Source organism: Leuciscus leuciscus (genome assembly GCF_965113295.1).
Source record: "Leuciscus leuciscus genome assembly, chromosome: 14".
In the NCBI taxonomy this organism is placed as follows: Eukaryota; Metazoa; Chordata; class Actinopteri; order Cypriniformes; family Leuciscidae; genus Leuciscus; species Leuciscus leuciscus.
This window is the reverse complement of record NC_138738.1, coordinates 38608010-38680098: the sequence shown is the minus strand read 5'-3', so window position 1 is coordinate 38680098 and position 72089 is coordinate 38608010. Positions and strand designations below refer to the sequence as shown.

Below are 72089 nucleotides of genomic sequence, written 5' to 3'. Positions count from 1 at the left end.
TTCAGTAAAGTGTCCCGTAGGCTGAGATGATGCCTGTCTCATTATTTTGCTCCAACCTATTTCACTACGTTTGCACATGCTCAAAAACATTCATATTGTATGCAATTTGAAAGAACAACTGAGCGTACAAGAAACGTAAGTCAATCTGCATTTTTATAATATAACAACAAATTAGAACTAAATGTTGTTGCAACCATGTATACATAAAAATGCATATTTGTCTGCTTCAGATATTACTGGTCATTTGGTGTTTCTATGATAAAAACTAACGATAATGAGATCCGATTAAGAACACGCTAAAAAGTCTTATATGTAAACTGTTTCATCTATTTATCAATATTAACTTATTATAGTCAAAGACGACTTCTCTTTCTGCTCACGTCTCGACAGCAGCTCGGTGTCTAGCGATCAAAAATTTGCCTGGCAGTGCATGTGGCTCCTGATTATTAATAAAGTTGTTTTAGTTTGCAAAATGTGATTGCCTGTGTAAGGGTGGATTTCCTGCAGGGGTTCAGGCTGCAAGACTGCCGAATGACTAAAGAAATGTTGTCAGCAAGATGGTAGAAAACTGTACATTTCTTGTCTATTACCACCCACTGCTACTTATACCAACGACAGAAATAAGCGCAGTTACAATAGCTTAATATGTGGGAGAACGCTGCTATATAGAGTGACAATATAGTATTGCAATAGGTAGCACTTCAAAGTCAATACCAAATCAAAACTAGTTAGCACATCATTTGTAATTGGAAAGGTTTAATGACAATATGGTTATGGTTACACTTAAAATAGTTACAAAAGAGATGTATGAGATGATAAAAACTTGTACCATTAATTGTACCCAGCATATACAGTATGTAAAATGTTACCTGAGAGATAGAGTAGAGAGTAAGAGAGAAAGAAAAGAGGCAAAGAGAGAGAGCCCCCAACAAAGGGATGCCGTGAATCAGAAAGAGCAAGAGCATAAACGAGACAGAGCAACAGTTACAGTCTTCTTTCATCCTTTCCCTGACCATGTGACTAAAACCCAAATGTGAGACGTTCAAACTGACCAATCAGATAATTACAACTTCCCCCATCGTACTAAAGGTGTGACAATTCATAGACCCCCGATGTACACACATCTCGGCCTACAGGCCTTGAGCACAATCAGCAGCTCTGCCCTTCAGGAATTCCAAATGGTCCTTGGGATAAGAAAGAGGGGGGTTGAAATAGTAAAAGCAAATGTCTTTGTTCATTTCAGTAAAAGCAAATATCTTTGTTCATTTTCAAATATCTTGGATTATTTTCAATCCTAACAGAAATGTATAAAAAACGGATAGATCTGAAGTGCAAGCGCTTCAATCAATTACAAAAATTACAATTTAACCATGTCATCGACTGCAACTTAGCCAGTATAAGACTGGAAAAACTGGAAGAAAGGGAACTCTCTGAGAAAATAAAGGAAATTAACATTTCAACTCTCTCGTGAAATTAGCATCACCATTCGAGACACGAGTCTCACCTCAGAATCATCCTAATCTACATCTCTTTGCCTTGACCCCCCATTCCCCCGTTCCTTCTCTCTCTCATGCTGAGATCACCTGAAATTCACCCAGAAATCGATATGGTTAAATGTGAATAATTATCATACAGTATTATACATGTTTGATATCATTTGTAATGTCTCAGTGCGACTGGTACAAATGTCTCATTCCCAAAAAAGTAAACCAAAAGGTAAAACAGTTCTTAAGAGTTTAGAGTTAACTTGCACACAGGTGTGTCTTCCAGGCAAATGGCATCCTGCCCAAAAGGTGTAAACTCTAAATGCAAACTCCCATTGTTAGTAATTGTTTCCATGTGAAAGAAGTTCCAGGGCGATTTTTAGCTCAAATTAGCCTGTGATGCGGAGTGTGGGCAAGACACTCAGCTTCATGTATCTTCTAATGTCAGGTTTGCATCTTTTTTCTTTATTCCAGAGCATTTGATGTTTTGTATTTATTATCTTTGAACTGATTATGAAATTGGCATGATACATTTACCTGACATAATAAAGTTGTTACATTTGATTTTATTCTGACTGACTCTGAAATTGTTTTCCCAAGTAGATTAAACAGATTTGTATGTTATCGCAAGTCTGCGTCAGATTAGTGACGACTAATATTTGGCACTAATTCAAGTGTACTTGGTTCGCAAAGACAAGAAGTGAATTTCCGTTTAGGACAGTAAAAATGCTGCTTGACCAACCTAAATTTAATGTTACTTTAGATAAGTGTACGTGGGAAACCCCGGCATAGCCAATCCAAAGCTATTATAAGAGAAGTAATATTGGTCAACTTATATCTGTAGTAGTGGCCATACCTCTGCCTGAAGTAAACTTTACTTTAAATTCAAGTGTATGCAAAACCACGGGGGCAATATCAAAGTTTTTTTGATTGTGTAAGCGTGAATGCGACCATCTCAGGTATATAGCCAATTACCTGTTTAGTGACCAAAACTGACGTTAAACATTGTGAGACCTGTGTTAAACAGACGGTGTGAGGACCTCAAAGCGACATAGCTTCCTAATATGAATGTGTAAAATATAAGTAAAGAGTTGAAAAGAATAATCAAATGTGTTGCTAAACTATTATATAAATGACCATTAACCAATTGGCATTCTAACCTAAATTCGAGTCATGATAAAATGGAGTCATAAGTTTAATTGGAACTAAATTACTTTGCCACGCGGAAAAGACAGTAACGTGCAGAGACCTTCACCCGTTCTATCGGATACCGTCATTGGACCGATTTAGACGGGTTTACACCTGAAATCAAAACGTGGATGGTGAGTGCTAACGAAACAAGCCTAACGCGGAGGGTAAGCGCTAACGAAACAAGCCTAAATTAACATTAAAGTATAAATCAGGTTATACTTAATTATTTGCAGTCCATAAAGTCCATCTGTAATCGTTCAAACGCGGGCTTCTTCATCTTCTCGTGCAGAAAATGGTGGATGGTCTGGCTCAAATTCGTTAAAATAGTACGTCATCATGACATTGAGTTCTGGCACATGCGCATTGCACAGAAAATTGATAGAACCTATGTTTTGTTGCTATATGAACACGTTATTTAAAGTTTTCCATTTCCCTTCAAGTTTAGGATGTTTTAACTCACCCTATTGTGTAGTGAGACACTACAAGTTGACAGGACATGATTTTACTTGTCCACAGGGGTTAAAGCAAAAAACAACAACATTTTGACTGAAAAATTTTCTTTGGCCAAACCCCATTCCACAGCCCGTCACACACACAGTTTAAGATCAGTTTTTTCCTCTTCTTGTAATTAGGAGTATAGTGAGTACATGCTTTACCTTCACAAATGAAATACTCAAAGAACATTTGCATTTAAAGAAAGGCCGTTTTGAAATGCGTTTCTATTATTTACACATTTTATGAAATTTCAATGTTTTCAATCTAATGCTTTTACAAGACTTGACTCTTTGTGATGTTTCGTCATACAAATAATTAACCATTTGCATAACTTTAACACAAGTTAACAGAGCTTTTGCCGAAAAGTGAGCTAATATCACAAACTATGTTTTTAACCAAGCCATTATAAATAAATAATATAATGTTATTTTAAAATTTTATCTATGTTGATTTTATGAAAAGTGAACAGCATGATGAGTAAGATAGGATCATTAGATGCGCAATATATCTGGAGACATATGGAGTGGGTCAGACATGATTTTGACCACTTCATTAAGTTTTGTTTTGTATAAAACCTTTCTTTAAAGTTAATTTCGTTTTGTATAAATTGTATCTTAATTTTAATCGATGTTTCATCAACCAATTGCCTAGATTTAATAAATGAGAAGCAAATATAGCAGACAATATAATCAGGATATGGAGGCACCGGCACGATATTGCACTGCACGTGAACTGGAGCGCGTCTCATAAACGAACCGAAACTCAGCGTATAGGCTACTTCACAGGCATGATATATATATATATATATATGGAAAAATCGGAGTGGACTCGGAGCGGAGAGATTACAGAATGCTTAGAGTGCAGAGAGGAACGTGCTTTCGCTACACTCCAGGCTTTGATCACATCCCCCTCAGCAGGGTGAATACACCTCATCTTTCCTTAATTTAAGACCTATTCAAACTGAAATTAAGACATTTATTACACTATTTGAGAAATGTAAGCATATTTACGGCATATTTTATGAAAAGTGAATTTAAGACACAAGGACAGGCAGGAACCCTGCAATTGACGGAAATCCGTCGTAGACTCGCTGCATTTTTATGAGCACAAGATCTTGCAGGCATGTATCTGTGCAAAACACTACTGGGTGTTTCCCAATCAGTGGGGCATTTCAGTTCATGATGGTCACTTTCAATGGTGTTACCTCATTTGCTCTAATACACTGGGGGTTTGCTCTAATACACTGGGGGCAAAATTATGATTTTAGCAAGTCTTTTGAAAAATGGTTGAAAAACACCAATTGTAGTTTGAAAATTGGCACTAACTGGTATACGCCCATTTTGGTTTTGCATGTGGGCTTCTCAGTAGTTAATTGATGCTTCCTTATTAGAGAGAAAACACAAGGTGCATCCTATACCGAAGTCTTGTGTGTTTGACATGCATGAACTCTCTGAGTTTCAAACAATGGTACATATAATGTATTTCTGTTTTTAGCATGCTTTTTACTTGCATTGTATTTATTGTTACTAAATCTACTAACATACATTAATTTTCAAAGTAAGTAAAGTGTTGAAATAAATCGCACAGACAGCATGGGGACATTGATACAATGTTGAGTTTTGATCCAAACCATAATTAGGGGTTCAAGCATGAAATGCTGAAACCCTATTGTAATTGTAAGGATTTGTAAAACGCATCGTGCAGGACAAACCGTAAGGCCTAGAGACTTGAAACCTGGCCAGATGGTAGGCCTCAATTTGGGGACAACCTATCAGAGTATGACACCGATTGGCCCATAGGTGGCGCTACAGCAACCAAAAGTTCAAAATTGCTCAAAACTCTTAGACCGTTTGTCCCAGGATCAAGTGTCTTATATCGTTGGAATCCTTGGCTCAAGGCGGACAAAATGGCTATCTCCGATTTGGATGTAGGCAAGGAAAATGTTCTGCTATGTCGAATTTTGTCCAAAACCTACTTTTGCTAACTAGTCCCTGGTTTTTCGCCCGATCGGAACCAAACCAGTCTAGGACAATTCTCTGGACTCTCTAGATCAATAATTATCGAAAAAAAGTTGAACTTTGGCATTTGGGTGGCTGTAACAGGGTCATTTAGAAAAGGGGGCGTGGCAAAATACACTCAAAAGCCTATAAATCCCAAAGGAAAACTCAGAACTTCACAAAAATTGATGAGCATATGTGTCAGAACATGGTGAGGAAGCATGCAGAGTTTCATGGAGATCGGACCATAGGTGGCGCTATAACTGGCAAAAAGCCTTCATTCTTATTAGGGGTTCAAGCATGAAATGCTGAAACCCTATTGTAATTGTAAGGATTTGTAAAACGCATCGTGCAGGACAAACCGTAAGGCCTAGAGACTTGAAACCTGGCCAGATGGTAGGCCTCAATTTGGGGACAACCTATCAGAGTATGACACCGATTGGCCCATAGGTGGCGCTACAGCAACCAAAAGTTCAAAATTGCTCAAAACTCTTAGACCGTTTGTCCCAGGATCAAGTGTCTTATATCGTTGGAATCCTTGGCTCAAGGCGGACAAAATGGCTATCTCCGATTTGCTCGCCCTTCAGGCGGCAATTTTGAGTAAATTTCATTTTTTTGAAAAACCTATTTTTGCGAACTTCTCCTAGGTTTTTGGCCCGATCGGAACCAAACCACTGCAAGAATATTCTCTGGAGTCTGACAATCAATAATCATCCAAACAATTAAAAATTTCAATTAACGGTCGATAAGGGGAACCAAAATATTTGATGGCAGCAGGGCCACTTTTACTAAAACGGTTATAAATTGTGAACGGAAAGAGATTTTTTTGCTAAATTTGGGATACATCTTCCTGAGCTCAGTCTGAGATCACTTAAAAAAAAACTAAAAAAAAAAAAAAAAAAAAAAAAAAACGCAACAATTGGCCACTAGGTGGCACTATAAAACGGTTATAACTTATGAACGGAAAGAGATATTTTCGCAAAACTTGGGACACATGTTCATGAGCTCATTCCATGGCCACTCTCACACCACACCAAGTTCTCACGCAGTGAAAAATACATTGCGGATCAGAGAAAAGACTGCGCGCTGACAGACAAGTACTTTGATATGAAACAAAGTCTCACCTTTCAAATGTAGTCATTTTTTAGAGACATTTAAACAATAAATACCGTTTTGTGACTCTTTAATGTGTCTGACAGATCGCTGTAGACTCGAGGCTCAGTTAAAGCTGCTCGTGAACCGATCATCAATGGGCTTTATGCACAGCTACACTACTTCCTGAACTTCAGCCAGCTCTTTGTTTCCTGTCTGTCATTATTGGACAAACTGATTAATCCAGGTGTGCCTGACCTCAGTAACAATAATCAGACACACCTGGATTAATCAGTTTGTCCAATAATGACAGACAGGAAACAAAGAGCTGGCTGAAGTTCAGGAAGTAGTGTAGCTGTGCATAAAGCCCATTGGTGAGCATATGTGACATAACATCATTAACAAGCATGCCAAATTTTATGGAGATCGGACCAAAGGTGGCGTTATAACTGTTAAAAAACTTTAAAACCATACATTTCCTATGGTACATTGCCTGTATTGGCTCTAAATGGTGTTTTCCATCTATTATGTCAGTGGTTATATGCTTGCTAAATAAAACTTAATCACTTTTAATGCTTTTGTGCTTAAAGGCCTTAACTGCTTGAACCCCGATAAATGCTGCTTGCAGCTTTAATTTTGGTTGAGATTGACATTTCAGTGTTTAAAGTGTGTTGGATCAGCATTGAAATTTTGATGAAAGCCAACAGCACACATGGGTGGAGACAGTGACATTGAACTAACAGTGATTTGTAGTTTAAGAGCACAAGATCATTCAGGCATGTATCTCTGCAAAACACTAGTGGGTGTTTCTCTATCAGTGGGGCGTTTTCAAACCACAATGGGCATTTTCAACCGCTTTACCTGATTTGCTCTAATCCACTGGGGGCTTGGGTGGGGTGGTTTAGCAAGTCTGTTGAAAAATTGTTGAAAAACATTTATTGTAGTTTGAAATTGGCCACTGATTGGTAAACGCTCATTTTGGTTTTGCATGCGCACTTCTCAGTAGTCTAATGCTTCCTCATTAGAGAGAAAACATAGGTGCATCCTATACAGAAGTCTTGTTTGTTGAAGAACCTTACATGACTTCTCTAGCACAGTTTCAAACAATGGTGCATCTACATTCTTAAAAAATGAACATTGCTTTAGTAAAGTTTATTACGAATTACCTGAATAAAGTTCTAACGTCATTTAACCCATTTCTTGAAGTGCAGGAGACATGAACATGAGCAAGAAAGTTACACTGCAAACATAGCCCATGTCTTGCATCCGTCAGTGCTTGCGTGCAGAGCACATTGCTCCTTTAGTAGGAATGAAGGCAGATGAAGATGGACAATAAAAAAAATTAAAAAAGCACCCTCCTGATAATGCTGACATTGATTATACACTGAGTTGTTGTCGGCATAATCACCTGACCTGGGGCTTGATGATATCTTGTACCTCATCACTGCTTAATCAGGTAATCATTCATATTCCTGAATCTGTATTTAATTTGAGAAATGTAACTGATTTCCATTCAGTTTAGCTTGTTTCCACTGAAACACAATAACAAAAAACATCTTGTGTTTATTAAGAAAGTGACTGACATGGCTATTTTGTGATATTTAAGGAGATTAAGGTCTACATAAGGTGAATCTGCAGCTTCAAAGGGATAGTTCAGCCTGAAATGAAAATTCTGTCATCATTTATTCACCCTCAAGTTGTTCCAAACCTGTATGCATTTCTTTCTTCTGCTGCACACAAAAGAAGATAGAGTGAAGAATGTTGGCATCCAGACACTTGATGGTAGCCATTGACTTCCATGGTATTTATTTTCTACTATGGAAATCAATGGCCACCATCAACTTTCTGGTTACCAACATTCTTTAAAATATCTTCTTTTGTGTGCAGCAGAAGAAAGAAACTCATACAGGTTTGGAACAACTTGAGGGTGAGTAAATGATGACAGAATTTTCATTTTGGGCTGAACCATCCCTTTAAAGAAATTTTCATTGAAAAAAACTAAGCTCTTTTATTCTACAAGATAAACTTGTTACTTGAATGCTATGTAGTTTCACAGAAAATGAACCGAGATATAGTTAATGGCTCATAGGTGTTTGTTCCTCTTCATGAAGAGGTTAGCTCCAACACCTGCCTGGAAGTGTTCATTGATCCTAATGACCTTGATTAGCTGCCTCAGGTGTGTTTAATTAGGGCTGGAGATAAAATCGGACACCCCTGCTTTAGTGCTTTCTTTTGATATTGAAGCATTAATAGATTTTAGAAAAATAAATGAAATAAACAGAATTTAACGATACTTTAATCGTAGTTAGAATATTTTGTGTTCAGCAAAGTGAATCATATTGTGTTTAGTATATTAACATTCTTGAATGTGGCAACTGAATTGACTTGTTCTTGAGTAACATCATGCTGTCTGTTTCAGATTTCAGAGAACCCAAAGGAAAAGAGGCAGTAGTTTGATGTAAGACACATTTTTAAAAACCTGAACCATTGGACCACCTGTAGTTATGACATCAGACTTCTGAAGCCAATTTTATTTTTAAAGGTTGAAATGCTTTTGTCCTATTTCTCCCCCTTTCTTTTTAAAATAAAGATCTTTTAATATATTTTTGTCATTGATTGAATAAAATAAATTGACTCAACTGCTGGAAAGGTGTCATTTATATTGGTTTTTGCCAAATTTTTAAATGGTCAGGAATTTGTTGACGCATCACTGAAGTGTAGTTGAAATATTCATGTTGTTTCAACATTAACTTGGTACATCAGATGGCAACATTGTTTGACATTCCTTTTCAGTTGTATTTTCAGTGTTTCTTCAAAATGTATTTAGAATCAACATCACATTGTAACATTGATCAAACCATATTACCAAAGATTATTTGTTAATTTCAGTGTTAATTCAACAGCTGTGATGTCGATTCAACCTCATAGTGTAACGTTGATTCAACATTACCATTGATTATTTTTGTTAATTTCAGTATTGATTCAGCATCGGTGATGTAATCAATCATAGTGTAATGTTGATTCAGTAGCATTACTATTGATTTTTTTTGTTCAACAGTTTCAACATTAACTGAGGGTGCAAAAGTGATGTTGATAAAATATCACTTTGTAATGTTGAATCAATACTATTACCGTAAATTTTTGGTTGAAATCTCAACATTGCTTCACCATTAACTGAGGGTGCAAGAGTGATGCAAAAACAACATCACTTTGTAATGTTGAAGCAATATTAACACCATTGATTTGTGGTTGAAATCTGAACATTATTTCAATATTAACTGAGGGTGCAAAAGTGACATTGAAACAACATCACTTTGTAATGTTGAAGCAATATTAACACCATTGATTTGTGGTTGAAATCTAAACATTATTTCAATATTAACCGAGTCACTTTCTAACGTCATTTCAATGTAATCAGTGTTGACGCATCAACACTGACTCAACATTGTTTCAATGGTTACATGCTATCTGGGATGTGACTGTCCAACTAAAATCACACCAAAAGTGTCTGATGCTTTTGAAAGGAAACAATTGAGTCTTTATCCCACGGATTCTTCTTTACAGCCTACGGCTTAAAATTATTAAGTGAACAATGAATTATTCAGTGAAACCAAGTTTCTATAGACATGACCTATTTTATGTTTGGGAATCTGCTGAAACCAAATGTTTATTAACTTTTTATTTTTATTTAATTATCACATTAAGGGGAAACAAAACATTTTATTTTAACCTCCAAAGTATTTCAGCCTTGAGGACTTAAGGCTTTGCTTTTATAAAAATCTACCAATATCAAGTCTTATTGACTTAAACCAATCAAACAGCCTTGTGAAAAAAAAGTTGTGTACTGTAATTTAACATACATTTGTGATTATAAATAAATGTTACAAAACTTGGCTATATGCCGACTTTCAATCGGGTACAATTTTAGCTCAATAATGTTCCATAATTTCTTAATATTTTCTACGTACCTTTTTTGTTTGATACATAACAAAAATTTCACAACTCAGTTACCTGAAGCAGGATAATATGTGGATAAGATAATACAAATGGAATTGGATGGTTGGTGTTTCAACACCATTACTGTTACAGACCAGCCAGGCTCTCACACCAGCCAATCACAGCACACTCCTTCACCTGAGTACTAATCACACACACCTGCACCTCATCATCACTATCATCACCAGCACTATAAAGACTCACTCTTCACCTCAGTTCACTGTCTGGTCTTGTATATTTGTAGAGGACTACTTACCTTGATGTCACAAACCTCCATTGCTATCTCCATAGTATAATTGTTTATTTCACTTACCTACATCCTGTCTTTGCTCTGTGTTGTCAAATAAAGGCTGAGAAATTCTCCTTCCACCAACCCTCAGTGCAGTTCCTTCGTTACCACATCAGTGACACGGGTATCCAGATGAACGAGGGGAATGTGGAAACCATCAAGAACTGGCCCACACCATCCACCATCAAAGAGCTCCAGCGTTTCCTTGGCTTCTTCGCCAATTTCTACTGAAGGTTCATCCACGGCTACAGCTCCATAATCCTCTCACCAGTCTCCTGAGAAACAAGCCCAAGTTTCCGTCCTGGTTACCATCTACCAACGAAGCCTTTCAACATCTGAAGGAGAAATTCACCATTGCACCGCTCCTCGTCCATCCAGACCCCGAGAAACCCTTCATCGTGGAAGTGGATGCCTCCACCAACAGGGTAGGAGCGGTGTTATCTCAGCAGCAGGGGACCCCAGCCAAACTCCATCCATGCACCTTCTACTCCAAGAAACTCAGCCCGAGTAATTTTACAGAAGTATTCAACATGGTTTTGTCTTGCAGTACAAATTACATAAAATAATTAACTATATCTACAGTACAGGCCAAAAGTTTGGAAACATTACTATTTTTTTTTTTTTTGAAAGAATGTCCTTTTTTGTTTTCAGTGCTCATGGCTGCATTCACAGAAAATCCTCGTTCCACGGTAGCCTGACCATGTGACAAAAGAAGCACAATTTTTACTACCTGCCATAGGTATTTGAGTTCAGCTTTACCCTGCAATGTTTCTGAGAAGAAATGGTCAAGGGTGTGTGACTGGATATTAGAGCCCCTAAACAGGTTTCTAGCCACTTCTTTAATGAAGGTTGTGTACTGCATTTGAGCATCATCACACTTGCTTTCTGGAAATCTTTTTAGCTCAACTAAATGGTTCAGAAGCCTTTTGAACCTTCTTTCACATCCATCAGGATCATGGGCCATGGCTTTGGGGTTCAGGCAGGTAGTCTGTCTCACAAAACTGGAGCGAATGGGGGTTTTGTCCAAAAGTCTCTTTAATAGTTGAAGGAAACACCGCCTTGCATCGCTTCTGAACTCCAAAATTCTTTTTTCACTCATTTTCCCCACCATTTGTCTGAGAGATCTGTCTGTGGAAAATCCAAGGTCTACCTTAGCCAGACCTATTGCATCCTCATCTTTCATTTCATACTTGGACATCTTCAGTGGGTCTTTAATTGTCTCCATTACATTAGTTTTAAGTACTCTACTCATTACAGCAGAGATCATGTCTACCCAGTCTGAGGTCATAAATGGGATCATGGGGCTATCAGTCTGATACGTTTGTAGATTGCTCATGCTTTGCTACATAGACAAAGAAATGCAACTTTGCAGGGAGTAATGGATCCTCACAAGCTTCTTTCACTACTGTGAATGTTTTACACTTTGGAGTGGTTCTTAGGTGAACCACCTAAGGTTATTAGATGAGGCAACACCTCTAAAGCTCTTGAAGCAACCTCTACATTTTCCACCCATCTGTGACAGCAAAACTTCTTTGGAAACAGTGATGAACCAGTTATTGTGACATAATCATCCCTTCGTGCAGGTGTATCGTGAAACAGATGATAAAATGCAAGTAACTGGTTGTCAATGTGCCAATTAGTTTCAAGAAAGGCATTTCGAAATGCATTGTGTACACTATGTAAGGAACATGTCCCAATATCAATCAGTTGTTTGTCAGTACATTCAGCCAATACTTTGATCTGAAAATCCCGGTAGAATTTATGGTTTACATTGGGCCCATCCATCGATATCTAAAGAAGATTACTCAAATCAAGCTCTTCGGTCAAGTGCTTGAAATGTTCCAGACAGTTTTCTGCCTTACCATGCCCCATAAAGGCAGAATCCAAGTAGTGTGTGTGGTGACCTTGTTTGCAACTGAATCCAGAAACCTAATGTGCACATCCATCTGCTTCAGCTGAAGTTGTTTGTTAAGCGATTCATCAAACAGCAAGACATACCCTGAATCTGTTTTCACTTTTTCCAGCAGTTGCAGCTTCACATAAGCGGCATTTACCATAATTAACCATGTAGGATGTCTTTTCACCACAAGCAAACGATTTTGCTATCACACTGTCTGGAAACATTAGCTGGAATAACGTGGAATTATCCTCAGCACTCTTGTTGGAATAGTGGGATGTAACACTCTTTAAAGTCCAAAAAATTTCAGCCCGCCAAGTATCATTGTTTCTGACCCAAGAATCCAAGTCTCCAGATGTTCCATGAGGTTGAGGGTTCTGCAAAAGAAGTACAAATTAAATTACACCAAATTTATTCAGTCATGGCAATCTAGCAAGCATGCAGTGATGGTTGTAACATTTACAAAGTAATTATTTTAATGCATTCTAATGACTTGCTTGCAATCAAATTATTGTTTATATTGTAAAAAGTTTATCACTCAAATTACAGATATAAGGTATCCAAAACACAATATACAACTTATTACATAATGTATATTAAAGTTACATTGAGCACAAAAAACCTTTGTGAAATGCATACGTTTTAATGTTGTAGAAAAAAAAAAACAGGAAAAGTTTTAATTGTGACAACTTATGACAAATACTTTTATTAAAATATAGATTAATCCTTATTAAAGCTACAAATGTTATTCAATCAAGAGCAGTGAGTGATTTTATCTTATTCTTTTGTTTTATGATTAACATTAATGAGAATGTTATAATGCTATAACGCAAACCAAAGAATGCCATAAAAAACGGATGGGGCTTTAATTAAACAGAAAATATTAATCCCAAAAATCAAATGCTTACCTGTTGCTTTGGGACTGTGAAATATTCTCGGACAGATGATGGTCCAGTGCGAGCAACTGTACTGACATGATGACGCTCCCCTTGCATGTGACTCTTCAGTGCCGATTCGCCCATGTTTGAAATCTCGAGGGATTTGTGGCATATTTTACAATGTGCACGATGCACACTTTTTGGGTCTTCAAGAAGCCAATTTTTATATGGCTAAATTATTAATTTCTTCAGTCACTTTTGATCAATTTAATGCATCCTAGATTAATAAAATATGATTTTTTCTCTTTTTATATTACCATTTTTTTTTAATGGTATCATGGTTTACACGAAAAATATGAAGCAGCAAAAACTGTTCACAACATTGATAATCAGAAATGTTTCTTGAGCATCAAATCAGCATATTAGGATGATTTCTGAAGGATCATGTAACAATTTACTGTATTTTTTATTAAATAAATGCAACCTTGGTGAGTGCAGAAGAGACTAAAAACATAAAAAAATCCTTTTGTTATCAGTTATGTCCTCCACACTGAATTAATTCAGTGAGAATTTGTCAGTGTTAATGCTGGTAACTTTGTTGGTAAGAAAAACATTAAAAAATCCTAATGTTTCCAAACTTTTGACAGGTACTGTATGCATTGTAAGTAGTCTGCCTTGCTGTTATAAAGATCTCATTGATTTACATTACAAGATATCAGAATTTAATATTAGTTTTTGGTCATATATAACTATAAGCATTTGCACCACATTGCTATTATTATTGCTCAGTTTGCCCTCTAAATAATATATAGGCCTTTTTTATGATTTTGTCTGATGGTTCAATAATCTGTTCCATTAAAAAAAAAAAGTCTGGCTTTACAGTATTAAAGAAGAGCAGTTCTAACACTTTTCAACTGAAATAAGGTTGTTAGGTATCAATGATAGATCAGATAATGAACTGAGCTCCACTAACCTGACTGTTGATGTTGTTATTTTCTCCAAACACCAGCCAGCCTCCGAGACACGCGGCGAGAAAGGAGTGAGACTGCAGGTGTTTGCCCTGGAAGTGCTGCTGAAGAGCCTGAAGGCCTTTATATGTGAACACAAAGCAGGCTAGATTCCTGGAGTGAGTGAACGTGGCCTGAGCGATCGCCCGAAACTTCTCTCTCAAACTGTTGATGAACAGAGATATCATACTATTATATTTATTATGTTATGTGTTGTTTGTAGTAAGTCAGGATGCTTGTCAGATTATTCGTCACACACACACACACACACATATATACAGTATATATACACATTACATACACACACACACACACACACACACACATATATATATATATATATATATATATATATATATATATATATATATATATATATATATATATATATATATGAAGAGTTCAGATGCAAAATAATCATTTTTATCAAGCTTGTATATTTAAGTTCAGTAATTCCACTTAAATGGCAATGAAAATTACCTATTAATTGTCATTTAAGTGAAATTACTAAACTTAAATATACGAGCTTGATAAAAATGATCATTCTAGAAGAAAATTGAAGATGGCATTTAGAGGCTTTTGCATCTGAACTCTTCATATATATATATATATATATATATATATATATATATATATATATATATATATATATATATATATATATCAATGCATACAAAATTATAAAACGAAATAATATAGTTTTAGCTGCAGTTATATTAACCTTAGGCTACATCACAGAGTTCTCAAACACTGGAAAAAATAACTTTCAGCATATGACAATTAAAGTTAAATGTCAGATGCATCCAAAATACAAATAATAAAACCCCAAAATACTCAGATAAACGTTAAATACAATATACAGAAAAATATATTCCACCACATGGAATTTACAACACATAAAATAATATCAGAAATACAAAACCATCCATCGAAAATAACTGCACATATATGTTAGTAAACATCTTTAACAGCAATATATTTCTTAAAATAGCATGGATGGCCAAACAATTCAAGAATATAAATAGATTAATCAGATAACAGCGAAAACCTTCATACCTTTCCACAACAGCTCCACCCATATAAAGCTCACTCACACAGTGAAACACTCATAGAACACACACAGCTCCCCCCTAAGGCTGTGAGAAACATTTTACATCTTTCCTATATAAATATATGTGTGTGTGTGTGTGTGTGTGTGTGTGTGTGTGTGTGTGTGTGTGTGTGTGTGTGTGTGTGTGTGTGTGTGTCTCTCTGTGTGTGTGTGTGTGTGTGTGTGTGTGTGTGTGTGTGTATTAGGAAAAAAGCTAAATATTAGCACTGTCACTAGTCATCTAATACTTTTGGGAATGTGGACAACTGTGTAATATTTAAGGAAAAATGTTATGATAAAATACCACATTGTTGTATATTCCACATAATATTATCTCTTTATCAACAAGTAAAATGCAGCAGTCTAAATAAGGATGAGCGCTAGACTAGAATTCAGTTTGACGTGAAAGTGACGTTGGTAATCTGAAAGGTCAAAGTTCACCTCACCTGGCTTGAGGAGCACGAATTTTAGCCCCATATCTGAAAAAAAATAAAATAAAAAATGTAACAGTGAGTCTTATGTCTAAACCCAGCGATATGAATACCTATTACAGCTAAATTAAATATAAGGCGAAAAAGAAACGTATCTATTTATTTTTCCATACGCAAGATGAAATATAATCAAAAGTGATTCATGTCCAAATGTCAACAAATTTAGAATCACAAATATGTACATGCATTTATTAACAAACATACATAAAAACGACCATCTGGGTATTGCGCGTGCTCTGTGGCGCGCTCTCGTCTAGTTATCATTAGCGCGCTCTCGACAGCAGAGTCCACGCGCATCTCAGTGCGATGGGAGCCTGTGAGGAGGATGGACCCACGGCAAATACTGCGACTCTTGGTCGTTTTATCGGGATTGAACGGAGCGTGTGATGGTGAGGATGAAGTGTTTGTTTGTTTCAGCATTGCTTTGTTTACAGGTGTGTGTAAGTTTGGTTCGTTTAATTGTATTTTAGCCGCTGAACGTTTGGCTTTTAATACAACAACAACAACATGGCGCTGGGATTTAACGACTGGCCCCTTAAACTCTCTGCTTTTCCTCTCGTTTTCTCTCGTTCTCTGTCAGTAACATGTATATATGCTTTAAGTTATATTTTATATATGTGGGTAGTTTAAATAACAATAATCCCGCGGGATGACAGTGTTTATGTTGGAAACTCAAAAAGGTGAAGGGCTAGCATGCTAACCGGCTAACTTAGTTTAATACGTGGCTCTAAATTCGGATAAAAACTTGAGAAAAAGAGTAATTTAAGACTTCAGATTTAAGTTGATAGGCGTCTGAATATGATTGTTGAACGGCACACAGTTATAAGACTTCATACACCCTGAATCGCCATATTTGACACATCCAGATGGGTTTAATACTGTTTAAAAACAGCTTTTAACATTTGTTGTATACTATTCCTTGTTTGTGTTTTATTTTTAAGTTCATTTATTTTGGTTTTATTTGTTTTGTCTCTTTGCGTGGGTGAAGTATTAATAACACGCTTTATGATCACAGTATCAGTTTACAGTAAACAGAAATGGTTTTATTTTAACCCTGGCAGATTATTTTAAACTTGTTTATTTGTGTCTGAATTAGATTTTTAACAGTCAGAAGAGCTTTATAAACAGGTATGCCTTGACTGACCTGTTGCACATTTCTCAGACATTATTACAGGTGGAACTAAGTTCTTCCATGTTTATTGTAATTTGTTTGTTATTAATATGTGTTGTATTTAAGAAGTATCAGGGAGGAATAGACTTTATACCTCTTTTACATGTTGTTCATGTAGGCTAAGTAGTAGAGAGAAGCTCTCCGGATCTGTTTCTACTGTGGAAAATCAAGTATGAAACGACATGTTAATGTCAGGACAGGAAGAAGGTGTGTGTGTGGTCTGAAGCTTGAAGTATAGGTCTGCAGATTTCCTTTGAATGATGATATAGTTTTGAGTAACAATAACCTCTGTGCACAGGTTATGATCATAGTTGGGTTATGGAGCCAGTGTTATGAACTTCTTAAGTGGGACTGTGACTGGAATTAAGGGCTGCACGATATTGAAGAAAATTGCGATTATATGATAACTCATTAAATAATGCGATACGATAATGCTTAAAGTGTATATTTAAAATTATATAACCTATACTGTATGTGTTTCACCTTTTTGTGACAAGAAAATATCCCTACAACTTCTGAAAGTGAACAGCACTGTTTTACTGAAACACAATAAGTGTTATTTTAACATCAGTGTAAACCACGGGGTTTAGGGTTTCAGGAAGGCCTACATTGTTAATTATTATTTAACAACAGAAACTGAATTATCAAATGTAAAAATAAAACACAGCTTAGTGTTCACTGTATGAATTAAATATATACTGATTCTTATTAAAGCTACAAAAGTTATTTAGTCAAGAGCAGTGAGGGATTTTCTCATTGTCTTTTGTACATGACCCCAGTTATTGGAAGCTGTTGCGATATGCATATCATAATGTATACATTTGCGATATTTCGATATATTGTGCAGCCCTAGAATGGGTTAAATTTCAGTTAATAGTGAAGAGGGGACAAAATAAGGATATGACCGAACAGTGACCCCCATTTCTCTTGGATATGTCTGTCTGACTCTCTCCACGCCATATAGAAATACAGTTAGTCTTTGTCTCTGTTTGGTTTGATACGGGTAAGTCATAGCCAGGGGGCTTTCTTTATTACTGTAAAGGTTTCTCCTTAACCCGCTGTAAAAAGACCCTTAATGTTTTCTGCATATTAAAGGCTACAGGCTTGAACACGCACACTAGTTTTAAGAGCTCGGAGTTTCCCTAAAGGTTTAATAAAGTGCATCTATCATTCTGTTGATCTATTGATCAATATTCCTTTTGAGAGAAGGATCTCTCTCTATCTTTTTTCCTTTTTTGTAAGTTGTAAAAACACTATTGTGTAGTTTTTCTTTCGCTATTTGAGCAAATGTGAACACAAAAAATGTAGTTTCTCATTCCCCACTATAGACGTTTACCCAACCGTGACGACTTCCTCATCTGAGAAACCCGGAAATGTGTAAAGGGTCAATTTTTTTGCACCTACAGTTTATGTTCTCGTTAAACTGCAATGTTTGAGTTTGTTTGTTTGTTTGCTCTGACTTTATGAGAAGCATGTTACTCACCCAGTTTTGCAGAAACATGGATAACATTATTAGTAATCCCCAGACAGCAGCTAATGCTTTTTAATCTCAATTTATAACAGAGCAAACAGAGATTGTGTATCATATTTAATGAGAGAAGTGAAAAGCTTATCTGAACACACAACTGAAGCGTGCGAGGGATTACTCTGCTCATACATATTTAATTTGTTATATGGTTTTGATAAATGACATTATATTACTGTAATATTACCAAATGTCTTTGTAAAATGCTGAAGTAGTGACGTTTTTTTTCAATGTACAGTAGTCAACATTTGAAGTGGATCAAAAAAGTTCATCAAAGTTGACCCAAGACAAGAACGGGTTGTTCAAAATTCATGTATAACTTTGACTTCAAATGTTGACTACTGTAGTTCAGTTAATCAGTCACTTTTGTTAATCAGATGCATGACTGTTAATAATTATTTCAGTCATAGATAAAATCTCTCAACTGTGAAGAGTACACTGTACACACATAAACTGGTAATACAACTATCTCCTCAATGAAGTGTTGTGGATTGAGACTCGGGCGTATAATTTGCGCCATAGGAAGTGCGTATTAGTCAGTTCGAAAGTGTAGTTGGCAGAAGCGGGAAGATGTGTTTGTATTAGAAAGTAATTTGAGTTTCAGTCTCTTACGTTGAGTTTCAGTCTTTTACATTATAAATAACAAATTCGTCATCATTGAGTCTTTTACATTATAAATAACAAATTCGTCATCATTGAGTCTTTTACATTATAATAACAAATTCGTCATCATTGAAAGTGCAGCAGTGCCAAAGTCACCTGTCAGATCTCAGACTAGTAATAATTCACATGTGATATTTGGAAATAGCATAATTTTTTATTTCAGATGGACAGGGGAAATAAAGTGGCCAGAGTTTTGCAAGAGGATAAAAATAAGCAAATCATTATCTAAGGACATTATCTGAGCTCCCCAGCCGCTGGCATTAGCAGGTCCTGGTTGTAGATGCGCAGATGCCAGAGCAGAGACAATTTCACTGGTTCTGAACAGCCTTTTCTTTGGTGGAAACTGGGCTAGATTTAAGTCTACCATAATAACACTTAGCTAGAGTGATTCTCAGGGTGGTCATTATAGAGAGAACCACTTTTCTCCAAGAAAAGTAACATTCCTGCATGCCCTTTTTCTTGAGACCACCTGAATGTTTCACGGCACTGTTGAGAACAATGTTCTTTGAATAGATGAGGTTATTCAAACACTGATCGGCTGCACCAAAATCTCAACAGTAGAAAGTGATAGAGGAGTGTGTTTAGGCCTGCGTCACTGCCTCCGGGTCTGGGCAGGATTGCAGGCATGAATTCCCTTGAATTCACAGTTTGATCTAGACTGGGTAAATCCAGATTTGATTTCGCCCTGCAGCTCAGGCTGGAAACCTGTACATTTTTCTATCCGGCTTCTGTTACAAATCTGCGGGGACCAATCACAAACTGGCTTATCCATCTATTGGTGGGTTTAACACGATGACGATAGAGAAGCGACGGCAAGCAGCTTTTTGTTTACGTTCAACATGGCGGCCACCGAAGCGCAGCAATCCGTCGATTTAAAGATTTAAAAGGCTAGTTTTCTTTGAAAACGGAACAGAAACTTGCCCTGGAACAATTCATACAAAAGAAGGATGCGTTTGCCTTACTGCCGACTGGCTTTGGTAAAGTACGTCACCCGGATCGTTGGTCTGATTGGTTGAAGGACTATCCAATAGCGTACAGAGTCATTTGAGCTATGCCCGTTGATCACGCCTCGTATGCAGTAGAAAATACAGAGCAGACTCCTCAGACTAATGTTCAATCTTAAAATATTGAGCTTGGTCTGGTGATAGCCAGACTAAGTTTGATCATGACATTCAAAAAATGTGTTGAAATTTAAAATGATTCAATTCACATTTATTTGTATAGCACCTTTCACAATTGTTACAAAGCAGCTTTACAGAAAATGCATGTCTACTTTACAATTTAGAGTGATCAGAGGTGACCGTGTCCAGGTTATGTACTTCAGAAATATACATATAAAAATCACACAGTTAGCTAATAATGTATTAATTTAAACAATGTATTAGGCTAATTTAAGGCAGAAACAATAAGCTAATTGAAGTAATAAATGCATGTTTGTTAACAAATTATTAGGATATATATTTTTTAGCATTGGTACATGTTGATTCTGAGCTTCATCTGAAGTCCTTGCAGGAGCAAATGATATCTTTTGATCTGATGCAGTGGTGCAATTTATTGACAATATTTGTCCTTTCAATTAATTTTTTTAGCAGCATGAAAACTAATATATTGTCAACCAGAACTAGGTTAACAACATGCGTCATGTTGCATCAAATCACTGTTGATATGAATGGGGATCTGGATATTTGTGTCCTAGTCATGCTTTTTTCATGGTTGCCAAGTACACTGTGAACTGAAAGGAGCACATTGTGAAAATGTCATAGCGGTTTTCTTTAGACCAAAAGTGTGAACTTTATATTTATGCCACACTAAGACAGTCAAATGATGGCTTATGATATTTGTGTCTAGTATAGTTTAGAAACCTGGCTTACAGTGCAGCGTGACTTCTCTTGCTTTACTGTTGGTTGTTAGTGGACAATGCGAGGAACCCCATGGTCTTCTGGATTGTTGATCTAGATATAATTATTTTTAAATCAATGTGATCAAATAATTTGACATGAATGCGAGTGGATATTCCTTTGTTTCCTGCATGTCTGATGTGCGAGTCTCTCTGCGTTTTATTTTCCTAATGCACGGAAATGCCAAATTATTTAATTGTCCTTTGAATGTAAAATAAAGACCTTAAGCTATTAAAAGCTTTGCATGGGTCTGTAAGTCGGGATATACAAAATCTTGATCAAAACTCTGTGAATTTCCCTTTTGGAGAATGATACTGTGCGCAATAATCAGACTAATCCAATTGCACTACCTCTAAAGTTCCTAATTATCCCCCTTAGGCCTCCATGATTAAAGAACAGCTACATATTAGCCTGGATAATATTCCAATCCGGATATGAATGGTTTCCTGTTTTCAACCCGTAAAGTCCCATTGATGTTTTCCATATTGTCTTGCCAATTGGTATTGCATCATATTTTAGTTATACAATTAAAATCATTTTCAAGCTAAACATATGACCAAAGACTTTATCCAATGCAGGGCATTAATATAATTAATCAAACAAATGTTGCAGTAAAGTTTGTCTTATCTTTTACTCTTTTAAACTTATTTGTAAGCAATGATATTTTATACTACTGTTTAGAAAAGGTCACATATCAAGTCATAAGACCTGGCCACTTGACTTTAAATTACCAACACTGAATCATAGTGTCTCATATTTACTGAACATGCTGTTTATGGATGTTCTGTTGTATCTATTATGGTTTTGTGTGGTCCATTTAAGTGATGGATTTCAGTTTATCATTGAGTGAAAACATGTTTGGAATGGACTAGTACAGTTTACAGCTCAATTGACACTGTATACTGCCTACTGTTTTTCTTAAATATTATGAGATGTGGCATATAACAAACCTTACAAACAGCAGTACGATCATTTTCACATGACTTACTATTGTGTATGTTTAATTCAGCAAGTGACGTCTAGTCTAGAAAATAAAAAGGCCTATTGTTAGTCTAATTTGCCTAAATATCTGGTCTAATCAAATAAAGTTTCAGGGACTTTAGTTTGGAAATGTATTAGCACTTTACTTCTGTATATGTGCAAGTACAAACAAGTTCCTGTCAGTTTGAGAGTTCGGTATTGTGAAGCCAGACTTAAGCAGTGAGGTCATTCTCAAGAGATTAAGTTTATGATTTGCTATTAGATTTACTGTACTTTTATTTACTACTACTTTACTAAATGGATCTACTTTTTGCTTTCTTTGGTGTGATTATTTTTTTGTTGTTGTTGTTACTTTCAAATTGGTCTAGACTGAATAGAAGCAAGAAAATATTGTACATTGGGCATCTTCTGTGACTCAACACAGCACTAAAATTGATTGGCATACAGCTGTAAACAAATTGTCTTCAAATTAAATTAATTTAATTTGCAGAGGCACATTTTGACATTATGCAAAATTATTAATTGCATATAATATTACAAAAAGACACAATTTTGCTCCCAATTGCACAATCATTTTACCAAAATACTGCAGAGTTTGATTGAACTGTGAATTCAACAAAAGATATGGGATTTGTTTTCTCCTCCCTGTTGGTATAAACCTAATTATTTTGCAATCCTAAAAGCTTGATTATATGAGTTAGTTGCGTTTTGATATTGGCATTTAGCTTTTTATTTTATTTTATCAGAACAGACCTGTGATGCATCATTTGTAAACCTGTCATAGACTGTCACATTTACCACAATGACAATGTGGTAACATCTGTAAACCAGTAGTTTCAGTCAGTTTGTAGCCCAAGGGGAAACTCCCACAGTGATGGCATTTCTTTTTGCGTCATATTGTATGAATGAGAGTAAATAACAGGAAATCCTGTTTATTAACCATAATGCCTCTACACTTCCAATCCACTGGCAATGATGTGATGAAACGTCATCAGTGGAAAACCGAGCCCACAATCCCACATGCTAAATTTATACATTCCGCAACTCCCTACATCCATGCAAACGTTGACAAACACTGATTAGTAAAGTAGAAATCTCCCACGCTGCTTATCTGATGCTGAGAGCGGAACGTTTAGACACGACCTGCAAGAGTATACTGTAAGACCAGATCCTCTTAATGTGAGTTGATCAAGGCTTAATTTGTTTAATCACTCTGTGTTTTGGCTTGAAATGGTTCCTGTTGGCATGAGCTGGAGCTGTGTTCAGTCACGCCATGATCACAACACGCCGCAGCCTGCGTTCAGCGCTGTCAAAACCGAGCTGTGCCGAGAACATTTTGAACAACCGTTTTCAAATTTCACTTCACACTTTTTCTTATTATCCATGTCACACAATTTTTTTTAAATAATGTTGTGTAGGAGCTTTACCAGAGAGGGAATCAAGTGCCAAATGAAAGTTACACATTTGCAGCTCTTGCATAACTTCACACAATCATTACCTGACTTCTAGGACTGCCGGTGATTAGTAGAGCCTTGTTTTACAGTTCTGTAGCATCTCACTTTTTTCCATGGAAAGCTCTAATGTTAGTAAATGTTAGTGTCCTGACCTGTAGCAAAAACCATTCAGATCTTCTGACCCTTGCAATCAAACACGCTGCAGTATTTTATTTTTTTAGATTAGATTTCAATATGTAAATCTATTATGATTTTTATAAATGTGATATATTTTTATGACTGACTCAGAGGAGGACAGAGATGCTGAAAATAAATGGGTGTTATCTAAATGGTGGTTGAATAAAAAAGAAATCCAATATTTGGACAGTAGGAAAGATCCAGAGATGGGTCAAGATGGCCAGAGAATTCAGCAAGTGAAGTGAGTATCTTTAGCAGCGCTTAAAAAGGGGTCAATCTGAATACACTTCTTGAAGAGGGTTTTTAGCATGCAACAGTAGCTTTTGGACTATCAGCACTTTAAAACCATTTCTGAGAAGGTGTATATGTAAGTTCACCATTCATACTCCAGATGGATGACTTTGGAATTTGTATTTTTTGGGGGTGTTTTCTTTTTCATCTTGCGCCATGAACTTTGAAGATGAAATGTTAAGTTTAAAGACGGTAGACGGTCTTTAGATGGTCTTCATTAGTTTCCTGTGAGTTGTGCTCCATACAGCTTTTTTATGAAGGCATTCGAGTTCTTTGGTATAGATCTCACCAAATCAGAAATGCAGTTTTGCACATCTCTAGAAAAATCCTGCAGCCTGTTGCTCAGCTCTCATTGCCTAAGGCAGCTCGGATGCGTTGAGACTGTGGACTGCAGGTGAGGGACGTCTGGGGCCACTTTGGTTCGTCTACATCCTCCATTTAAATGTGTTCTGGTTCCAGTATGATTGAATCCTCTCTGTCTGGCTGCTCGTAATGGACAGACCTGATGATTGTGTTTTTAGCCATAAAAAATTGTGGGGAGGTTTATGCTGCTGTCCTATGTGATGAAACAAATGTGGGACTTTTATGTGTGTATTTGATCAGAATTGATTCAAATTGTGAAAAGGGAGTGCTTTCCATACCACCATACTTTATTTTATGTGTTACATTCACATGCTCAAACAATGACAAATAATACATATAAAACTATACAAAAGTCAAGTAACGCTAAACAATTGTCTGTCTAGTCTGCCTCTGGTTTAAACCTTTTTTGAGATTCTCCCTTCATAAACAGGCATGATGCTGCTTTATTCACAGTATATGCCTCTACTGATCCCTGTCACCTCCTGCTGTTGAAAAGACTTCATAAATAATAGGGCTGTTCTCGACTAAAGGTTTTCTAGTTGACTAGTAGTCGTTCATTTAAGCGATTAGTCAACTAATCGTGCGTTTATATTAAGCCGTAAATAAAATGAACCTAATTGCCTATTTAACACATTGCATAATCAGCGCTCAAACGCATAAAGCTTGCCACAGCGCACCGGCAAACGTAATGATTTTTAGTGTGTTTTGAAAAAACAGAAGGAGATTAAACATTTAAATAATCTATCGAGAATGTTTTCGGCTGCAGAGATTGAGTCGACGATGCTGACTCATCTCCGCAATAGTGGACGTGCCTAATATGCGGATGACATACTCTGAGAATATTTATTTTCCATAATCTGGTTCGTTTAAAAGCAGACATTTCAACCTTTCTATAAATATATTTCTCATGTCTGTGAGGCAAGTACTTGAGTACTTCAAGACATACTCAAGTTCACTGAGACCGAGACGGCAGAAGTGCATCCTGAATTTTTTGTTGTTATGAGTTTACAGAAATAACTTTATTTATTTATACTTTTTTTTAACCCTTTACAGTCCGTTTTAGAGTATTTTAGAGTTGAATGCAAGTGATGTATGTCATACAGTAAGCTCTCTCCACACATGGATATGCGCCTAATAATAGCGAACATTTATCTATGTTAACATTAGAGCATTTTTGGTCGACCACGCCTCTCCTAGTCGGCTAACGGTAATTCCTAATAAATAATATAATATTTCATGTAATATTTGTGTTTGATTCTCCCTACAGCTCTGTTCTGTAACTGCACTGCACCACACTGTGAGAAGGATGATTTTAAGTGCGAGACCAATGGGGCGTGCGTGGCCTCCACCTCTGTCATTAAAGGACAGGAGCAGCAAGTGCGGCTCTGCATTAAGAAAGAGAAGCTGGTTCCTCCGGGCCAGCCAATCTACTGCCTCAGCACAGAGGGACTGGTGAACACACACTGTTGCTACTCAGATTACTGCAACAGCATTGACCTCAGAGTACCAACAGGTGAGCGTCATTACATTACAGTACAATTTTTATTGATATAGCACGTTAAAACAACTGGTGTTGACCATAGTGCTTTATAAAAGCCAAGGAAACACACAATAAGATAGAAAACACATAAAGTAAAGCAAAATAAAGAACAATAAAATGGAAAAACCTATGACCTAAGGTAACATATTGAAAAATAATGATAAACAAGATGTATTGAAAGCAATTGAAAAAAGATATACGTTTTCAAGGTGGATTTAAAAATGTACAACGTTTGGGAAGATCTGATGTAAGCCGGTAGGCTATTCCATAACTTAGCACGATCACGACTATTTTCAAGTCTAGTTCTAGGAACAGATAGTAGATCAGAATCCCCTGATCTGAGTGATCTTTACATCAGCTGTAATCAATGCCAAATTCAACCAGCAAATTCCAGATCATCAAAGCTTCATATAAGCAACTAATGCATTGTGTCCTCTGTCAGTGACGAACGAACCGGGTCCAGAACAGGACTGGGGGCCGGTGGAGCTCACGGCAGTGGTGGCGGGTCCGGTCTTTGTACTGTGTGTGCTGGTTCTGCTGGGTCTCTTCCTCTTCCAGCACCACCAGCGAGCTTACGGCCACCGGCAGAGGCTGGAGGTGGAGGATCCCAGCACTGAACACATGTTCCTGGCCAAGGACAAGACCTTACAGGACCTCATCTACGACCTCTCCACCTCAGGATCTGGGTCAGGTTAGTATCGCAGGAGAAAAGGTGCTGCATGGTTTATAGGATTTATTTATGAATGTATGCGACAGTGTTATTTATATTCTATTATAGTTTTGATTAATATTTTGAATTAGATTTTAATTATCTTTTCAGTTTAGATTTCGTTTTTAGTATAAGCTTAAGACAGAGCTTAAGCTTTAGTCCCAGACTGAAATGCATGTTTGAGCTGTTTTAAGGGAAAGCAACTTGCACTGATATATCTTATATCTTACAACTGACGCCTTAGGGCACCGGCACATGTCAATGACAACATGGCAGATGTAGTACTTTTGAATTTCATACATACTACACACATTCATATTATATAGAATGTACTTTTTTCAACGGTTGCAAAGTAAGTTTTAAACTAAATGTAGTACCTACTGTATAGTAGTGTTGTCAAAAGTACGACTCTGGTACCAAGTCGGTAGTGAAATGTAAAAAATGTGACTATACCAGTGTTTCCCTGTAGCATTTGAGCGCTGTTGAACGCCTTAAACGCCTCTGGTTGGCCATTGTGTTCACATGCTCAACACACACTATATTGCAAAAAGTTTTGGGATGTCTGCCTTTACATGCACATGAACTTTAATGACATCCTATTCCTGATCCGTAGGGTTTAATATGGAGTTGACCCACCCTTTGCAGCTATAACAGCTCTAATTCATCCCAAAGGTGTTCTATCGGATTGAGGTCAGGACTCTGTGCAGTTCCTCCACACCAGACTCGCTCATCCATGTCTTTATGGACCTTGATTTGTGCACTGGTGCGCAGTCATGGTGGAACAGGAACATCCCCAAACTGTTCCCACAAAGTTGGGATCATGGAATTGTCCAGAATGTCTGGGTATGCTGAAGCATTAAGAGTTCCTTTCACTGGAACTAAGGGGCCATGCCCAACCCATGAAAAACAACCCCACACCACAATCCCCCCTCCACCAAACTTCACATTCGTCACAATGCAGTCAGGCAAGTACCGTTCTCCTGGTGTCCACCAAACCCAGACTCGTCCATCGGATTGCCAGACAGAGAAGCGTGATTCGTCAGTCCAGAGAACACGCCTCCACTGCTCTCGAGTCCAGTGGCGACATGCTTTACACCACTGCCAACACTTTGCATTGCACTTGGTGATGTAAGGCTTGCTGCTCGGCCCATTCCATGAAGCTCTCTACGCACTGTTCTTGAGCTAATCTGAAGGCCACATGAAGTTTGCAGGTCTGTTGCTATTGACTCTGCAGAAAGTTGGCGACTTCTGTGCACTGTGAGCCTCAGCATGCGCTGACCCCGGCTCTGTAATTGTACGTGGCCTAGCACTTCATGGCTGAGTTGCTGTTGTTCCCAATTGCTCCCACTTTGTTATTCCGCTAACAGTTGACCGTGGAATATTTAGTCGTGCAAATTCTTAAATGCATTTATTGCACAGGTGACAACCTATCACGCTTGAATTCTCTGAGCTCCTGAGAGTGACCCATTCTTTCACAGATGTTTGTAGAAGCAGTCTGCATTCCCAGGTCCTTGATTTTATACAACTGGCCATAGAAGTGATTGGAATACCTGAATTCAATGATTTGGAGGGGTGTCCCAAATTTTTTTTTGCCAATATAGTGTATATGTCTGTGACTGGTTACAACAATCAACTCTTCAAAAACATGTTGTCTTCACCGAGACCTTACACAGACACACACGGGAGAGTTTGAAACCAGGCGTCTATCAGCGGATCCCATGGACAACACTACTATATAGTATGCGATATCAGATGCAGCACAAATCTTCTGAAATCATGTGATGCTTTGTGTGAAGAACAGATTAACATACAAGTAGTCCACTGATAATCTTCTCCTCCAGCATATTGTGAGTTGTTTTATAAAGTCTTTCCCTCTCTCTCTGTGTGTTGCAGGTCTGCCACTGTTTGTCCAGAGGACAGTGGCCCGTACAATAGTGCTGCAGGAGATCATCGGTAAAGGGCGCTTTGGGGAGGTGTGGAGGGGGAGGTGGAGAGGAGGAGACGTCGCGGTGAAGATCTTCTCCTCTCGTGAAGAACGCTCATGGTTTCGTGAAGCTGAAATCTACCAGACCATCATGCTCCGCCATGAGAATATTCTGGGTTTCATTGCCGCCGACAACAAAGGTAAACTAATGAATATGCAGTAGGGGAATCGAGAAAGGATTCTGAGATTTTCCGAATGCATCGCGATTCTCTCTCGAATCGATTCTGAGCTTATTTGTTAACAGCAGAGGCCAGTGCGTGCTTTAGAAACAGCCGTACTCTGCTTGCTTCCAATGCCTTACACACACCACTGGAACCTATAAAATAATCATTCATAAATTTTGAAAAGCGAATTACAAATGTGTTTACATTAATCATGAAAGCATTCTGAGGTGCACATACATTCCCAGACTCAGACGAGTGCTCTTCTTCATGAGCATTTGAGCGTGTGGTTAAAAACTAGCCTAGAGCGCCATCTGCTGTTAAAAACTAAGCTCAGAATCGATTCGAGAGAGAATGGCGACGCATTCATAAAATATTGGAATCGATCCACGAAACGCAACGAATCGATTTATTGTCCCAGCCCTAATATGCAGTGCATTTTAATACTGTGTGATGTTGTCATCTGGGTATAATAATATTTAATTGTCTCTGTCACAGATAATGGCACATGGACTCAGTTGTGGTTGGTGTCAGACTATCATGAGAATGGATCCCTGTTTGACTATCTGAACCGATATTCAGTCACCATCGAGGGCATGATCAAACTGGCACTGACGGCTGCCAGCGGCCTGGCTCATCTGCATATGGAGATATTGGGCACTCAGGGTGAGTGTGCATCATATTATTAGATGAAGTTTAAAGAAATGAGCTCTTAGTGAGCTGCCTTGTTATCTTCAGCTAACGTCTAACACTGCCTCTACATCAGATATGCAGACTTTTATTGTATTATAACTTGTTCTTTGTCATGAAAATAGACGTGGAAGTTGGCTTTCTGTTAAATTGCAAACAAACGTCAAACATGCAACATGTTGTTGTGAAGCGCTACAGGGCTTGACTTTTTCCCAAAGAAGCTCATGTGCTTCTAAAGTGGAAAAATGTAGGGGTGCAATGAAATGTGACCCTGGATCACAAAACCAGTCACAAGTCGCACGGGTATATTTGTGGCAATAGCCAGCAATTAGATTTTTATTTTATTTTTTATGCCAAAAATCATTAGGATATTAAGTAAAGATCATGTTTCATGAAGATATTTTGTAGATTTCCTACCGTAAATATATAAAACATTTATTTTTGTGAGTGAATGCAGCACAATCACGAACATAAATGGACAACTTTAATGGTGATTTTTCTCAATGTTTTGAATTTTTTGCATCCTCAGTTTCCAGATTTTCAAATAGTTGTATCTCGGCCAAATATTGTCATATCCTAACAATCCACACATCAATGGAAATTATTTATTCAGCTTTCAGATGATGTATACATCTCAATTTAAAAGAATTGACCCATGTGACTGGTTTTGTGGTCCAGGATCACAAATTTGATCAAATAATGTGTGTTAATATACATGTTAATATATGTTTGTAATAATTATACTGTAAAACATATTGTGCCAAACCTAGTAATAGTGCCTGTCATTTTACTAAGACCTCAGTTGATTCCAGGAGAGTCTGACATTAGCATTTGTTAAAATAATGACTTTAATAAGAACGAACAAACATAAAGAGTGCACACAAATATTGGGTGCAATAATCAATATTTTTCAGGCCTTTTCAGTACTGTATCAAATATATTTAAAATCAAAGTTTCCCTTGACTCCATCTGTTGTCTCTGCCATTCTGGAATGGTTACATCATTGTTGACGGATACTTGCTATGACAACTTAGGCAGCTTTTTGTTTTTTGAGGCCCACTGTCATGATGCCTAAAAATGTTGTGTATGTGGCGCTCTTCAGGGTGTGGAACAGAGATATTGCGATCCCTCTCTGGCCAGAGAAAAGTGTTTACCAGATGTGTGTGCGTACATGAATCTGTAAAGGTTGTTTTTGCTCTGCAGGAAAGCCTGGCATCGCTCACCGTGACCTGAAGTCCAAGAACATCCTGGTGAAGAAAAACTGCACGTGTGCAATCGCTGATCTGGGCCTGGCAGTTCGTCACGAGTCGGTCTCTGACACCATCGATATCGCCCCCAACCAGCGCGTCGGCACGAAGAGGTACGCCTTACATTACGTGCAGACATAACAGCCAAGAAAAACATGTATACGAACACGCATGTTACGATAATCTGACCCAACACGTGTGGTTTGTGGTTTCTGCTTTATGTACTTTAAAGCTCAAAGAATACTTTGTTTTTTTACTAGAGATGCACTGATGTATCGGCCAGTCTCAGCTTTCACATTCTGTACATTTTATCACGAAATTCAAACAATAAATGGCGTTTTGAAGCTCTTAAATGTGATGGATCGCTGTAGTGCCTCGGTTCAAGCGGCAGTGCGGAGCACGAGTCCTTTCTTCCACTTTAATACAAGTCATATATCGCAAACCATGCATGAATATCAGAAGGTATGTTGAAAGATGCAGTACAACATCATGACTCGTAATCACAGTCTGCGCTTCATCCGCGGAAAGATTTCAATAAAACAGCTTGTGAACAATGTTGCATTTACCTCAGGAAAGTCATCCAGTGTTCACAGTTCATTAGTTAGCTATAAACACTAGAGAAGAGCTTATTTACTGTTAATTATATATGCATGTTTGAATAAATTTGCCGTGAAGAAGTGTTTATTAAAACTGCCTTATATACATACATTTCAGCTTTTATTTGAGTGTAAATATTAAATCTGGAAATAAATAGCAGATGTTAGCTCTGTTGTTCGTTTTAACCTCTAATATTATAGTAATGTACCAAATGAGAGTTCCCTGTATAGTTTGCAGCATTATTTGGGAGAGTATTATTAGGGGTTCAAGCATGAAATGCTGAAACCCTATTGTAATTGTAAGGATTTGTAAAACTGATCGTGCAGGCCAAACCGTAAGGCCTAGAGACTTGAAACCTGGCCAGATGGTAGGCCTCAATTTGGGGAGAACCTATCAGAGTATGACCCCGATTGGCCCATAGGTGGCGCTACAGCAACCAAAAGTACTAAATCGCTCATAAATCTTAGACCGTTTGATCTCAAGTGTCTTACACCACTGTGATCCCTGGCTCAAGGCGGACAATGTGTATCTCCAATTTCGATTTAGGCAGGAAAAATGTTCCGCTATGTCGAATTTTGTCCAAAACCTACTTTTGCGAAATAGTCCCTGGTTTTTCGCCCGATTGGAACCAAACCAGTCTTTTTATGCATGTGCTTAAAGGCCTTAAATGCTTGAACCCCGATAAATGCTGCTTGCAGTTTTAATTATTATTATTATTATTATTATTATTATTTTTAAACGCTATCAAATGGACTATACTTTGTAAGCTACATGTTCGTCTGTATGTATACATGTAAAAATAAATGAAACGAAGTATACTTTGGGCTTAAGTAATCCTACTCGTGTGTAAGTCTGCTTCTGTTGTGTGTTTCAGGTACATGGCACCTGAGGTTCTAGAGGAGAGTATAAACATGCGTCACTTTGACTCGTTTAAATGCGCTGATATCTACGCTTTAGGACTCGTGTACTGGGAGATTGCTCGCCGCTGCAATGCTGGAGGTACTGAAATTACTCAACCATTCTCACCAAAGGCACATTGTTCATGCTAGCCATTGTTCATGCTAGCCATTGCTCTTATTAATGCTCCTCTACTGTTTCCCTTCAGGAATTCACGAAGAGTACCAACTGCCCTACTACGACCTGGTGCCCTCCGATCCATCCATAGAAGAAATGAGGAAAGTTGTATGTGACCAGAGGTTACGACCCAACATACCGAACTGGTGGCAGAGCTATGAGGTGAGAGACGTCACAACAACCCATGCTACTACTATCTACCATACTAGACTCACCGTACAGTGACCCTCGTGTCATTTTGATGTTAATATCATGATGATTTCCCAATGATCTGGGTTTTTTTCTTGATTATGTGATTGTCTTTGGACTTATTTAACAGTTTCAAGCCCTATTTTGTACCATCGTCATGGATAAGGCCACAATGAAATGAGGTGCTTGTTTGTCCACCTCAGAAATGATAAATAATTCATTATATACTCTTTTGATTTAATAGTTATCTCTGAATAACTGCTTTTTATATTGCAATAAACATTATATTATATATAAAAATAATTATACTACTTTTCAAAAGTTTATTTGAAAGGATTTTATAATTATTTGATCATAAATACAGTAAAAAAATAAATAAATGCAAATCACAATATTAACAGAAAATAGAAAATCACAATATTAATTTACTATGTAAATGTTAAAATGTAATTTATTCCTGTGATCAAAGCTGAATTTTCAGCATCATTACTCCAGTCTTCAGTGTCACATGATCCTTCAGAAATCATTCTAATATGATGATTTGATGATCAAGAAACATTTCTGATTATTAATAATGTTGAACAGTTGCACTGCTTCATATTTTTGTGGAAACCGTGATACATTTTTATTAGGATTCTTTGAATAGAATGTTTATTTGAAATAGAAATCTTTACAATATAAATGTCTTTATGGTCACTTAAAAAAATCAATTGAATGCATCTTTGCTGGATAAGAATATTAATAATAAAAAAAACTGATCCCAAACTTTTTATTTTATTTATTTCACATAATTAAAAATAGTTTAACAAATTAAACAAGGTTGAATGATTGAGCATAAGCACATATTTGATGATTTTCAGACATTTGATGTTTAAAAAGTGCTAGTTGTCATGCTGTGCAATATTCCAATAGATATCTATAATATAAGAAGGATGTGGGTAAACTCACTCTCGTATGTTTCCTTCCCTCCAGGCGCTGCGTGTGATGGGGAAGATCATGCGAGAGTGTTGGTACGCGAACGGCGCTGCGCGACTGACGGCTCTCCGTATCAAGAAAACCCTGTCTCAACTCAGCGTGGACGAAGACATGAAAATCTGAGTGCAAACACTACCTTCAGCGAGAGAGAGAGAGCGTAACACTCCTAGGACAGACGTCGTGTACAGACATGCTACCACTCTAAACTATCCTGCCAGTTTAAAAAGTATTTCCGTCCACTCAGATGTGACGGGGCCTACCTCACCCCACCGCCAAAACTACTGAACCTACGCTAGCGTCTCTCCCTCTGAAAACACTGACACACATCATCATCCACTACTACGTCATGATTTCTCTTCAAATCAATTTTCCCCAAAGATCATTTTCCAAACCCTTTTAACTTCTGGTGAACACATTCGCTATGATGCGGGCCTTTTGCTTTCTCTTAGATCAGTTTAGCAGGACACCTTGGCTAACCAGTTTAAGCTCTAAACCAGTACAAAAGCTGGGTTCATTTGGTTTAAGGTGGACTGATGGCACTGCTAGTCACGTGTTTCCTTCTCTTACCCAGTGTTTCATAACCACGTTAAAGCTGTTAGCAAAACAACCTTATTTGCACTTTATTACGGAGGTTTCATGAGCGTGGATTATAGCCATCTTGATTTTTTGGAGTCGCGCACTGGCACACACACGTCTATTCTTACTACTGAACGGTACGGTACGGATGTCTATTTATTTTAGCTTGTAGATCCTTCATATTGTCCTTATTTTTTTATCGCCGTTAGATTTCCTTCTCTCCTCCATGGGCAAATAAAGCTACTGTACATAGTATATTTTTTAAAAGTATGGAAGTGTAAATAGCACACCCTTTTTGTTTTTCATTTCCGAATCCTTCGTCTAAGCTAAAGTGTTGGCATCTTGATGGTGTTTCTGCGTCCCGAGCGTTGGACGGGGTCATCTGAGATGTGAAGCTGTGCGTGAAACTCAACCAGAACTGCTGGGTAAAGTTCAGGCTTTTGTTAAAGTTTGTTTTTCATAGCTAAACCTAGTTTGTTGCTTCTCACTGTAGCATTAAATGACACTAAATATGGCGAGGACACTGATAATAACGCACATTTTATTAGTTGAGGGAGACTGTTTTGTAAGGAATAGTTCATGCAAACATTAAAATGCTCATTTATTCACCCTCAAACCCTTTTTTAATTTTTTTTATGCAACCCTAAAGTAGACACTGAGCAGAATGTGCACGCTGCTCTTTTCCATGACAAATCAGAACACTATTGTGCTATAAGTACTTTGAATTTATATGGACTACATCTATGATGCTTTTTAGTCTTTTTCTGAGCAGAATCCACTCGCTTTCACTGTATAGAAAAGCGCTGCGACGTTTAGATCGACGTCAGTGTGAATAAATAATGAGCGGATTTTAATTTTGCCGTGAACTATTCCTCAAAGGCACAATGAGTTCTAGAGGAAGATGATCTCGTTCTTCATGCACTGGGCCTGTAATGAGAGAAAAAAACGACTTGAAAATGTAAGTTGACTTGAAAAGTTTGGCGTTGAAGCCTCTTTACTCCTAATACACTGTATTAATGACTCCAAATTTCCTCTTGTACTCAATGGGGATACTACTGCCCTTCTGTTCCTCTCCGCTTCTGTATGAAATATGCAAGATGTAAATATAGTTTCGATAATGTATGACCTTTTTCTTTTTTTTTATAATCAACTTTGATTCTGTAGACATATTGTGTGGTTGTAGCTAGCTGTGTTTTATTTAATCTGTTTTGTGGTTTGTTTTTTATTTTAATGTGACTCGGATTTAATTCAGGTTTAATTTGTATAGCGCTTTTAACCGTAGGAATCGTCTTGAAGCAGCTGTACAGGGGTTTGGGTCTGTGGTCTTTCATCTTTATTATTGATTTTGATCTCCCAGACGTTTCAGGATTAATGTCTAGAGTATGTGTCTGATGTTTGACAATCTAAATAAGTACTGTTATAATCTCATTCGTCCATTTGCGACAATTCAAAGTCACCTTAACTCTATTTAATGTGTCCAGAGAAAGCCAAATATGATTGCATAGAGTTGGAAGATGGTTTCTTTAGATTATTATTTTTATTTTTTTTGTTATTTTGTTGTAATATTGATCCAAACTTCCATGTCAGCGTGTGTGAAATGTGATTGTAACACTGGATAGATTGAGTTTTGACCCTGAGAACTAAGACTTACACTGGCAGACGAGCTGCTGACCATCAAATCTGTCAGGATCAAGATTCTACAATAAGAGTTCTGGATGGACCTGTATTTGTTTCTCCTGTTAAAACGAGAGTTTGTACATATATTTATAGCTTCCAGAAAGCGTTAGGTCTCCGTGAACGACTCGTCCCTTTCATCCGGATAAAAGATCGACAGCAATGTGATTACTGACGTGCAAACAGTCCCAGTTCTGGTCTATCATTAAGAAGTTCCTCTATCCTCTGACCTCACAGCCTACCTGTATAATCTGCCTGTATTTTCCAAATCTACATGGATCTTCAGGAATTTTCAGTTTCCAGTCATGTACATGGGTAATTATTAAATGGTAATAAACACAGATTTTCCTACATTTGTCAAGTGTTCATTTTTGCATCCACACGTCACTTTAGACCTGCAAATATGGCCTGTTATTCAAGATTCCAGCGGATGTAGTCATGCAATTTTGTAGTCATACAAGTAGTTTAGATATTTATTAAAAACTGTTTGAGCTGGTATAAAGGGAATATGAAAATAATGTTAATGCAAAACTAGTTCAGCTCCATTACAATTGTGTAATTGCAAATATAAATGCAGTGAACTTTCATGCGCTTTAGCAGTGATGCCTAAAATAGTGATTTTGTTTTATACTTTAGTCTCCCAGTGGTGAAAATCAAGTTTTTAATGTTATGTGGTGTTTAAGACAAACCATGTGTAAATTCATAAGTCGACAGCATTGCTGAGTATTTCCTCCTTAAAACTGCAGTGAACCAAAGACAGTCTCAAAAACACGGTTTGAAATCGCTGGTGTTTCTGACATCACAAACTACCTTGTAACCAATCAGATCAATGTGTGATCGTCCACCAGTGGATCTCTGAGCTGAGTGAGTGGAGGCGGGGCTCATTTGCATATTCATAGAACCACGTATACTAAATGAGGCAAGGGTGTCGAGTTACATTCAAGATAATTTAAGACAGGAAATGTTTTTAAATGTCATTTTGGTGATCAAAGATGAGTTTTAAAGGATAAAATTATTGATTGCAGGGGGACTTTAAGTTTGACACATTTTCGAGACATCCCAGCCTTCAATATATATTTATACCTGATAAGGAGCTGATGTTTTAAACGTTTCCATGTGATCACAATTGTATATAGAATTATTACATTTGAGTGATGCAAGCCTTTAAAAACTATTAAAATCTAAAATTAAAATCTTTATGAGTTAATAAGCATTACAGATGCTTTAAAAGAAAGAAAAGTGTTTACTAGAGTTGCTGCAAGAGACAAACTTGCTATTACTTACTAATTTTATGCACACATGACATGTTTAGACGGCTGTATGATTCTCAAAATACAAAAAAAAACTTTAAATTGCACATTAACTTCTGACATAAGAACTGCACCGACTTCTAAAATGAATACATTTTTATTTTTCTTGTGCCTTCAATAAAACATCTTTGACATGAGAAAATTAGAAAACAGTTCAGGTGTATTTACATATCTATTATGTGTGGCATAAAAATGATTACAGAGAGAGAAATACCAGCAAAATCCATTACAATCAAAAGACTTTCTGTAGCGAGACGAGCTACGATAAAAACAAAAGTGTGCGTCGTCGAGATGCTGTCTGATAATCTCATCTTGGGTTATGAAAGTGTGTGTGGGGCTTATAATTCATAAAAAAATAAAAAATAAATGAATGGACCTTAAAACAACTAAGCAGAGTAAAATCAGTAGGAATATAAACTAGAAATGAAACGCACGTCTGCATCAGGCATAAAAACAAGAGTCTGGCCACAAAGATAAAGAGCTAAATTTATCTATGATAATAAACATGATGAAAATAATATTGAGTAATTGTTTTTCCAATGATATAAATATTCAGGGATTAATATCAAAAAAAATTTAATCAAAGCTTCCCCTTCCTTTGCTCAATGTTCACATTGTTCAGACCGAAGCGATGACACTCAGTGTGTAGTGTAGATTTGATCTGGCTTTAGAGAACAAACCTCCTCAATATCAAATGCCCATGAGTTAGACGAAACACGCTACATTACCCTGCAAAACCGCGTCCGGAACAATAACGGAATGTTTCAGTCTCTCAGTATGAATCCACATACTTGTTTTCTTCTCCTCCGACACTTAAAACACCTGCGCAAAAACGTGACTGACTATTTCCCGGTTCTTTGGCCTTTAGGCCTCATTTCTGCACATCTCCACCTCAATCTCATCTGCATTTCCATGTGTTTTCCTTCTGCGAGGACCGAAGGAGAGGAGAATGACGTGAAAGACGGATATCTCTTCAGGCAAGAACAGTGTGCCGAGCGACATAACTAAAATAATTTGAAGCTAAAATGATATTTCCTTTCCCACCGCCTGAAGTGGTACAGAGGGTTTAGGGCTCAATTATTAAAACGAGTTTCTTCTTAGAAAAGCAATTGCATTTCTGAGCACGTCTCTTTCTTGACGGGAAATCTCCGTTTATAAATCTGTGGTGCTTCATCAACTCCTGTTTTTGAGATGGTTGCGTATCATGGATGTTTGCCTTTTTCTGGAGCACCTTCCAGCTTACTGAGAGAGAAGGAAACTCTTCCACTCATCGTCCATCAAGCACTGCCTGAGGGGAACACAGGAGAAAACACCAGGCTGTCAATAGAGCAAAATCATCAAAATCACACATAAACTAACATTCGCTGTATGGTTACATTTGGAAGTCGTACCGTCAACTTCAAGAGACATTTCAGTCTTTCTGGAGCTTGACACACAATTAAAGGGTAACTCTCGGCAAAATTGAACCTAGGCTCTTTTTGTTAATCTACCCGAGTCAAACTTTCGTGTAAAAGCATAATCAGAATGGAAACGCCACTTTTAAGTTTGACCGTATTTTCGTTTTCGGTCAAATTGCCTTTTGAATGGGAGAGCTTGAGGCACGACTATGAGAGCATCAAAAATCGCTATTTTTAAAACACTAATGCGGCTCGACACAACATGAAACTGTGCTGGAAGTATCACCAGAGGCTCTACACATGAACTCCAGCATTGAGAACAGTGTTTGTGTACACAGAGTTTACTAAAAAGAAAGATTTTGTACGACTCGCTTTATCAGTTAGTGTTTCCGGCTGGAATTTTGTCAGTCAAAAGTAGTCGATCTGTGAACACAAACACTGTTCTCAATGCTGGAGATCATGTGTAGAGCCTCTGGTGATACTTTCAGCACAGTTTCATGTTGTGTCGAGCCGCATTAGTGTTTTAAAAATAGCGGGTTTTGATGCTCTCATAGTCGAGCCTCAAGCTCTCCCATTCAAAAGGCATTTTGACCGAAAACGAAAATACGGTCAAACTTAAAAGTGGCGTTTCCATTCTAATTATGCTTTTACACGAAAGTTTGACTCGGGTAGATTAACAAAAAGAGCCTAGGTTCAATTTTGGCGAGAGTTACCCTTTAATATTCAGTAATATTGAATGAGTGGCACTAAATTGAGCTGAATAATGACACTATTATCTTCTGAAGAGCCACTTTACAGCTGAAATTGAATTAGTATCATAAATGAATTTGATCACATTAACACAAGCCCCTTTCACACTAAGGGCTCTATCTTGCACCCAGCGCAATTGACTTTGTACACAACGCATGTATCATTCCTATTTTGCACCCGACGCACAGCGGACGCACGCACGTCGGTAAATTGCGCTCCCGGGGGCGGTTCAGTGAAAAAAGGAGGCGTGTTCCGGCGCAAACGTTCCCTGGTGCTATTTTGCAGGTTTAGAAAACAATTCCGCCACTGACCAGGAAAAACCTAGTCTAAAGTCAGTGGACAACGCACATACACTTTGCTTCTCTCATCTACACACAGCAGCAGTTCTCATTTTTGCAAATCATAGGCTACATTATTACAAGGAAAAATATTCCACATGAGGGAAATCATTGTGGTGTCCATGAAGATGTGAAAAAACAGGCATAAATCTAGCTTACACATTTACCCAAATTATTATACGCCTGTTTAACCGAAGCTAATTTGGGTGGGTTTCTCCAATCTCCATACAATGTCACTTCTCTGTGTTTTACGGCCCTGACGAGAACGTCGGTCTCCTCGTCTGTGAACCGCTCCTGGCGTGTGCCGTTATAATAGCAAACCGCCATGGAACAAGCGCGCCTGCTCTTAAAGGGAATGTGAGATGTCGCTCTGATTGGTTTATTTCACGTTACGCCCAAACCACACCTATGAGTGATGAAGCTACTTCAGACCAACCCATTTTAGATTTGTGTCGGGCGCAAGAGTCATTTATCCCGCCGGTATAATAGCAACAGTGCCCGAGATCCGCCCACAAAGTTACTTGCGTTTCAGATAGTTAAAATATGGCCCCATACAGTCTTTTATTACCGGTACAAGATCATGTGTGAATATGTTGAAACCAAAAATCCTGGTAAATGATTCTCATTACAAATCTGGGAAGATGATTGACGCATGTTGTGTTCCCAAATGCAAATTATAAGCGACTCAAACACACATAATGGCATTTAACGTGAATCAAAACTGAAAATGAACACAGTGCTGCACTTTACTCAATTTACATCATCACATCACATTTTGTGAAGCAACTGATTTAATTGATTCAAAAAGCTTCACGTCTCCCATCAATAGTGTAGTCTAAGTGCTATATAAATAAATGTAAAATGTGATGAACTGTCATTTGGAAAATGAATTTAATCTGCATGAAGATGATCTTGCATGAATATTATTTAGTATGTTGAGTGTTACCGTCGTCTCCACTGGTGAGCACCAGAGACTGCAAGATATCAGACAGAGAGACGATGCCTTTCACCACTTCCTGCTCATCCACGATCACGAGCCTGTGAACCTGAGAACCACACAGATCCCTCAGTGCCTTTACATGCAGTCATTTTTGAGCTATTGTCCACACAAGTACTCATGTGTAATTAAAGATTGAATTTATCAAAATCTTAAGACTTGTATGCATATATCAGGATCATATATGAACTTTTCCGTTAAAATGGAATTGATTTCTAGGGGATTTTAACCCTTCGTAAACGCAATTTGTGTAATTATCCTATTAAATGTATCCGTGTTGACGATGATTGCTCCTGATATTGTAATAATCATTATTAACATTGATTATTAGAAAACAAAATAAACACAATTATTACTATCTGTACTTTATGGTTTATTATCTAAACACTTCTGATTGGCTCAACAAAAATGTGTGATTGGTTATAATGCTCAACACTTCAATCACTTTTTCATATTTACAGCAACAGCGATAATAGATTGTCAAAAGTTTTATGTCAGTGGCATTTAAAAAAAATACATAATACTTTCATTTAGCAATGTTTTTTATTCAAATAAATGAGTAAATGAATAAATACATTATCAACTTTCTAAAGTAAAAAAATCATGGTTTCCACAAAAAAGTAAAAGCAGCAGAAACTGTTTTCAACGTTGATAATAATCAGAGATGTTTCTGGATCATGTGACACTGAAGACTGGAGTAATGATGCTGAAAATTCAGCTTTGATCACATGAATACATTACATTTTAACATCTATTCAAATAATAGTACATTTAAATTGTAATGATGCTGTTCTAGAGCATGAGAGACAAAAGTCTTTCAAAAATCTTACTGACCCCAAACGTTTGACCAGTATATATGCAATCATGAGCAAAAGGCTGAGGTTAATTGCCATCATGTCACATGTGTGTTCCTCACCTCAGCCTCCACCAGCCGGTTAATAATGGCCTCGAGGGTCTCGCTGGCTCGACAGGTCAGCACGCCCTCGAAATACTGCGAGCGATGCTGGAGGGCTTTAGTCACGGTGATGTCCAGGTTATTGTACGTCTTCTCAGCTGCCAGATTCTGAGTGATGATGTGAAAAACAGATTGAGACACACACACACACACACACAGAGAAACATACAGTGCTATGCATACGTTTAGACACCCATGCTAAAGTTGACTAAAAAGAGGAATAAAAAATCATCTTTTGGAAATTAAACTTAATGCCTTAATTAAAAAAATTTAGGAAAAATCCAACCTTTAAGGTTTCTGATTAAGTTCCCTTGGCCTCTGGAATTAAAATATCCCCACATCATCTAAATAAATGTTCTTCCTTAAAATACAGGGTGCATAAGTCTGGACACCCCTATGTTAAATTCCCATAGAGGCAGGCAGATTTTTATTTTTAAAGGCCAGTTACTTCATGGATACTATGCATCCTGATAAAGTTCCCTTGGCCTTTGGAATTAAAATAGCCCCACATCATCACATAGCCTTCACCATACCTAGAGATTGGCATGGAGTACTTTCCATAAGATCATCTCTCAATGCAAATCAAACCAGCTATTCGGCTAACTGAAATAAAACCATGCCAATCTCTAGGTATGGTGAAGGCTATGTGATGATTTGGGGATATTTTAATTCCAGAGGCCAAGGGAACTTAATCAGAAACCTTAAAGGTTGGATTTTTCCAAAAAAAATTTAATTAAGGCATTAAGTTTAATTTCCAAAAGATGATTTTTTATTCCTCTTTTTAGTCAACTTTAGCATGGGTGTCTAAACTTATGCATAGCACTGTACAACTCACATGCGTCATTCATTTTGAAATTATTGTCATTGTGTTATTTTTTATTTTTTTTTAAATACTTTACTTTCAGATTCTAAATTAAATACATAATGTTAAAAACACAGCATCATCATCACGAGTACAAGATCATAAACTGTAGTGACTGCACTCCCTCAAGCTGATCAACATCAGAACCAGAGGCTTTAAACACACTATCCAGTCGAACCAGAAACATCACATTCACATTCAATAACTTAATCCACCAGAGCAGTTTACATGCACACCAGGACACAGATAACTCACAAATATCAGCTTATTGAGATAACCCGTTGTCTGGGTTTACATGCAAACCAATAACCCGACTACGCAAGTACACCACGTTTACAAGACTTTATTAACAAATCAGGTTATTTACCGGAAGTGACGTCAAAACATAATAATTCACGTTTCTGACTCAAGTATTCAGTATTTCATTGATGTCAGCTGTGATGTTAAATAAAGCTTTAAAAACCGAAGAGGAGTATTGCAACGTCAGCGGGAAACTTCCGGCTCATATTATCCTCTGATACAGTTACATTTAGACTGAACCACTGCTTCTACTGTACGAGATGAGAGCACTTTTATACTTTTTTTGGGTCAAGAGTCTGAGTTTGTGACATATTTACTCCTCCATTAAAGGAACATGCCAACTTTTTGGGACTTTAGCTTATTCACCGTATCCCCCAGAGTTAGATAAGTCCACACACACCCTTCTCATCTCCGTGCGTGCCGTAACTCTGTCTGACGCACCCACCGCTAGCCTAGCTTAGCACAAAGACTGGAGGTAAACGGCTCCAGCTAGCACACTGCTCCCAATAAGTGACAAAATAACGCTAACATTTTCCTATTTACATGTTGTGATTTGTATAGTCAGCGTGTACAAATAACAAGGTCACACAGACCTATTCTAACCATATACATACTGGGAACTATATTCTCAGAAGGCGAAGCACTGCTACTTCTGCGGAGTGATTTGATCTGTCTGGATGTGGTTAAATCCACAGTAAAGACGGATGCGTTTCACGCGCACTTCAATAAGCCGACAGAAAGCAGGTTAATGTGTTTACATGCCGGGAGAAATCAGCGTAAGGGGCAAAAATCTGTGACGATCTGTTTATGCTTAAGCTTTATGACCTCACTCCTATAGAGGAAAACGGGTTAACTTGCATGATCACTTGCATTGTCGGGTTAAGAATGAGTGCGTTTACATGCACAATGTCCACTGTTCTAGTTTCAAACAACAGATATAAACACACAAAACTTACTATAACATCAAACTTGGAATAGATGTCAACCACATGTCCTGTCGGCATAAACGAGAGGGAGAAACAATGATCAAGTGAGAGGGGAAGGAAAAAACAAACATCGCAGATTTGCAATTTACAATATAAAAAATATAGTATATTTTGAATACATGTGAACATATTTATTACCATTTTCATCCACCACAGGAAGTGCGGAGACTCTCTGATCCACGAAGATGCCGAGCGCGGAGTAGAGCGGCGTATCAGCGTGAACCACTGCGATGTTGTGAAACGTCCCGATGTTCAACTCCTCCAGAGTTTGAGACAGAAACGCAGGTTTGGGGATTTCAGATATCTGGGAGAGAAAATGTGCATTATCATAAACAGGAACTCTAACAAAATTATAAGTTGTACTAGATGAGTAAACAGGACATTTAGCAGTAGTTGCTCCATTCCAGTTGTGCCAGAATTACATCAACAGCTCTGTGACAGAGGGTTACCAAATAAATGAATGCCTGGGCTTAATTTCATGCGTCACGGGTGAGCGATTATTAGGCTTACAAAGAGTTTCAGGAATTTGAGGATCCTCTTGTGTGTCAGGATGTAGAGTGTGTTTCCCGTTAGAGGATCAATCACGGGTAATCTGTGGATCTTATGCTTCAGTAGAGATGAAACTGCATCATAAAGGCTGAGACAGAGAGGAAAACATCAGACATGTCACATCTCTCCATCAAAACCATTCAAATCTGCCTGCACCAATCACAACTCTCACCTGGCATTGGGCGATATGCTCACGAGAGGCTTGAAGGAATCTTGCAAGTAGACCTCTATAAGAAAATCAGACAGATCAGTCACAGGCTCACACGTCAGAGCATTTACATCATGAACACGTCAGCATTATTCCCACCTCTCCATGTCTCTATTTTGTGCTCTTCTAGCTCATATATCTGGACCTAAAACAGAGAAAAATACATGAAATCTTTGAAAATTCCTCAAAATGACTTGAGAATAAACTCCAATGGGAGAATAACAGTCTTAACATGAGCAGGAGGAGAGAATTTTACCAGAGGAGACTTGTAATAGCGATGAAGTATATTGATGAAATCTGTGATGGTCAGCATACCTACAATAGCAAAAAAGAATGAAAGAAGATATGCACAAGTTGAATCAAAACTACTTTTAAACTTTTGTTACAAGTAACTACTGTGCATTAATTATTATAATTAAAATAACAAATATTGCCTTTCTTCTATATAGACAAACAAGTTTTATTGAAAGCCCATTCTGCCAGCAGTGATTTTCTTTCTTCCCTTTAATGTGTTGGATTACGCAAGTTAAATATATTATGAAAGCCCTTTAATGTCATCAATCAATCACAATAAATTTAACACAATTTTGAAAGCTTACCAACAAAGCATTGCTTCTTGCTGTCCCAGAGAGGCGCTGCTCTCACCCCATTAGACACCAGAGCAAAGAACGCCTTCTTCACCTGGTGACCAACAAACACAAATTAACCAGCATGCACTGGAACAGTTTAAAATGTCATGAATGTTGACACGAATTACAGAGCAAACATTTCCAACCCCTAAAGTCAACATGAAATCAATACTGACCCCATTTCTTAATGCATGTGCCTATTAATAATTCATCAGTGCATATCATTCCAAATAAATATATATATTTTTTTTATGTTAATAATCTTTTATCAGAAAGTAATAACTTGTTCTTCCTCTTAAATAACTGTCCTGCTGATAACACTTATAAATAGGACTGGTTTCACAGATTAGCCAGAATTAGGCTTTGGTTTACTTAGGACATTTAAGTAGCTTTTATAACATGCCTTAGACAAAAACATGACTGGTGTGCATCTTGAGAGAAAACAATGACACTGACAAATTTTAAGATACATCAGTGCAAGTTGCTTTCAGTTAAAAGGGCTAAAACATGCATTTTAGTCTGGGACTAGCTTAAGCCTTGTCTGTGAAACCCAGGGATAATGTAATAAACAGCCACAAGGTTATTTAGGCATAGTTTAATAAATGCACATTTAATCTGGCTGTATACTTGTATGGAATGGCTACTTTACATTATCTTCTTCATTAATGATGGGTAAAATCTAGTGCTGCCCAACATTGTTCTTGTTTCACACAGAAATGTCACATATGGAAGTAAATTGGTTGTAAGCAAAGTTGCACATTTAATAACATTTGTCTTCTGAGTTCCCACCTGGAGAGAAGTGTCAAACACCACTAACTTTGAGCTGGTGGGCACCAGGTCATAGCAGCGGTGGGACTTCATGAAGCGAGTGTACACATTATACTCAGGATCTGGTTTGATGGAGAGGGATAAATAAAAAGGGATAATTCACAATTTTATTGCTTGAAACTGCACTGTCTAAAACATTAAAACATGAACAAGCGTTAAAACACAACCGACGAAAATATGAGAGAAAAGGTGTCAGAGAACAGAGTGTCACTGGATCATGTTTCTGTTGTCACTTTAGTCTCAGATTTCACTGCAAACAGTGAAGTCAAACCCCTGCTCGGCTCTCGCGGATGAGCTGCAGGTGATCGCAGGACTACAGTCTCATTTTTATTTATTCACACTCTTACCCTCTATGTGCGCCTCCTTTTTACCATCCAACTCATCTAGAACAGCAGGAACCTGAAAAACAGATGTCAAACTGTAAACATTCAAAACCTTTGGTTTTCCCTTATAAATGTCATCATTCTTCTAATGAAAGTTCTCGCTGATAAACAATAATCTGACTTAGAGTTGTTATACTAAACTAAGCAAAAGGCTAAAATATGTCAATAAAATACATATTAGCCAGATAAGTTAATGGGAGAACAGTTCTGCTCGCTTCAAAGTATTCCAGGTCCTTACACATTAATAAACTGTTGCTCTGTTCCTCCATGATCTAGTTTACTGCTTTGCCTGTTATTAACTTGACTAACCAATAACTGAGAAAGCTGTCAGATATCACTGGAAACTTGATAAATTACTAGCTAGAACATTTTGTTAAGATGTTATGTTAAATACTGTACTAACACCAGCAAGAGCAAACTAAAGCAGCACTAGTGTAAAAAGTAACAGAAAACTAACATGGTCCTAGAGTCTCAGCGACTTTTGTTATGGCAGTAAGCTTACAAAGTACTAGAGAGTAATAGTAAACTTGTAAACATAGTACTAGTGTAACAGCAGTAAATGTATTAACAGTACTAATGTAACAACAGTAAACATATTTACATAGTACTAGTGTAACAGCAGTAAACATATTTACATAGTACTAGTGTAACAGCAGTAAACGTGTTAACAGTACTAGTGTAACAGCAGTAAACGTGTTAACATAGTAATAGTGTAACAGCAGTAAACGTGTTAACATGGTACTAGTATAACAACAGTAAACGTGTTAACATAGTACTAGTGTAACAGCAGAAATGTGTTAACAGTACTAGTGTAACAGTAAACACAGTACTAGTGTAACAGCAGTAAACGTGTTAACAGTACTAGTGTAACAACAGTAAACACAGTACTAGTGTAACAGCAGAAATGTGTTAAGTAACAACTGTAAAAGTGTTAACAGTACTAGTGTAACAACTGTAAACGTGTTAACAGTACTAGTGTAACAGCAGTAAACGTGTTAACAGTACTAGTGTAACAGCAGAAATGTGTTAACAATACTAGTATAACAACAGTAAACACAGTACTAGTGTAACAACTGTAAAAGTGTTAACAGTACTAGTGTAACAGCAGAAATGTGTTAACAGTACTAGTGTAACAGCAGTAAACGTGTTAACAATACTAGTATAACAACAGTAAACACAGTACTAGTGTAACAACTATAAAAGTGTTAACATAGTACTTGTGTAACAGCAGAAACGTGTTAACAGTTATAGTGTAACAACAGTAAATGTGTTAACAGCAGTAGACGTGTTAACATGGTAATAGTGTAACAACACTAAATGTGTAAACATATTACTTGTGTAACAGCAGTAAACGTGTTAGCATAGTTATAGTGTAACAGCAGAAAATGTGTTAACATGGTACTACTCATGTAACAGCAGTAAACGTGTTAATATAGCTAGTTATAATGTAACAACAGTAAAGTTAACAACAGTAAACGTGTTAACATAGTAATCGTGTAGCCTAATTGTAGTAAACTAGAAGCACAGAACTAAACTTGACCGCAGGATAAATATAACTGGCTTCATATGAATAAGAAATAATCTACTACACAGAACTACAGTAATAACACTTAAGGCGCAACCTCAACACTTTAATCAATATTAGCCATTTTGGAATATTTTAACAAAATTGAACAAAACCCGCCGTTAGTTTAACTGTCTCTCGGCGTCATTCAAGGAGACTGAATCTGTCAGATCAACTCTTCTTTCTCCTTAACTGTTAAATCTCGCAGTACTTACACACTCCATGATCCATTCACAGCGTAAAGACACTTAATGATCTTCACTTCGATCTCTGAATGCGAAAATGTAGTTTAATTCGGTAGCTGAACTGATGTTTGATGTTTCTGGTGCCGCTGCTCGCTCTCACTTCTTCCAGGATGAGGAAGACCACTCCTGAGGCCGCGACCGGATATGACGACACACACGTGTGCGCGCTTCTCCTTCATCACCATTGTACATAATCGTACATACTAATTTATTAATCCTGCTAATAAACTGGTTGTAAAAGTATAATTACATAAATATGATTGACATAACACCATTGCAAAATAATTATGATAAGACTATTAAATTAAAACATATCTCGACCACGTAGTGACCTCTATGGTAGTGACAGATAAACGATTAAGATTTGTATTTATTTGATTTGTATTTAATTGGGCTGTATGTCAAATAAAAGTTAAAAGTAAAATGATTTTAAACAGTAGACACGTAAATAATAGCGTTGTCAATGCAACAAAAATCTATATCAAAACATCATTTTGAACAGGGCAGAAATTAAACCAAAGAAAAGCAGAAAACATGATAATCAGCAGGGTAAGAACAGGCCAGAAACACAATACACAGCTTCACCAATGAACCTAACTAGTTTAATACTTTTAGTTACAAGTAGGCCTAATTCGCCTTTCGCAGAGTTTGATTGACAGGCTTTTAGTTTCAAGTAAGTTAGGCCTAATTGTTGTAAACCTTTCATACATTGCGAGTCTAAATTGTCATGAAATATAACAGTGGCCCTGTCATCTATCAATTGCACTCATTTAGCAGAGAAAATCATCAACATGGAACTGAAGTCTCTCCTGAAAGTTGAAGTGTTTGTGGATTTCTTCAACACATTTTTAAGTCTTCCAGTAAGAGGAAATCTTCTGCTTCTCATTTCATGTCCTGAATGAATGTGCTGTTGATCCTGGACTCATCCTGCTTCATGTTGTCCTGTTTCACCTGTGTTCGGTCAAACCCCTCTCTACATGCTCGAAGAAAACAAGTGGCTAATGTGGCCAAATGTGTCCTTTGCTCAGGTAGGTCAGCTCATGTTATATTTATAAGAATATTTACTAGACCACAACAGTGTTTATGGAAGCCCATTTCTGCCACACAAGAAGAAGAAAAAAATCACGCTTTGGTAAATCTTATTTATGAGATAAATTATGACATCCTAAGTCATATTTATGAGTTGAAATGTTGAAATAATGGCATAATGAGTCATGATTATGAGATTTAAACGACAAAATGATGACATACTAAGTCATTTTGACCAAGTCATAATAAAAAAATATGAAATTATGATGACACACTAAGTCATTTTGACTGTCATAATTAAAAATTCTATATTATTACATATCATACATCATCATTTTGACCTTTTGTCAATTATGACAGTTATAATTATGAGATACTAAGTCATAATTTTGAGATAAAATGAAAAAATTTCTGTATGACATACTAAGCCATCATTTTTATTAAGTCATAATTTAAAATATGCCATACTAAGTAAGAATTTTAAATTTGTGTTAAATTATGACATTCATAATGAGATACTAAGTCATAGTTATGAGATAAAAGGTCAAAATTATGAGTCATCATTTTGACTTTCATAATTATGACATACTAAGTCACAATTTTGACTTTTTGGTCAATTATGACATACTAGGTCATAATTATGAGATACAAAGTCATAATTATGAGATGAAAAGTCAATTATGACATACTAAGTAATTTTGACCAGGCCATAAGCACAAATATGAAATTATGACATAATACTAAGTCATAATTATGAGATAAAACATCGTAATCATGACATACTATGTCATAATTATGACTTGCCATAATTATATTTAAAAAAAAATTGATAAGTCAAAATTATAACTTTCTGCGTCATTATTATGACTGCCATAATTTTTGCCATAATTGACTTTTTTATCATAATTAATTATGATTTACAAAATCTCGATTTTCTTTCTCATGTGGCAAAAATGGGCTTCCATAGTTACAGGCCAAAACATTTAATATCTGTGCACACATTTACTGTCGGGTAAACGCTGGAGCATTTCTGAAATGGTTAGAGACGCATCGGATGGTTTTCTGTGAGCTCTATCACACCTTCATTCTCTGTACAGAGATCCTTGACTTCACATCCTCTAAATCCACAGGTAATGTTACAGTCACATGATAATGCAGAGGTACTGTATGTTTAGAGACACATGAACTCATATCACATTAATATGCTGTTTTAGTCATTACAGTTGTTTTGTTTGTGATGATGTTTGCAGAGGATCTGAAATGGACTCCGGCGGATCAGTAGAGGAAGTGTCTCGGCAGCGTGAGGGTCATTTCTCAAGGACACTGCTGGTCTGACACTGCACTGCTTTACCTTTTTACTTTGAAATGCATTTTGTATTCAAACTGATTTGAATTTTACAAGGCCTCCAATTAGACTCAACATTCGATATCAGATTCACATTAAGAATGAGTGGAGCTGTAGTGCTCTGATGTTCAGAGTCTGAACTTCAGACTATACCAAAATAAATCATATTAAAGAATGAAAACTAATTTGTGCTAAGGCATGTGTATAATGTGTTTTCGAGCAGAAGAGGAGCTTGTTCTGTTCTGTGTGAGAGTTTCCCTGTTGTTGAGTATGAAAGAAGAAGAAAATGAAGATGAGTTTCAGACTCTGAATCAGCAAGCACTTCAGACAGTGATCAGACTGTCTCACCTGAGTGAAGGCTGTGCCATCCTGTCTGTCTGCCACACAGGTGAGACAGCGAGTTTGTGCTTCCATCCTCTTCCCTTCAACACCACACTATTTCTGTTCCTCTGTTTATAAGATATTACACTACTGTTCAAAAGTTTTGAGTCTCTAATGCTCACCAAAAATACAGTAATATTATTCAAATTCAAAACAACACACATTCTATTTGAATATATTGAAAAATGTGATTTATTCCTGTGGTCAAAGCTGATTTTTAAGCATCATTACTCCAGTCTTCAGTGTCACGTGCAAGCGAGTGAAGGCAAGGAAAAGGTGAGGTGGATAGAAAACAGCCGTTGTAATTGTATTAAAGCTGCAGTCCGCAGTTTTCAGATGTGCACTGTTCACCATGATGGTTTTGAATTGCTTAAAATATAATTGGAATCACTTCAAAAAAGGAATATACGGTTAAGTGCAACATTAGCAGCGCAAGTCTGTCATATCATCTACAAAAAAATTATAATGAGAACTTCAGAAATGTGTGTAATCAGACTCTCAAAAATTATATAAAAATTTGGATTTAGATTTATCGGCCAGTATATCATTTTTCGGCTTACAAATATAAAGAATTATAAGTTATCGGTATCAGCCAAATTATCTGTCTTATCGGTGCATCCCTAATTAGAATAATGAAATGATCTTAAAGGAGAACTCGGTAACTCTAGCGAACTCTAGTCACTTCTTCGCTGATTTTCCCCTTTGTTGTCGCATGTTTTCCCCACGAGCTCCCCCTACAGCTGTGGGGGGGCGTATATTTCACAACACAGTCGTAAAAAACTCACTTGCGGCGGCCTCCTCCCCCTCGCTACCGCTGCTCATGTGCGTTTGTTTTGATCGGAGCAAGCCAACTGTATCGCGTGGAGCTATGTCTACCTAGGTGGGTAATCTGGTAATACATCATACATGCGTGTGTGTTTATGACGAATTGCCGTAAAGCAATTTGTGTTTCGCGCTCGTTCTCGTTCTAGTTCTCGCTTCTCACGAGACTTCCAATTTCTAACTTGCCGGGACGGTAGTGTTGCAAGTTGCAAGGTTGGTTTTCCGCCTGGGAATGCTGGGGGGAGCGGGGAAAGTCACCAATATCACCAGAACAGGTTGTTTAACCATCCAAATGATTTCTAGACAGTTTGAAAAAAGTTACCAAGTTCTCCTTTAACAATAGATAATGCTTTACAGTGAACTCTGGTAGAAAGATACATATGACAATTTAGTAGTAGAAAGTAGAAAATCTAAAATAGTATTTAGTATAATGTACTCCAATAATCTGTTTTATTTACAACTTGTAAATAAACAGTGTTACAGTGTTATTGTATAAAGTGTTAATGTAAAAGCATACACTTATTAGAATAAAGGTTATGTTCTCCTGCTAATTTTGAGATGCTGCAAAGAGCATCAATGAAAGCAAGAAAATCTGACACTTATTTACATTGATTAATCACCTGAGAGTGCATATACTTTGTCAAGTTAAAAGCTTCAAAGCCCCAGTACATTGTAAAAGTAAAGCATGGAGCTGTGCCTTTTAGGAGTTTAATTCTACCTGATTTGACCTTGAAATTGTTTGTTAGCAAACATTGTATTTGATTGCATCCAGATGTGCCCGTATCTAAAGCCACGTCTCTCCAGATCAAAACTCTCAAGAACAGTATTTTTGAAAGGCCATCTACAAAACCCAGGTTCCTATTTTGGAAAGATGAGTTTAAGCTATATTTGTGGGAAGAATATTTCTTAAAGCATTTTAATTATCTCAGGGTAAATGATTTCTTGAGCTGAGACTAAATAGTCTGTTTTCTGCTAAATTCCAGGTCATTTGAAGAGGCCATCACAACTCAGTAGATGAATCATTTCAGGCAGTTTCTGCAAGAGCTCAGTGCTGACGGAGCGCTTCTCTTCATCCAGGAGGCCGTCCAACCCAAACGACAGAAGGCCAAAGTACGCACCATCGCAGACAAATTCTTTCGACGAGAAGATCCCAGTACTGCTTTCGTTTATGGATATAGAGACACTGTTTAAATTTCAGTGTAGAAAAGTTCACCTAAAAAATGAGCAACCTGTCATCATTTAGCCTACTCACCCTCACATCGTTCCAAACCTGTGTGATTTTATGTCTTCATGGGAAGATATTTGGCTGAATTTGGTGTAGAAACAATTTTCACTCAGAAATTGCTGGTAAATTTCACTAACAATTACAGAGAAATGGCAAGCAACACATTTTGATGTAGAATTATTATTTATTTATTTTTCTGATTCCTTGGCTCAAGACAATTCGATGATTCAGTCGTCGTTTGACGCCATTTAGATTTTTCCAAAAAACCGTCCGTCCGGTTTGTCCGATTTTCAAATAACAAAATAAAAGAGCAAATTTAGCATATCATGATGAGTCTTGGCACATGCCATCACAAGCATGACCTGAGGCTACATGAAGCGTTTTAGCACGGCGCCACCTACTGGTATGAGATATGAAAAATGGCTATTTTTTATAACTTTTAATTCAGTCAGCATGCGAATCGAATGATACCCAGTTTTCTCATAGCTATTTTGGGTGTCGGCTATTTTGAATTTTGTTGTAAAATGCTGTATTTTATGAATGCATTAGTGTATCGTTACGAAACTACGTTCAGACTGTAAGTACAAATTAGATTTTTGTGTATATCAGAGTGAAATCCGATCAGATTTAGCAAGTGAACGGTATTTCTGGAAATCTGTTTCAGTCTGACCGCTCTGATCGGATTTTGCGTGGTTTATGTGACTTTCTCACGGCATGTAAAGTGCAAACGTCCGAATTTGTTATGAGTTGTTGCAAAGTGCCGGAGGAGCAGAAAATGGCAATAAAACAGAGACATGTTTTGAACCTGCTTTGAGATTTTGTTTTGAGATTCCAATCTGATACACAAATAATCGGATTTTGACTGACAGTCTGAAAGTAGCCAAAAAGTTTCGGAACAGCAACACCTTCTGGTTTAAAATTTATAATTAATTTAATGCCAATTCTTTTTTGATAAATTTTACTGATTTTAATGAAACTGGTCTTGATATATTCCTTGAGTCATACCAAGAACATTGATATCAATTATGACATTTTTGGTTGCTATTCGCCATTTTGACTTTTTTTAACTCCTCCAAGACCATTTATCCGATTTTCACCAAAATCGGCTCAGATAATCTTTAGAACATGCCGGGAAAAGTTCATAGACAGTATATAAACTGGACACAGCAACCCCATTGAATTCAACGGAGACAAGTGAAGTCAATTAGAAGCACTCACTTCCTGATGGCTGAGTGTATTGACGACGTAGATGTGACGTGAGCAACCCGTCTGTCTTCTAGTAGCTGTGCCAAGAGAAATCTGTATCATTCCCTTCCGAAACTTGCAGAGACGGAGAGTGTGAGTAGGAGGTGTCCATGAGCTGGAGCAGGAGAAACTTTTGCTAAGTATTCTGATGAATTATTTTGTCATTTTGCCTCCACGTCCCCCCGATTGCCCGCAAGCTTCTCCTCCTGTCCATACGGTAATCTCTCTACTGTGCGAGGTCGCGTGGTTATGACGCAATCGTTAGCCTATTTTTACAAAAACTGCTTCTACGGGGCCATAACGTAAGATACAAGGTAATGGAGCCTTTTATACATTTTTGTGTTTCTTTAGAAATAAATAATGGACAAATGGAGTCTTTAAACGCCTCAGATGTAAAGTTATTCGCTGTCAAAGTGACGCCAAAATGAATGGGAGTCAATGGGATGCTAACAGCAGGTGATGGTCCGCTAGCCAATGGCGGCGCCCGGGGAAGCTTCAAAATAATATGAAACCCTGCCCCCCTGGAAAAGTTATTAAAAGCTTTCTGATGGACACCAAACTTCGGGTGTGTCATTGTCACCGCACAACGTCAATTTGGCAACAGCGCCACCTATTGGTAAAAAATGATAAGCTATTTAATCACATTACAAGTGGGGGAGACCGGGTATGATTGTAACACGGGGAGAGTTGTAACACCACCATTTCCACCACTTGGGGATAAGATAGGAGTCATGTGATAATTTAAATATTTACCTACTGCCTCCCTGATACCGCATGGTGGTTGTCAAGTCTGGAAACCGACACATTCTGAATTTATAGAGAAAAAACTGATTTTGAGGTAAGAAAGTAAAATTTTTGACCAAGACTATTTTTTGTCTAGTATCTAAACTATTGCAGATAAAATAGTTAGACTTATACTAATAGCACACACTTAGACTAATAGTTAGATTTATATTATAAATTTTTGGGAGCGTCCTAGGCTTTTCCGTGCTGATGGCTTACACCCAAGCAGATTCGGAGCGGATCTTCTGTCAGATAACATCTCCAAAATGTTAAATACCCTTTGACTAGTAACCAAAAGTCAAAATCATAGTCTCTGCTGCACCAATTCAACTGATATAAATACTAGTGTAGAACATTGCATAGAAACCGTGTCTATTCCTCGTTTAGTGAGATCAAATAATAAATCTAATGCAGGATCTAGGAAAAATCTAATTGTTATTAAAACAGAAAATGTTGCTATTAGTAAACAAAAACTATTTCTTAAGCTAGGTCTTCTAAACATTAGATCACTAATGTTTTTAGTTTTAGTTTTAGATAACTAAGGCAGTTATTGTAAATGAAATAGTCACAGATAATAGCTTCGATATACTTTGCCTTACTGAAACCTGGCTTAAACCAAATGATTATTTCGGTATTAATGAGTCTACTCCTCCTGGATACTGTTATAAGCATGAGCCCCGTCTGATTGGTCGTGGCGGAGGTGTTGCAACCATTTATAAAGATATTCTAAATGTTACCCAGAAAACGGGTTATAAGTTTATTTCATTTGAAGTACTTGTACTAAATGTTACGCTCTTAGATGTTAGAAAAACATCCCTATTATCTCTAGCCTTGGCTACCGTATATAGACCGCCAGGGCCTTACGCTGATTTCCTAAAAGAGTTTGCAGATTTTCTCTCAGACCTATTAGTCAATGTCGATAAAGCACTAATTGTTGGAGATTTTAACAAACACGTAGATAATCCAAATGATGCGTTAGGAGCTGCGTTTACAGATTTATTAAATTCATTTGGGGTCAAGCAAAACGTCACCGGACCAACACATCGTCTTAATCATACACTCGATTTAATTATATCACATGGAACCGATCCAACCGATATAGATATCATTCCACAAAGTGATGAAGTCACTGATCACTACATGGTAACTTGCATATTACGTACTGCTGTAATATGTCATGCGGCGTCGCGTTATCAACCAGGCAGAACAATCCTCCCATCCACCATAGATAATTTCTCAAATTGCTTATCTAATCTGTCTCAGCTGCTGCCTGAACCCAAACAAACAGATGAACTAGAAGAACTAACTAGCACTATGAGCACCATTCTCTCTAGAACATTGGATGTGGTTGCACCTATTAAATTAAAAAAGGTCAGAGAGAAAAATAAAGCACCATGGTATAACAATACTACGCATGTTTTAAAGAGAGAAACGCGTATTTTAGAGCGTAAATGGAAACAAACTAATTTAGAGGTCTTTAGAATCGCGTGGAAAGACAGTATGTCACGTTATAAAAAGGCCCTAAAAGCGGCCAGGGCTGAGCACCTCCGCAAACTAATAGAAAACAACCAAAACAATCCAAGGTTTTTATTTAACACCGTGGCTAGACTAACAAATAAACAGACGTCACCCGAACAAAATATCCCGTTACAGTTCAGTAGTAATGATTTCATGAACTTCTTCACTGAGAAAATAGAAAGCATCAGAACCACAATTGTAAACGTTCAATCTTCAATCGCGCCTTATAATTCAGCTTCAATTATCACCCCGCAAGAACAATTACAGTGCTTTACAACTATAGAACAAAAAGAGTTAAATAAACTTATCACTTCATCTAAAACAACAACATGTTTATTAGATCCTATACCAACTAAACTACTGAAAGAAGTGTTACCTGTAGTGGAAGATCCTCTCCTCAATATTATTAACTCGTCTTTATCTTTAGGTCATGTTCCAAGAACATTTAAACTGGCAGTTATAAAACCTCTCATTAAGAAACCACAATTAGATCATAATAATCTAGCAAATTATAGACCCATTTCAAATCTTCCATTTATGTCTAAAATATTAGAAAAAGTGGTGTCCGCTCAACTGGGCTCTTTCTTGCAACAAAATGAGATCTATGAAAAGTTTCAGTCTGGATTCAGACCGCATCATAGCACTGAAACTGCGCTCGTTAAAATCACAAATGATTTACTTTTAGCTTCTGACCAAGGCTGTATCTCAATACTAGTTTTACTTGATCTTAGTGCTGCGTTCGATACTATAGATCATACATTACTCTTAGATCGACTACAAAATTATACTGGTGTTCAAGGACAAGCACTAAGCTGGTTCAAATCATACCTATCTGACCGCTACCATTTTGTCTATTTAAATGGAGAAAAATCGATCATAACTCCAGTAAACTATGGAGTGCCGCAGGGATCTGTATTAGGCCCTCTGTTATTTTCAATATATATGATGCCACTTGGAAATATTATAAGGAAACATGGAATTAGTTTCCATTGTTATGCTGATGACACTCAAATATATATTTCATCACGGCCGGATGAAAACGCAAAATTTTCCAAATTGACAGAGTGTGTTAAAGATATAAAAGATTGGATGACCCGTAATTTTCTTTTATTAAATCCAGACAAGACAGAGGTAATACTTATCGGTTCAAAAAACCGCCCACAAAACCTCGCACAATACAACTTTAACATCATAGGATGTCCTGTTACTTTATCCTCTACAGTAAAAGACCTGGGTGTTATACTCGATTGCAACCTGTCTTTTGAAAATCATATTTCATATGTTACAAAAACAGCATTTTTCCACCTTAGAAACATTGCTAAGCTACGTAATATGCTATCAGTTTCTGATGCAGAAAAGTTAGTTCATGCATTCATGACCTCGAGACTGGATTACTGTAATGCTTTACTAGCTGGTTGTCCTGCATCCTCAATAAACAAGCTACAGTTAGTCCAAAATGCCGCCGCTAGAGTTCTTACTAGATCAAGAAAATATGATCATATAACACCGATTTTATCATCACTGCATTGGTTACCTATAAAGTTCCGTATTAATTACAAGGTATTGCTACTGACCTATAAAGCCCTAAACGGCTTAGCTCCAGTCTATTTAACGGATCTTTTATCACCCTATAATCCATCGCGCTCTTTAAGATCACTAAATTCAAGGCTTTTGGTCATACCTAGGATATCCAGAACCACCAAAGGAGGGAGAGCATTCTCACATTTGGCTCCAAAACTCTGGAATAGTCTTCCTGATACTGTTCGTTGCTCAGACTCGCTCTCCCAGTTTAAAACTAGATTAAAGTCGCATCTCTTCAGCCAGGCATTCATATAATCCTACAGTTCAAACTACAATCCGGCCTCTAGCTCATAAATGCCAGAGGAGAACTGGCCCCCGACTGAGCCTGGGTTCTCCCAAGGTTTTTTTTTCTCCATTAGGTCACCTGATGGAGTTTTAGGACACCATTAGGTCACTTGATGAAGTTTTTCGGTTCCTTGCCACTGTTGCCTTTGGCTTGCTCAGTTGGGGATATTTTGGGGATATTTAATTTAATTTTATCAATCAATAAATTCCTCTTGAAACAAACTTTGTTGTATTATTTTAATTTAATACTGTGAAGCTGCTTTGATACAATCTGTATTGTGAAAAGCGCTATACAAATAAACTTGACTTGACTTGACTTGATATTAGATTAGTTTCTTAGGCAACATGTGATGCAGTTTTCCCCTGCTAATTTCAAACCAGTATGCTAATACAGCTAGCTAAACAGTGACTGACAGGGGTGGGGTGGGTTGTAACACTTCTTGAAAAAGTGTTAACCATCCCCTATCATACAACTGATTGATTTTAATATTTTTACAGAATGCCTATTGCAGTCTCTGGGCCCACAAAGCCTGCACTCCAGGGTTACCGGCATTCATTTGTCAGCACTGTGACTCTGATTAAGAAGACACACACACACACACACACACACACACACTCTCACACACACAGAGAGATATTGTTTTTTGTTAGAAATGATAGTATGTTTATCAAGTATACTGTTAAATAAGTTTGTTCAAGTAGACACATTTACATATACACACACACACAAGTTAATCAGTCTGTTCCAGAGAGGGAGTGAGACATTGTTCTTTTATTTCAATAAACCTGTTTTTGAAGCATATCTTATAGTGTGGCATCCATTTTTGCTACTTTTGTGTAATTGTTACAACTTACCCCAGCATGTGTTACAACCTACCCCGGTATTGGGGTAGGTTGTAATGAAGGTACACCATGTATTGGACACCAACTCACGAGGTCTGTGATATTCTTGTAGAGGACTGAATTGGTGCCATTTGTAGTGAACACATGTGGGTACTTTGTATACAATTTTGAGAACTCTAGCTACAAAATTCAGTGAGTTATAGTTACTGAAGCAAAAAGTGTTACAACCATACCCGGTCTCCCCCTGTTTGTATTTGTGATTTTTCAGCCTAAAATAATCTAAAAAGGTATTTTATTACTAATTATTGCAGTTGCTCTGAAGCTCCCAGCCATGCTTTCATAACTAATCATGCCTTTTTTGTGCTGGGCCCCTTTATTGCTGCTTGTAGCAATATTTTATTTCAGTTAACGTTAATTTTATTTCAAGTAACAGCATTTTTTATGGTTTTTGGTTTTAGTAAACTATAATACCCCTGACTGAAATGACATGAGGGTGAATAAATGAATCTGGTCTTTAAACATTGAAGAACTAACAGCATGTTTTGGTGTGTGTCTCCCCCTTCAGTGCAGCGCTGACATCATCACCAGTGTGACCCAAATGGACTCGGTTCCTCCGGACATCATCTACACCATTCAACATCTGGTTGCCAAATCCCTGGAGGCCGAGACATGGTACTTACAGGAAAATGTTATTGCTCAGAGGTTGCTATTTCATAGAGTTCTCAGTTTTGTTTTATTTAACTATCAACTTTTTCTCAGATGTTTCTCCAAATGAGTATGGAAGTTTGTTTCCACCTGTGAGATTTAATCTCACTTTTTATTGCGAGGGGAAAAAGGCAGAATTGTGAGATAAAAAGGCACATTCACCTTTTCAATTGTCAAGATTATATGTCACATTCTGAGTAAAAAAATGATTGCGAGTTATAAAAAAAAGTCAGAATTGCAAAAAAAATTCGGAGACATTGTTAAGATCTCTTTTGAAACTCTGGAGGAGACACACGTGGGAATATTGGGTTTTCCTCAGGAGAAACATCTGAGAAGCAAGATTAATTCAATATATACTAATTCAATTAATGCTAATTCAATATATACTATATTGCAAATGCCTGGTTTATTATTTTCGCACAATGTAACTATATTATTGCCCTGCTCTTTATATAAATTTAGATATATAAAAATGTCCAACTTTATCTGCATACATACAGTGCACTCACATAGGGCAATATATACTATACACACTAAAAAAAAAAGGTTCTTCAGCGGTTCTTTGCGGTGGTTAAGGTGCTATATAGCACCACTACCATTTAAAGAACCTGTTAAGCCCAGTTTGGTTCTTCAGCGGTTCTTTAGCGGTTCTTTGGGGTGGTTAAGGTGCTATATGGCACCTCTTATGGTTCTACATAGCACCATTTGACAAAGGTAGGTGCTATATGGCACTTAAAGTGGTTCCCTTATGATTACAAGCCAATGAACCACTTTTAGTGCTATTTAGCACCATTTTTGTTTAGAGTGTATAGCAAATCTCAACAACTTGATTGCATGAATCGTCACAAAAATAAACTACATTTTCACCCAGGTCTAATCTGCTAAATATGACTATTAAGATATTTAGATACTAGAAACATCAACATAATGATTTCCTGTAAAGCTGATTTGAAACAATGTGTATTGTGAAAATTTTACTTGATTTGACATTTAAACTCTTTGCTATAGGATATATTAGAGATATTAAAGAGATTTGATATGTGACTTTTCTTTCCTACGAGTGCGCTTGATGGTTTGTAATGTTTTACAGTTGTTACATACAGTACAAATCTGATCTCAAACAGGTTCAAACAATATCAGGAATCATTTCATTCTTCTTCTTCTTCTTCTTCTCTTGATGCATCTGACCTGAGCCTGAGAGGACCCTTGATGATGGACCTGGTTCAATATTTTTAATAACTTAAAAAAGCTGCCCTTTTTCAGACACTTCTTTGCTCTGAGCTCGTGGGAAACTTTACGGAGGTTTATCCGCAGCGTTTCGAAGTTTCCAGCCGCCATCGAGAAGCGTGAGATCCGAACTGAGTTTGAAGAGTATTTGACACAGAACTACAAGCGCTTCTCAGAGCGTGAGTCCTTTTACTTTCCCTTTACACTCCATCCATTTACTCCAGATGTGGTCAGATCAGTGCTGTGAAACCAAGGTAAAAAGACGTTTTTCTCCAGCTTGTGTGGTTTGTTTCAAGGCCCAGCAAACTTCCGATGTCAACACCGATGGAGAAAAGTTTAGGCCTAAAATACGAAGCGTTTTCAACAAAACGGTGATAGTGGACTTCTTAATCAATGATCTTTCCTTCAACATGGAGTGTGAGAGGTCAGGGGTCAGCAGCTCAACAGGAGGGCAAAGGCCTTGTTCTGCATGGCATCTGGGATTGAGGGAGTTTACTGGTGTTTTCTGAGTTTGTAGGTTCAGGCGTTTGGCAGACGCAGGAGATGAGATGGCATCAGAGACTGATTATGCAATGCTTCACCGTAAAGCTGAGCTGATCATCAACATCTTTCACCTAAGCTCTTGATTCGCTATTATCTAACATCTGTTCTATAAGTGAGCTGCAAGATGGTGCTTACTAACTAACTGTATATCAGAGGTAGTAACATAGTGAAGAGAACATGCAATACCCAGATCTTAAACTAAACATTTGAATCATAGAAAATTAATATTTGTCATTATTTAATTTCTGACTAATGAGGTAATACTTCATATACTTCATATAATTGAATTTCCTCAATGACCAGAAAAAGTACAAATAGTAACAGTTTATAACTGATTTAAAGATATTCAATATTTTAGATGCATTATTATTACATTATTAATTGTTTTATACTCACCACTGTATTGTTCTGCTAGGTGTATACAGAACATATGAATATATTGTTGTGTTTTATATATACTATCTATTTTGTGTGTGTGTGTGTGTGTGTGTGTGTGTGTGTGTGTGTGTGTGTGTGTGTGTGTGTGTGTGTGTACTTAGATCAACACCACTGAGGCTCAGAAAGATGCGATTCTGCAGCAATCCACCTCTGGGAAAGTCGACCACACACTCTTCTATCTCACTATGATGGACGTGTTTCCAATTCTTGTCTTCTGCTGGAAAAGTTGATCAGACGTTCTCACATCACACACACACTGTAGTGTAGAAGCAGACGTTCTCACATCACACACACACTGTAGTGTAGAAGCAGACGTTCTCACATCACACACACACTGTAGTGTAGAAGCAGACGTTCTCACATCACACACACACTGTAGTGTAGAAGCAGACGTTCTCACATCACACACTGTAGTGTAGAAGCAGACGTTCTCACATCACACACACACACTAGTGTAGAAGCAGACGTTCTCATATCACACACACACACTAGTGTAGAAGCAGACGTTCTATCACACACACACACTGTAGTGTAGAAGCAGACGTTCTCACATCACACACACACACTACTGTAGAAGCAGACGTTCTATCACACACACACACACACACTGTAGTGTAGAAGCAGACGTTCTCACATCACACACACACTAGTGTAGAAGCAGACATTCTCATATCACACACACACACTGTAGTGTAGAAGCAGATGTTCTCACATCACACACACACACACACACACACACACACACACTGTAGAAGCAGACATTCTCACATCATACACACACTGTAGTGTAGAAGCAGACGTTCTCACATCACACACACACTACTGTAGAAGCAGACGTTCTCACATCACACACACACTACTGTAGAAGCAGACGTTCTCACATCACACACACACACTAGTGTAGAAGCAGACGTTCTCACATCACACACACACTAGTGTAGAAGCAGTGCAATTGTCAGCTGTGAAACCGACTGTTACTGACAAGAGCACTAAAAAGGCTGATTTATACTTCTGCGTCGGAGCTCGGAGCCCTCCCCCCGGACAGCACGCCAAATACGCATAACCATTTACTCTCTGATCATTCGTAAGTGTGAACTCGTGAAGTAGTCTAGAGTCTAGACTACTTCACGAGTTCACACTTACGAATGATCAGAGAGTAAATGGTTATGCGTATTTGGCGTGCTGTCCGGGGGGAGGGCTCCGAGCTCGGAAATTGGGTCCGAACCCAGAGTACTCCCCCCATCTCTGGTTAGGAAGATAACCATGCAAGTGTGAGGAGATGGGGTGGTGGAGGGATGCTGAAAACTGTTGAGGAATATGGGTGAGTCGACTGCGTATATTTATAGGTTGAACTCATGCTGATTGAGTGGACCTGTTGATTACTGATTGATGACAGCTGGTTGGAATGACTTGATTGCATGATCATTAGAACGTGTTCCTCCCGAACCTTGTTAATAAAACATCATGCGTTGGTTTTCATTTATACTTCTGCGTCGTTGTCCGCGTTGATGCGCATTGACACATGCAGAGGGAGAAACCCGAGGGAGGGGTTCTGGCAGACCAATCACAGCGATTGCCTCCGCGTAGAATTGACGCGCTGTTACATTTTTGGAGAGGTGCACGTCAGGGTACGCGCGCTACACACAAGGCCTATTTATACTTCTGCGTCGAACTCACGCCGTAGCTACGTCGTAGGCTGTGTGTAGCGCACGTACCCTTCGGCGTACCCTGACGTGCACCTCTCCAAAAATGTAACAACGCGTCAACTCTATGCGGACACAAGCGCTGTGATTGGTCTGCTAGAACCCTCCCTCGGGTTTCACATGGTCCCTCTGCAAGTGTAATTGCGCGTCAACGCGGACAATTATAAAAGCAGTCTCTCCTAACAGACAAATCCCCCACACACACAGAGACAGAGAAAGAGAGAGAAAATTCTCCAAAAAACCCACTTCAAACCAAAATATCTGACTTCCTGTTCGTCGGAGCTAATGACTGTAAATTAGAGAATTGTCCGACTCGATGAGACCAATATGCGTACTGATTTTTGTGACTGTACATAAAATTAACCCCCCCCACTTTTGTCAAAAGCATTTAGAAAGTGACACACTTCCTGCTGCCAGTTGGTAACGCTATAACTTTGACTCACAATAGTCACATCCATGTGATCGGCCTCTTACAACGAACACACTGCTGAAGTTTCATCAAGATCAGTTAATGTATGCTGAAGTTATAATACACTTCCTGTGTCCCATTATTCGCCACAAATTCGTTTCCTCGCCACGGCCAAACCGTTCAAGATATAAAAAAATCTGTTCGCAAGAATTCATCCTCAATGTCTTGACTTCATTCACACCGAGTTTGGTGGCGATCGGATGAATTCCCTAAGAGGAGTATTTCACATTCCATTGTATGCGTTTTCCAAACAACGTATAATAACCGACTTCCTGTTGGGCTGGTGTAAAACTTAGAGCACGAAAGTTGTTCGGCCCGATGAGATCTATATGTGTACTGAGTTTCATATTATTACATGCAAGTGTTCGGATCCCGTTCCAGGGGGCACTGTCGAGCCCCCCTGCCACGCCCGGGTACCAGCTTAAGTCTGGCCCTGATGGCCGCAGGTTCTGACGTGTGTGCAAAATTTCAAGAGTTTTTGAGCATGTTAAGGGCCCCAAAAGTGGCAAAAAGGCAGAAAAAATAATAATAATGAAGAAAAAAAATAAGCCCCTTTCAGGGCTTGGGCCCTAATTATGAATAGAAACTATAATAGTATATTATAACACTACTAGATACTAAAATAACTGTTTCATAATGAGAATGACATACCTTAAAGTCTGCATGAAACACTAGTCTTTTCTTCTCTATTGTGACGTATATCCGAGTGAAACGCTTCTGGAACAAGAACAAATTTTGGCAGGGCTGATTGGATGGTTGTGGTTTGCAATTGGCTGATCTCATGTGAGTGACAGGTTGCCCCGCCCTCATCATCAGAGAAGAGAAGAGATGCTGCAAGAGGAAGGGAAAGTTATTCTGATTCAAGATTACGAGACACATGAATTTAAAGGGATAGTTCACTTTGAAATTAAGTGAAATCCAAGTGATCTGCTTGCACAGACTAAAGCCAGAACGCGCGCACACGTCACACACCAGGAAGCGTCCAGATCACTTGGACGTGGTTGTGTACAAGAGGTAAAAACGATATAAATACTGTTCGTTTTCTCACACAAACCGCTCGTTTCGTGTCTTAGGCCATCAATGTGTACTTACGATGGGGAATTGTTTAATTTGGACTTCTCTGTGCATGTTCTTTGAGATAGTGACCATAGACCTGCATTATATGACTGACAGACAAGAACAGTTTGACCTAAAAATTCTAACTCCGCAGAAACTACTGTGGAAACAAAGACACCTACATCTTGGATGCCCTTGAGGTAAGCTAAAACATACCAACATTTAATTTCAAAGTGAACTATCCCTTTAAAACAATAATGATTTGCATCAATAAATACTGCAATATTCCATTAAAAATAAGAATGGTCCATTTTGATTTCATGCTGACTTGTTTTCACACTTTCACTTGCAACGATGAGAAAGTATGTAATGTAAGAGTTGAGTGGCGTGTGAAACAGAGGTCTTAACACTCATTCACGGCACCTTCAGAACCTGTTAATGATCATGTCAAAATATTCTGCTGTAAATGAAGACTTACAGTCAAAACTGCAGGGCACACTTTTCAGAATAACACCGATAGAGAAAAGACAATTAAATGCACATCTAAGAAGGACAGTTTGCACAAAAATGTTGCTGTCCTGTCATTAAAATAAAACCTTTTTTCATTAAATTTTTCAATAAGATGTTTTGATGGAGTGTTGGTGTTGAAACAACAGTGGACCTCACTGACACTTTCACACTCACTGTCATTGAATAGACACAAATATAATACAGATGGGAGAGAATAATGACAGAATTATTATAATTTTAGTTGAACTATACCTTTAAATGTTTATTGTTCTGACTGTTGTAGTTCTGTGCGCGGCCTCTAGATGTCAGTGTCACATCAGATGAATCCCTCAGTTCTGATCAACTACACGTGTGTCACGTGCGATTAAACATGCGATTCATGTATTCATGAGTGAAACTGAATGTGAGGGATGGAAAAGAGAACAAAAAACAGACTGCAGAAGTGCAAAATAAACGTTTCGGTATCAAGGAATTATTGTAGGTGAATCAGTTTAATATGTTGAGAGGTGTTTGTGTGCATCTCCTGCTTTCCTTGCCTATCATCACTTCATATCTGTCGACACCATCAGATAATATGCCATATACTTTTATAGCAAGTAGTTTATACTGTCGAGTTGATTACTGGCAATTTCCGAGCGATTTTCACCTCCATCAAAAATGACAGCTGACAGTTTTGTGAATAGGCCTATATATATATATATCTATACACACACTGGCTTCTGTTAGTTATGGCCATTTTAATTATTTTATCCACATTTTTGTTGTATGTTATATTTTTGTATGCATATTTTAAAAGTTGTAAATTAAAAATTATAAAGCAATTATATAACAGACTAACAGCATGAAAAGTGATATTGAGGACACAGGGGAAAAAACTAGAAATTGATTACTAATTAAATCAGTAGGCCTATTCATGTTTGTTTGAAAAGGTGAACAGAAATAAAATATGAAGAATATGAATATGAAGTAAAAAAAAAAAAAATATATATATATATATATATATATATATATATATATATATATATACTCATACAATGAAAAAACGTACAATTTAGTAAGACATATTCATATTAATATTTTTTCACTTCATATTCTTCATATTTTATTTCTGTTCACCTTTTCAAACAAACACGAATACTGATTTAATTAGTAATCAATTTCTAGTTTTTTCCCCTGTGTTCCCATAGTATTCTTAATGTAATTGGGCTCATATTTTACATAATTTTTGTTATATTCGCCATCACCAATTGTTAAGAAATTGTAAGTGTAGCCTTTATATATATATATATATAGGCTATAAAGGCTACATGGTGAATATAACAAAAATTATGTAAAATATGAGCCCAATTACATTAAGAATACTATTACAAATGTGTATTTTACAGATAGATTAGTTCTGTCGATTCTCTATCTAACAGAAACCATGATTACATCTACAACATGTTCCTGTATATTAAAAAGGTGGAAACTCCATTTAATTACTGTATCATGAACATTCTTTATTGTATAAAAATGGTGCCATATTAGTATGCAGGGAATTGTTTAACATATCAAAAAATTAATTTACACTGGTAATTTGAATTCAACTTTCTCTAACACAGGATAAGTAGGACAGGTCAGTGGAGGATGGTTTGTTCGTTCTGAAATTACTCTATTGTGAAACTCTGCGAAAGCAATTAAAATGAAAAACTGTGTTTTCTGTCCTTCACCGTCAGTGACACCGCAGCTCTGGGAGGACCAGGAAATAACTCGAGAAGAAATGAACAGCATGGAACCTGTCAAGGTCATATTTCATCCCAAAATCTATATAATCAATAAGATTATTTATATTTTGCTTTGAAATAATTCTCATTACAGTAATGTTAAGTAGCGCAAATCTCATCATTCTCATTATTTATTACATCATACATACATTTATACATTTAATATATACTGATTTAAATAAAGAAAATCATTGTACAGTATTTTATCTGGATTATTATAGCCTTAGCATTTACATGGTGCTCCAAAGCACTTCCAAGAATAGTATCATGGTACCATGTCCACAAAAACATGGTAATACCATGGCAAACGTAAGTGAAGGGATGCACCCGAAATCCTGCCATACAAAGAAATGATGAACACATGCAAACACAAGGGAACCAGCAAAATATTAATAACTGAGTATGTTGTAGTCAATGCATGCTGTGAGCTTCTTGTTCTTCAATGCATTTATTTTTTTTATTTTTTTTTTTTGCATATTAAAATAAAACATGTAGCTGTAGTTTGCCTTTTTTTATTTATTTTTTATATAATTTTGTCAGATAAATACCTTAACCAAGTTTAGTGTTTTGTGCTTCCCTCATATTTAAAATATTTTTAAAATATAAAATATTTTCAACATGCTTTAATCGACCTTGTCATTAAAAACAAATGCATTGCTAATCTGAATGATTACATACTTTTAGGAATTTCAAAGAATAACAGTTTTACTATGGTACATATAAAAAACAACAACAAACAAACAAACACAAACACGCACACGCACACACACACACACACACACACACACACACACACACACACACACACACACACACACACACACACACACACACACACACACAGCCGTCAGCTGAATGTCAGCACAGCCCGTGTGAGAGTGGAGCCAGGGGCAGCAGCCAACAATTAATTTCTTGAAAAAGTGCTCTTTTAATTAAACAAATGGTCCTGAAAAATGGTGAGCGAGAACTAGTGTCAGAATTCCCACATGTGGAGGAGTTCATTACTGTTCACAGAGCCGCGGGTTAACCCACCTCTTACACACACACACACACTCTCTCTCTCTCTCTCTCTCTCTCTCTCACACACACGCACACTCTCTCTCACACACACTCATACACTCTGTCTCTCTCTCACAAACGTGCACTCTCTCACTCACACACACACACACACACAGACACACACACACACACACACACACACACACACACACACACACACACACACACACACACACACACACACACACACACACACACACACACACACACACACACAACCTCTCTCTCTCTCTCTTACACACGCACACTCTCTCACACACACTCATACACTCTGTCTCTCTCTCACAAACGCGCACTCTCTCACTCACACACACACACACTCTCTCTCTCTCTCACACACACTCACAAACACACACTCTCTCTCTCACAAACACGCACTCTTACACACACACACACACACACACTCTCTCACACTCACTCTCTCTCTCTTTCTCTCTCACACACACACAGCGGTCATTTGCTGACTTTAACATTAATAAAAACTCATTTGCAGTACATTTTCATGGCCCCATCATATGCCTTATTATACCGAATTGAATATTAAACATACTAAATTATATTAATTATTATTCATTTTTGTCATATCTCTGGGTGTTGCAGTAACTCCTACAATGAAAAAAAAAAACTGACAATTTTGAAATAAATATTCATATTTTTTCACTTCATATTCATATTCTTCATATTTTATTTCTGTTCACTTTTTCAAACAAACACGAATACTGATTCAATTAGTAATCAATTTCTAGCTTTCCCCGTGTCCTCAATATCACTTTTCATCCTGTTAGTCTTTTATATAATTGCTTTATAATTTTTAATTTACAACTCATAAAATATGCGTATGAAAATATAACATACAACAAAAATGTGAAAAAAATCATTAAAATGTCCATAACTAACAGAAGCCAGTTCCTCAATGACATCATATCCTCCACATCAACATGACAGACATAAGCACCATCAGTTCTGTGATGTTAGGTTTGTGTCACTGCCGTAAATATTCAAGTTTCAAGTGTCTGAGTTTAATAGAAACACCTCAGAGTCAGTCAGTCACTCGGGTGTTGAAACATAAAGTCACAAAGATTTGACCTTTAAAAGCAGCAACTGTAATGCAAAGTCCAGATTCCCAGTGTGATGTGTCCATGTGTCCTGCTGAAACACACCGTCTGCTTCTGTCCTGTAACCAGACAACAGTGTGTGACGCCTGTACATCCATATTCTCCAATGTCTTTGCATCGCACTGTGGAATATTTTGGGGGGGCACTGTATACTTTACTATATTATATTATATTATATTGCAAACAATAAGAATGCATATTTATCTTAAATAAAATTAAGCCCGTTTTACTACATTTAAGATTTTGTGCATAGTGACAATAATTCCCTCATTTTATTTATACATTATTATAAACCTATATTTATTCATATTTTATATTAGCTTGTATTTTTTTAATCATTTTTATTAGTTTTGTTTTTAAAGTATTTTTTATCTTGTTTAATTTAAGTTTTATTCATTTTCTACTTTTTTTTTTTTTTTTTTTTTTTGCCAAGCATGTGCTAATTTTTTTTATTATAATTTTTTTTATTTAAGTTTATGGTTTTTCATATAACACTTGCATACTATTTTATTTCAGCTTGATTGCAATGAACGGAACTGATTTTAATAGTCTAAGCTCGGTGTCCTTTCATAACGCTTCTCTCACATTAGCAGCGTGAGGCCTGAGGTTTTGTCACATTTCAGGATACTGTCTGTCACCCCCCCATAGACACACACACACACACACACGTTTACTTAGCTATCTAAATGGGGACATTCCATAGACATAATGATTTTTATACTGAACAAACTGTTCTGAACTACTCTACAATAGGCTACTGAACTCTATACCCCTAATCCTACCCATCACACACAACTCTATGCATTTTTACATTGCATTGCATTGCATTACATTTTTACATCAAAAAAACTTTAATTACATTATTTTTAAACCAGATTTACAAATGAAGACGTCCCTAAAGGGAGGTTTTTGGTGATTTTGTCAGGTTTTGGTCACATCTGGTTACAAATTTGGCTACGCAGGTTTTATGGGGACTTTCCATAGAAATAATGACTTTTATGCTGTGCAAACTGTATATTCTCTCCCCTTACACTAACCCGACCCCTAAACCAACCCATTCCAGAAAACTTTCTGCATTTTTATATATTTTCAAAAAACATCACTTAGTATGATTTATAAGCAATTTTCCTCATGTGGACCAAAAATATCCCCACAAGGACAATGTTTTCGGATATTGTCATTTTTGTGGGGACATTGTCCCCATAATGTAGGATTTACCACACACACACACACACACACACACACACACACACACACTAAACTATATAGCCTACCATGCACTCTCGAGATGCAGTGTTAGCACGTGTTGGCGAGCGCGGGAACTGAAGCTGCTGGCCGTGTGAAGGCATTGTTTGCGGCCGGTTCTTCACTCCGAGCAGCTGTGACTGTGAGTGAAGAAGAAGATGCTCAGATATGCTTTCACACAGCCCGGAGCTCTCCAGAGAGGAAGACATCGATGTCAGACAAGCCTTCATCACGCCACCGCCCGCCAGCAGTCCTCGTGCCCTCTCGTGCACGCACGCGGCTCCGAGAAGCGCCACAGGAGCGCGCGATTAAGAATAGCAGAAGTCATGTCGCATCAGATGCAAGTGCTCGGCGTGTTTCGGGGGCTGTTTCGTCGTGGTCTCCCCTCCTGCAGTGATTATCTGCGGCCGTTTGCATGCTGTCACTCTTCCTTGGCGCTCGCGCGGGAGCTTTGGCCCTCAGGTTGACATAATCCTGCGGAGGGGCCCGGGCGCGGACCCTTTATTAAAGTGATTCTGTTACAGCATCACAGCTGGGCTGTTCCCCGAGGATTGTGTGCTTATTGTGCAGTGGAGACATCTCTTCTTGTTTCATATCTGTGTCGTTTGGAAAAATGTGTTTTAGGTTTATTGACTAAATGAAAGTAAAAATCCATCTATGCGCATTTTCAGAGGCACGTGACGGCTGTTGTACACGGAAGACGGCATGATACATTTATAGGCACATTATAAGGGAACATTGCGTGTGTCCTTCACAGCAAAGAAAACCAACCAAATGTCAAGTCAAGTTTCCTCTAGCGCTTTTTACAATAAAGATTGTTTCAAAGCAGCTTTACAGCGATAACAGGAAAACAATGCAACAAAAAAATGGCATCATAATCCAGTTTAAGTCATTTCAGTGATGGTTCATTTTTGTTGTAAAAAAAGTTATACTTTTAGTTAATTTATATATAGGCTATAGCACTCTGGAGAAAAATGTGATGTCATCGTCCAGCTCAGGTCCGTTCTCAAATGCAGGCAGATCAATAATATTGTTAAATATTAAATGTCCCC

The 72089-nt window shown here is 37.4% G+C and overlaps 3 protein-coding genes across 3 annotated transcripts; 2 read left to right on the top strand and 1 right to left on the bottom strand.

Annotated features, from left to right (window-relative positions):
• Nucleotides 1-16164: 16164 nt before the first annotated feature.
• Nucleotides 16165-36197, top strand: acvr1bb (activin A receptor type 1Bb). The gene is made up of 9 exons (XM_082136172.1): nucleotides 16165-16296; nucleotides 25698-25943; nucleotides 26413-26661; nucleotides 28573-28803; nucleotides 29323-29490; nucleotides 30718-30874; nucleotides 32233-32357; nucleotides 32464-32594; nucleotides 33594-36197. Exons 1-9 carry the CDS (start codon nucleotides 16233-16235, stop codon nucleotides 33717-33719), a joined length of 1497 nt encoding a protein of 498 aa, XP_081992298.1. The 5' UTR covers nucleotides 16165-16232; the 3' UTR covers nucleotides 33720-36197.
• A 1037-nt stretch (nucleotides 36198-37234) lies between these two features.
• Nucleotides 37235-48276, bottom strand: prkag1 (protein kinase, AMP-activated, gamma 1 non-catalytic subunit). Its single transcript, XM_082135971.1, has 13 exons — nucleotides 48118-48276; nucleotides 46303-46354; nucleotides 45917-46017; nucleotides 45098-45179; nucleotides 44755-44813; nucleotides 44598-44643; nucleotides 44463-44517; nucleotides 44252-44378; nucleotides 43880-44045; nucleotides 43712-43749; nucleotides 41555-41701; nucleotides 40588-40687; nucleotides 37235-38444 (listed from the first exon to the last, which is right to left on the bottom strand). Exons 1-13 carry the CDS (start codon nucleotides 48124-48126, stop codon nucleotides 38434-38436), a joined length of 993 nt encoding a protein of 330 aa, XP_081992097.1. The 5' UTR covers nucleotides 48127-48276; the 3' UTR covers nucleotides 37235-38433.
• Nucleotides 48277-52632: 4356 nt separating this feature from the next.
• rgsl1 (regulator of G protein signaling like 1) lies at nucleotides 52633-61762 on the top strand (the record flags this gene model as incomplete). Its single annotated transcript, XM_082190148.1, has 5 exons — nucleotides 52633-52834; nucleotides 59770-59876; nucleotides 61224-61315; nucleotides 61413-61560; nucleotides 61654-61762. The coding sequence occupies exons 1-5, from the start codon at nucleotides 52739-52741 to the stop codon at nucleotides 61760-61762; spliced, it is 552 nt and encodes a 183-aa protein (XP_082046274.1). The 5' UTR covers nucleotides 52633-52738.
• Between the last annotated feature and the right edge of the window lie 10327 nt (nucleotides 61763-72089).

What these genes read in the sequence shown, in the direction of transcription:
- acvr1bb (XM_082136172.1), top strand. Translation starts at nt 16,233, where the DNA reads ATGGACCCACGGCAAATACTGCGACTCTTGGTCGTTTTATCGGGATTG. An exon ending in TGACCTCAGAGTACCAACAG is followed by an intron (nt 25,944 to 26,412) that starts GTGAGCGTCATT and finishes GTCCTCTGTCAG; the next exon opens with TGACGAACGAACCGGGTCCA. An exon ending in TCGCCGCTGCAATGCTGGAG is followed by an intron (nt 32,358 to 32,463) that starts GTACTGAAATTA and finishes GTTTCCCTTCAG; the next exon opens with GAATTCACGAAGAGTACCAA.
- prkag1 (XM_082135971.1), bottom strand. An exon ending in AAAGGAGGCGCACATAGAGG is followed by an intron (nt 46,018 to 46,302) that starts GTAAGAGTGTGA and finishes CCATCAAACCAG; the next exon opens with ATCCTGAGTATAATGTGTAC. An exon ending in AGCATATCGCCCAATGCCAG is followed by an intron (nt 44,379 to 44,462) that starts GTGAGAGTTGTG and finishes TCTCTGTCTCAG; the next exon opens with CCTTTATGATGCAGTTTCAT.